This window comes from Dasypus novemcinctus, chromosome 18 (genome assembly GCF_030445035.2).
Source record: "Dasypus novemcinctus isolate mDasNov1 chromosome 18, mDasNov1.1.hap2, whole genome shotgun sequence".
NCBI classification, from domain to species: Eukaryota; Metazoa; Chordata; class Mammalia; order Cingulata; family Dasypodidae; genus Dasypus; species Dasypus novemcinctus.
Genome location: NC_080690.1, coordinates 79,438,666 through 79,506,600, shown reverse-complemented (window position 1 = coordinate 79,506,600; position 67,935 = coordinate 79,438,666). Strand labels below are relative to the sequence as shown.

The window sequence follows — 67,935 nt, the reverse complement described above, 5'->3', positions numbered from 1 at the left end:
TCCCCCCCAGAAATGGGAATTTTTCAGATGGCACCAGAAGGAGAAATAATTGACCCAGAAAAGGAGGAAGAGGTGGGAGACATTAGAAATCACAAAATGAGAGAGCACTTGGTGTATGGATGGAGCACTAGATAATAATGTATGGCCAGCCCTTCATGTGAGAGAGGGAGATTGAAAAAGGCAACTCTGGAGTGATTGGCAGTACATTTGTGTTAAGTATCTTATGGTTTACTGTAGAAGGGAATGAGTGTAGGGGTGATTTGAGGGAGAGCCACTGGCATTGAGGGAAGGAAAGTAGTTCTATGTGCTGAAGAAAGAAGGGGAGAATGAGATGTAATGAAAGAGGCTCAAACCATCAGCCCGAAACATAATCCATTAAGTGCTGCAAGCATGTTGAATAAATAATTAGATCCTGAAGTGTCTCTAATCAATACAGAGTGCCTTGGATTTCATCCTGTGGATATTGGGGAGTCGTGGGGGGAATTCTGGGCTCTCTGGGAGGCAGATTTGGAACGAGGGGAGAATGAATTTTGACCTCCGTGGTGGGCTTGGTATGTACGAGGGTCCTAAAGGGCTCTATAGAATATCTTCAAGGGAAGATGTCAAAGAGCAGTTGTACTTGACTGGAAATGCAGCCCAAAGCATAATCAGTGGAGAAGAAAGAGAGGAAAGGTCGAAGGTATGGGGAAAAGGTAGAAAAAGATGAGTCTCAGCAAGTTTCTCAAGTGTCTGTGGTGGACACGTATCACCACTGATAATTACTCTTGGCCATCCAGTACCTTTGAACACCTAGCTTTGCCTGGTGAAGTCCACACCTTTTGAGCCTGCACCTCTCAAGGTAAAGCAGAAGCTCACTTTCCCAGCCTGCCTTGCAGAGAAGGTAGAGATATGTGAACGAGACACTGCCAACAGATGCACCCACATGAGATATCAGTTCAAATGTAGGTAGCAAGGAGAATTAAATGCCAAGCAGAACTGCTTTATGCCATAGATAAAGCTTTCAGAAACACTGGTGGCAGGGTCTAGCTTAAATGTCCAGGGCTGAGTGCCAGCAGTGCAATTGTGGTGCCTCTGGCAATCAGTATCAGCTGAGAGAATGCCAATACCTTGACCCAGCGATGGCAGAAATAGTGTGTCCCTGAGAGCAGTTCTGTGGTGTAAAATGACTGCTTCTCCTGCTGGTAGAGGCTCCACCTCTGAGCCTCCAGAGATGCTGAGAGCTCCACCAAATCCATTCTACTTAAATGAGCAGAGAGGAATTCTGTTGCTTACAACTAATAAATTTACTTGAAATGAAAGATGTTGTATCCCTGCTGACAAAATTAATTGTAGAGGGTGCAGATGTGGTTCAAGCAGTTGAGCACCTGCTTCCCACACGGGAGATCACAGGTTCCGTTTTTGGTGCTCCTAAAAACAAAAACAAAAACAAAACAAAAACAAAACAACCAGCAAACAAATGAAAAACACAACTCAGAGGAGCTGATGTGGCTCAGTGGTTTAGAACCAGCTCCCCAAGTAAGAAGTCCTGGGTTCAATCCCTGGCCTCGTACCTCAAAAAGAAAAACAGCAACAATGATAAAGTAAACTGTAGACTCGCACCTGCTAGAGGGATGAAGTCCTCTGCCTTGGTTAGCATAGCTAAGGAGCAGGGAATCTGTGTGGCACATGTTTAAAAAAACGTTATTATATAAAATCTTTTTATACAAAGATTTTTAAAGAAATGTTATGTACAACACAAAATTGCCCATTTTAAATACTATCATGTTTATTTTTTTTTTTTTAAGATTTATTTATTTAATTCCCCCCCCTCCCCTGGTTGTCTGTTCTCTGTGTCTATTTGCTGCGTCTTGTTTCTTTGTCTACTTCCGTTGTCATCAGCGGCACGGGAAGTGTGGGCTGCGCCATTCCTGGGCAGGCTGCACTTTTCTTTAGCGCTGGGCGGCTCTCCTTACAGGTGCACTCCTTGCGCATGGGGCTCCTTTACGGGGGGGACACCCCTGAGTGGCGTGGCACTCCTTGCGCGCATCAGCACTGCGCATAGGCCAGCTCCACACGGGTCAAGGAGGCCCGGGGTTTGAACCGCGGACCTCCCATGTGGTAGACGGACGCCCTAACCCATGGGCCAAGTCCGTTTCCCATAAATACTAGTATGTTTAAAAGCCAATGATATTAATTACATTCAAAATATTGTGCTACCAACACCACCATCCATTCCCAAAACTTATTCATCATATCCTACAGAAACTCTGTACCCATCAAGCAATAATTCCCCCCTCTCACCCACTCCCAACTGCTGGAAACTTAATCTAGTCTCTATGTATGTATTTGCTTATTTTAGGCAGTTCATATCAGTGAAATGATACCATATTTGTCTTTTTGCATTTGGCTTATTTAACTCAAACATGATGCCTTCAAGCTTCATCCACTTTGCAATGCGTATCAGAATTTCATTGCTTTTCATGGGTGAATAATTTTCCATTGCATGGATATATCACATCCATTGTTTATTCATTCATCTATGAATGGTCACATGGGTTGTTCCCACCTTTTGGGCTATTGTGAATTATGCTGCTCTGAACAATTGTGTACAAATAGATTTTGAGTCCCTGCTTTCAGTATATTTGGGTAGATACTTAGGAATGGGATTTTCAGGTCATATTGTAAGTCTATGTTTAGCTTTCTGAAGAAAAGACAAACTTTTCCACAGTGGCTGCACCGTTTACATTCCCACCAGCAATGCATGAGTGTTCCCCTTTTTCCATATCTTCACCAACTCTTGCTATTTTTCATTTTTCAAATAATAGCCATCAAGCAGTATCTCATTGTGGTTTAGATTTTTATTTCTCTAATGGCTAATGATGTTGAGCATCTTTTTATGTGCTTATTGACCATTTATATATGTTCTTTGGAGAATGTCTATTTAAGTCCTTACTCCATTTTTTAATTGGGGTTTTGTCTTTTTGCTGTTGAGTTGTAGGAGTTCTTTACATATTCTGGCTAGTAAACCCTTATTGAATATATGATTTCTAAATATTTTCTGTAGGTTATCTTCTCACTTTCTTGGTAATGTCCTTCGATACACAAAAGTTTTAAATTTCGATGAGGTCTAATTTGTCTATTTTTAAATTTTCTTGCTTATGCTCTTGGTCTCACAACTAAGAATCCATTATGAGTGGCCCACTTTTAACACACAGGATATGGGAAATAAGAAAGGGCATGAGAAAGGAGGGGAGAGAAGGAGAAGGGGCCATGGGTACAGTTCAGAGAAATACCAACATTTAAGGGGAAATAAAAAACTGAAGGAAATTGTCAGAGAGATGGAAATAAGGAATTTGGGCCATCGTGAGTATTAACACAAGGAAAGAGTCCATTAAAAAAAAAAGAGGGAGTAGCAAAGAGGCCGCAGAGATTGAACGAATCCTAATATAAGGGTTGCATCAGTTAGCTCAGGGGTTATCAACTGGGCTGATTCCCACCCCCACCCAGGGGACATTGGGCAACGCCTAGAGACATCTATGGTTGTCAAACCAGGGAGGAGGAAGTGCCAGTGGCACTCAGTAGAGGCCATGGCTGCTGCTGAACATCCGGCGATGCACAGGACCACCCCCAAAACAAATAATTATCTGGCCTAAAATGTCAGTAGTGTCAAAGTTGAAAAACCCAGAGTTATAAAGTGAGACTTGCCTAATAGTTTTAGAGCTCTGACTAGAGTGGCTGAAAACACAGGTTTCATATGAAAATACAAGGAGTCCAGAAAGAGGTCATCCGGCAGCTGATAGGGCAGCCTCAGGAGCTGTTCAGGGACCCAGGATCTTCTTCTATGGTCTGCTGTGCTCGGGTGCAACATTCGAGATGATTTCATGACCCAACGTGGCTGCTGGAATTTTGTCCAGTGTATCCACACTCTATGTAGAGGAAGAAGGGAGAAGAGAAGGGCTTGACCCTCTCCATTTAGAAATCTTTTCTGAAATTGTGACTCAATGCTTCTTTTATCTCACTGACCAGAATTTAGTCACATGGCATATATAGCTGCAAGTGGAGCTGGGAAGCAGAATCTTTTGATAGGGTACATAGCTTCCTGAATAAAGCCGAGGTTTTTCACTAAGAAGGAAAGACGTATTGGATGTTGTGCTAGACAACTAGCAGTTTCTACCCACTGGAAGCTGCTTCAGAGATAGACTGTGATGCTGTGTAGACTCATGATCAGTTTCTTGGCTTAATCACATTTTGATCAAGAAACTTCCTCTCTGTGCATTTTAATTGTAAAATAAGGATAATAATCACTTCTTCCTAAGATTTGTTATGAAAGCAAATGAGTTCATGGCTGTAAAATTCCTAGCAATATAGCTGCCACATAGAAAATATCATGGTTACTATTGCTGTGTAACAAATTACCCCAAAACCTAGCAACTTGAAACAACTAGTTGTTTCCTTTGCAACTTTAGGGGGTTAGGAATTCAGGGGGTTCTCTCTAGGGGTTTCTCATGCAGTGACAGTAGATTCAGGCTTGGGCTGTAGTTAACTGAAAATCCAATTGGGCTGGATGTTGAGGATGGCTCAGTCACATGGCTAACCACTGGGGCCTCACTCATGACTATCGACTAAAGCTGACCTCTAGCATGGCAGTCTCAGAACAAAGTTATATGGTAGCTGGTTGCCACCAGAGCAGGCATCCCCAGATCCCCAGAGAACCACACTGAAGTCACATGGACTTGGATGACCTTGCTTTGCAAGTTACTCAGTGTCATTGCCACTGGAGTATCTTTTTGATTAAAAGTGAGCACTAAGATACATTGTTGGTAAGAATGTAAAATGGGGAAGCTGCTGTGGAAATCAAAGTGATGATTCCTCAGAAAGTTGAACATAGAATTACCATATTATCTGACAATTCCACTCGTAGGTATATACCCAAAAGAATGCAAAGCAGAGACTTGGACAGATATTTGTACACCGATGTTCATAGCAGGATTATTCACAAAAGTCAAAACGTGGAAATAACCCAAGTGTCCAACAGCAGACGGATGGATCAACAAAATGTGGTATATACATACAAGGGAACTTTATTCATCCATAAAAAGAATGAAGTTCTGATACCTTGAAGACATTATGTTATGTAAAATAAGCCAGACACAAAAAGACAAATATTGTATGATCGCTCTTATATGAAATATCTAGAAGAAGTAAATTAATAGAGAAAGTAGATTAAAAGTTAACAGGGGCCAAGGGGGTACGTGTGGGAAGAGGGCGCTATTGCTTAATGGGGGCAAGGCTTCTGCTTGAGGTGATGAAAAAGTTGGGGTGAAGGGTATTAGTCATGGTAGCACGATATTGTGGCTGTCATTAATACTATTGAATTATATACTCGAAGGTGGTTAAAATGGGAAATTTTGAGTTGTATATTTGTACTACCATAAAAAGTTTAAAAGTTGTGTTTTAGTTTTTTTTTTTTTTAAAGGTCATCCCAGATTCAAGGAGATTCAACCCAACCTCTCAATGGCAGAAGTACCCAAGAATCTGCAGGCTTGTTTTAAGACCACCACAGTAGATGTCAAGGCAAGGCAGTTGTTATATTATCAGGAGACTGTAAGCTCCAGGAAGAAAGGCTCCATTTCAACAGCTTAGGGTTACATCTCTACTGCCTGCCAGGACGCAGCAGGGACTCAGCCTACTCGTTGAGTAAATGTGTACTGGGAAGAAGCGGCCCCAGGGCTGGCAAGGAGGAGCAACTGGTCTTCAGAAGCTTCAGAAGCTTCCCGCTTCGCTCCAGACTCTTCTGAAGGCAACCGGAACCACATCTGCCGCTCTTTGGGAAAACTGGGGAAATTACCCCAATGGCTGCGGGCACTCAGCAAGAGCCCAGAGCCCAGCACACAGTAGGTTCTACGCCCTTCCTCTGCCTCCTCCAGTGCAGGCTGTCAGCATGTTCTGAGGACCTACTATGTGTCAGGTGCATTAGCTGTCAGGGATCTCCGGTAGCTGATCTCATTGAAGCCCCACAACAAATCCTAAGAGCTGCTAGGATCGTATCCTCACTGTTCAGAGGAGAAATCCGAAGCCAGGAGATGAACGGTGAGGCTGGGACTCAGAGCCACGCCCGCCGACGCCCAGGCCAGGCGCTTGGGCCTCAGTCCCCCGAGGCCGCGCTTCAAGTCCGGGCAGCGAGGACCCGGCACCCCCCCAGGCCACAGACGGAAACGGAGGCTCCGCAAGCAGCGTGTTCTCCAGAAGCTTCCAGCGACGCGTCCTGACCTTTCTCTTCCCGGCAGCCTCCCCAGTCTCTCCCGAGATACTCCTTTTCTTCAAGGAACTCGCCGGGTGGGACTGGGTGGAGGGCGCTGGGGCCGTCGCGTCCTGCCGCCCGCAGGGGAGGCGCGGGGAGAGCCCCCGCGGGGGCCGCGCGGAGCGGGGCTGGGCGGGGGCTGCAGGGCCACCCGAGCCCCTCCCCAGGGCGCGGCGCTGGAGCCCCGGGCCCCTCCCCAGGGCGCGGCGCTGCTCCCCCCCTGCCGCCGCAGCCCTTCCTCCCTGCCTCCCTCATCCCTGCAGCTCGCGGTCCCTTTCTCTCCGTCTTGCTCTCCCTGCTTCTCTCCCTCTCCGTGCCTCTCTGTTTCTCTTTTCTGTGTATATAGTTCTCTCCCTCCCTCCGTTCCTCCTTCCCGCCCCCTCCCTTTTTCTCCCTCTCTCTCCCTCACCCCTCCCTCTTCCTCTTTCCCTTTCCTGCTCTCTCCCTCTCTCCCCCTCATCACTCCCCCTCCCTGTCTTTCTCCCTCTCCCTCCCTCTCCCCTTCTCTCTCCCCCTCCTCCCTCTTTCTCTGCCTCTCCCACTCCCCCTCTCCCTCTCCCCATCTCCCCCCTCCGCCTCTCTCCCCCCTCCCTCTCCCTCTCTCTCCTCCCTTTCCCCTGCTTTCCCCCCTTCATCACTCCCCCTCCCTCTCCCTCCCCCTCCCAATCCCTCCCCTTCCCTCTCTCTCCTCTTCTCCCTGTCTCCCCCTCCCCCATTCTCCCTCTCATCACCCCCCTCCCTCTCCCTCTCTCTCCTCTCTCTCCCCCCTCTCCCCCTCTCTCCCACCCTCTTTCCCCTATCACTCCCCCTCCCTGTCTGTCCCCCTCCCTCTCTTCTCTTCTCCCTGTCTCCCCCTCCCCTTCCATCACTCCCCCTCCCCCCTCCCCTTTCTCTCTCTCCCCCTCCCCCACTCTCCCCCTCCATCAGTCCCCCTCCCTCTCCCTCTCTCTCCTCTCTCTCCCCTTTCCCCCATCACTCCCCCCTCTCTCTCCTCTTCTCCCTGTCTCCTCCGCTCTCCCCCTCCATCCCTCCCCCTCCCCTCCTTCTCCCCTTCCCCTCCTCATCTCCCTGGGCCCTGCACCCTCTTGTCTGGTGCGCTCTGCCTGTGCTAGGCTGTGTGGGTGTGTTCGTGCTCCTGTCCTGCTCTTCCTGAGCCTGGTCTCCCTCCCCCGCCATCCTCTCCCTGCCCTTCCTGGCTCTCCACCTGCTCCCTGGAGCTCCAGGGCTTGACAGGGCTCTGGAAGCCTCTTTGGCTGTTGACCTCCTCCAAGAGTGCCCTAAAGTGCTGGAGGAGAACCCACAGACAATCCCAGGGTCCCCGCGGCTCTGGTGGGTACGTGCTCTGAGTCCTCTCCTTACCTGGGCTCTGGTGGGTACGGGCGCTGACTCCTCTCCTTACCTGGGCTCTGGTGGGTACGGGCACTGAGTCCTCTCCTTACCTGCTGGAGGGTATGGGTTCTGAGTCCTCTCCTTACCTGGGCTCTGGTGGGTACGGGCTCTGAGTCCTCTCCTTACCTGCTGGTGGGTCTCTACTAGTTCCCGCCTCCTGGGCTGGAAGAGGAAATGAGATAATGCGGGAGAAGTGCTGGGAGCAGGGCCTGGCATGCAGCAAGTGCTCAACAGCCGCCTGCAGCTCTCCGGCTGGACCCCACACAGCACCCCCTTCCTTTCCAACTCAGCTGACCAAGTATTGCCTCCCAGCCCCTCTCTGTGGGAGCCCAGCCTCCCACCGCCCTTAGAATCATAGGCCCCTGGGGGGCCACAAGATCGCCCCCCCCCCCCACAGGCTTGGGCTCCAGCTCTAGCCCCTCTTCTCTTGCTCTTTCACAGGTGTGCTCACCTGTCCACACCTGCGCTGTGCAAAATGGCGGCCACTGGCCAACTGTGGCTATTACATCTAAACCATTAACAGTAAGTAAAATTAAAATTTCAATCCCGGGAGCCACATTTCAAGTGCTCAGGAGCCTCGTGTGACCAGTGGCTACCATATCGAACAGTGCAGGGGACAGGGCAATTCTCTAGTCACAGGAAGCTCCACTGGGCAGCACCCCCTCTTTCCTGCTCCTGGGGGACCTCCCTGTGCAGAGCGTACCCTTTCTAGATTCTTCAGCCTCTCCTGCTCTGCCGGGGTGAGCCTGCCCGAGTTCAAATTCCACCTGCACTACTTATTAGCTACTTTTGTTAAGCTGTCTAACCTCTCTGTGCCTCAGTTTCCCCATTGTAAAATGGGGATTATAACAAATACCCCCCACAAAATTGTCGTGAGAATTAAATGAAGTCACATACGGAGTATCAGCTCCTGGCAAGTTTTAAACACTCAACAATGTTGGCATTCCTCTTTATTATTTACCATCTTTGTGACCCTGAAATAAACTCAAGCCTCCTTCTTTTCAAATCCATATGTGCTAACAGTCAATGGTTCCCCAAAATACATTGCCAAGTGGAACAAAAAGTTACCTTTTACTCTTTGGTAGCAGGTTACCCAAAATTACCCAGTGGGATTTCCTTTGTATATTTAAAATGTACTGTGTTTTCCTTGGGGACTAAGTCTATCAGTCATTCTCAGCCAATTTTTCCCCAATGGGGCATCTGGCAGTGTCCGGGGCCTTTTTTGGTTGTCAGATCTTGGGGGGTGCGGGGGGGCTACTGGCATCTAGTGGGCAGAGGCCGGGGTGCTGCTAACCATCACAGCGTGTGGGGCGGCCCCTCCAGACAGAACCTGGCCCAGCCTTAAAGGGCGGCAGTGTCGAGGCTGAGCAGCCCTGGTCTAAGTGCTTTTAAGAGCCCAGCTCAGGTCAGACAGTAAACACCCCAAGCTAATTCGGGGGACATAGGGCATAGGAGCTTTGATGAGCTATTAGCTATATTTTCGCTTGACAAGGCGAATGTGTTCCTGTGTCATTTGTGCAATTAAAAATAATTCATTTAGAAAGGAAAAGAGCAGCCAATTCATCAAAACAAAACAAACCTCGCTTTGATGGCTCGGGTCCTATCTCCCCACTTCCCTCACGGGAGACTCCCTGAGCATCACGCCTGCTCTCTGGGACGACCTCACCTCCTGGCACTCGTCCTCCCCCAGCTGGCTTCCGCCCCCAGCTCCCTTGGACCTGCTCTGGCTCGGGTCACCGTTGGCCTCTGGGCTGTTACTAAATCCAGTGCACTTTATAAACATTTCGTTATCACACTTGGCCTGCTTCCGAGGCGACGGGCAGGGGCCTGCGCCCCCTCCCCTGGTTTCTGGAACTCACCTCTCTCCTCTTTTCTTTCTCTGGCTGCTGCCTGGGCCTTTTCCCTCTTCTTATCTCTAAATGTGGCCGTTCTCGGATGCTTTGCCCCAGAACCTCTGCTATTTCCACACTTCGGCCCCGGACTAGCTACATAATTTGCAGGACCTGGTGGAAAATGAAAATGCGGGGCCCCTTGTCCAAATTTATCAAGAATTTCAACTTGGCGGCCGCAGAGCCTTAAACCAAGCCCCCGAATCTTCTGAGCCAGGGGCCCTGGGACCCTGTGCTGGGCACCTGCTCTCAGGCCGGTCCCGCCTCGGTCTCTCCAAGGTCCAGCTTCCCTCTCCCACCCGCTGTTCCCCCAGGGAGCTCCCAGAGCCACCTGTACCCTCAGCCCCAACTCCCCAGAGTGTGATTTTTAGGTTTCTCCAGAGAAACAGAATCTGTTTGTGTATAAACCGAGAGATTTTAAGGAACTGTGGGCCTGGAAAGTCCAGACTCCGTAGGCCAGGGGGCAGCCTGGAAATGCCGGGAAAGAACTGCAGGTCAGCAGGCTGGGCCCAGGGAGGAGGAGATGGCCTCGTCCTGAGGAGGAATTCCTTCGTTTTTGGAAATCTCGGCTCCTTGCTCTTGAGGCCTCCAATTGATTGGAGGAGGCCCACCCCAATGTCGATTTCCTTTACTTAAGGTCCATCAATTGTGGGGGCTGGTCCCACTTACAAAGCCCCTTCACAGAAGCATCTAGGCCCGAGCTTTACCCAATAACTGGACGCCACGGCCCAGCCAAGCTGGCCCATCACACTAACCTGGCAGGCAGAGGGGACCTTGCGGATGTAACTAAGGCTAGAGGGCTCGAGGCAGGGGGCCGATGGCTCATAGAGGGAGAGACGTGGCAGAAGGAGCCGGCGGTGAGAGACAACCTCAGAGGGGACCACGAGGATAAGGAGACAGTTCTGGGGTCTCACTCAACAGCCTGCAAGTGCCAGGAAGGGGATTCTTCTCCAAGAATGTAGCCCTGCTGCACCGTTTGTTTGTTTTTTTTAAATTCCTCTCCCCCTCTCCCCCAGTTGTCTGCTCTCTGTGTCCATTCGCTGTGTGTTCTTCTGTGTCCACTTGTATTCTTGTCAGCAGCACCAGGAATCTGTGTCTCTTTTTGTTGCATCATCTTGAGTCAACTCTCTGTGTGTGCGGCACCACTCCTAGGCAGGCTGCGCTTTCTTTCACACTGGGCGGCTCTCCATGTGGGGTGCACTCCTTGTGCATGGGGCTCCTCTACGCGGGGGTCACCCCTGCGTGGCAGGGCACTCCTTGCGCACATCAGCACTGCGCGTGGGCCAGCTCCACACGGGTCAAGGAGGCCCGGGATTTGAACCCTGGACCTCCCATGTGGTAGGCAGATGCTCTACCCGTTGAGCCAAATCCAGTTCCCCCTGCTGCACCTTGACTTCAGCTTGGTGAGATCCCAGGCAGAGGACCCAACAGAGCCCCCAGGACTCCTGGCCTAGCGAAACCCTGAGCTGATACGCATGTGTATTTTTTATTATTTTTATTTTATTTTATTTTTGCATGTGTGGTTTTACACCACCACGTCTGTGGAGAGCCGTCAGGGCAGGAGTAGAGAACTAGACAGATAACAGGTAGCTCCTTCACCCTCCTGGCCCGAGAGCACCTGCCTCCTGGATCTCTTTGCATCCATGCCTTCCTCTCCACCCTCGTGGCCCCTGCACCAACGCAGGCCTCAGCTTTTCCTGCTCCTCCCTGCACCCATCCCAGGCCAGCGCCGGAACTAGGGCGAGGAGAGTGAGGCACTCACCGCAGGCACAGAATGGAAGCGGGCATCAAAATGAGCAATATCTTAGTGTGCAGGTTTGATGCAACGAAATACGGCAGAGTAGCTGGCTTAGACACCAGCGGTTTAGGGGCTTGCGGGCTGGGTGCTGGAAGCCCAAAAGCAAGCAATCGGCAGGTCGTGCCTGCTCCAAGCCCCGGGGCGACCTGGCGCGGCAGCCAGTCTGTCCTCTGTCACATGGTGATCTGCATCCTTCTGCTTCCATGACCAAAATTCCTTTGCTTCTAAGCACTCCAGTCATACCACAGGGAGCCCACCCGGATTCACTCTGGCCTCACCTTAATATTTTTGTAGACATAATTTACAAATGTATTCACACCCACAGGACCCGGGTTAGGGCTTGGATTTTGTCGGGGGCAATCGTGATTCGGTCTCCCACACCCAGCAACCGAGATAAAGAATATTTTTAAATAATATTAAAAAAATCATGAACGAAATACCAAAATTTTAAACACGGGCGTGGTCACTGTCGCTGATTGTTCCTTTCGGCCTCAGGACGACCCAATACCGCCCAACACAGCGCCTGTCCTGTCTTTATCTGGCATGTTGATGTTTTATTCATCATGGATTGTTTTGCATTTTTAATAAAAATATTGCGTTAAAATATTGCTTATCTGAAACAAAGCGTGGTATATCCGTGCTACGGAATATTATTCAGCCGTAAAAAGGAATGATGTTCAGGATACACGCTGTGGCGTGGGTGAACCTCAGAAGCGGGACGCTGGGTCAAAGGAGCTGGGCACCAAGGGCACGCGGTGTATGATTCCTTCATAGGAAATGTCCAGAACAGGCAAATCCAGAGAGACGGAAGTACATTAGTGGATGCTGGGGGCTGGGGCTTGGGGGGGAATTGGGGCGTCCCTGCTGACCGGTGCAGGGTTTCCTTCTGGGGTGATGGAATGTTCTGGAAGTAGAGTGATGGTGGAGGCACCGCAATGTGAATGTCCGAAATGCCACTGAACGGTGGTACACTTTGGTCGACTTTAGTTTGGGTGAATCTTACCTCTGTAATAAAATTATTTAATAAAAACGAATCTTTAAAACCATCACTTATCTCGATTACTGAGTTCCACACACACACCCCTCGCCCCTCCCCCCACCTTAAATTTTGCTCCTTGCCCTGCTGCGCTCCAGCAGGTGCATCCCAAAGGGACCTTCCGAACCCCTGGGGCCTCGGGTGCGAGTGGAGGCCTGGAGGGCCTTTGAGCCCCGCTGGTCTGGCCAGGCTGAGCTCTCCAGGCCAGGCAGGCTGGCCGCTGCGCCCCTCCTCCTTGCCCGCGCCAGCTCGGACCCTTCCTCGCAGCCTCTCCCGTGGGCTCCAGGGTCTCCATTCCCACAGTCCCCGGCAGCTCGGCCGCGCCTTGGGGCTCCGCTCGCTCTCGCCACGGCCCCAGCCCCCCACCTCCTCAGGCCTCGGAGGGAGCTTCCAACCTCCCGCCCCCCCCCCCATCTGCTTGCGCCCAGAGAGACACTCGGGGGCACCCGGTGAAGGATTGTGCTTTGCCTGGAGGGCTGGCTGCCGGGGGGCCGCTCAGGGGGGACCCCCGAGCTGGGTGAGAGCTGCCCCTCGCAGACCACCTCCACCGGCTGGCCGGATTCTCCTTCTGATTTCCTCCCTGTCTCCCTCCCCCGCTCCCCTCTGCCACAATCTGGAAGAAATCACTCTTCTAAACAGCCCTACTTCCCCGGTTTCAGGAAATTCCAGGCTGGGCCAGGGGAGGGGCCGGGCCGGGGGCGCGTCCTCTGCATCCCCCACCCCCTGTGCGTGTCCTCTGCGCACACCCAGGCCCGGCCTTCTCCGCCCCCACACTCCTCCCGAGGGCCCTCGGCTCCTGCACTGGGGCTTTCTGGTCCTGTAGGTCCTGAGGCAAACTTTTAGGGGAGGGGGTGTTGGGTGAGGAAGGCTGGGAGGTGCCCGCGCTCGCACCGTCGCTGCGCGGGACCGAGCCGGACTCGGCGGGGATTCCGCGCCCGCTTGGGCTCCAACCATGGCCCCCGAGAGGGGCTGACATTTGGGGTCCCGGTGCAGGTAAAGAAGGGACCCGAGGCGGGGGCCTGCCGGGGGCCTGCCTGGACTCCCGGTCTGAGGGAGGAGGGGCTGGGGGTCTGGCCTCTTGAGTCTGAGGGAGGAGGGCTGAGGGCCTGGACCCCTGGGTCTGAGGGAGGAGGGCTGGGGGCCTGGACCCCTGGTCTGAGGAGGAGGGCTGGGGGCCTGGGCTCCTGGGTCTGAGGGAGGAGGGCTGGGGGCCTGGACTCCTGGGTCTGAGGGAGGAGGGCTGGGGGCCTGGACTCCTGGGTCTGAGGGAGGAGGGCTGGGGCCAGGGCTCCTGGGTCTGAGGGAGGAGGGCTGGGGGCCAGGGCTCCTCGTCTGAGGGAGGAGGGCTGGGGGCCAGGGCTCCTGGGTCTGAGGGAGGAGGGCTGGGGGCCAGGGCTCCTGGGTCTGAGGGAGGAGGGCTGGGGCCTGGACTCCTGGGTCTGAGGGAGGAGGGCTGGGGGCCAGGGCTCCTGGGTCTGAGGGAGGAGGGCTGGGGGCCAGGGCTCCTGGTCTGAGGGAGGAGGGCTGGGAGCCTGGACCCCTGGGTCTGAGGGAGGAGAGCTGGGGGCCTGGACCCCTGGGTCTGAGGGAGGAGGGCTGGGGGCCTGGACCCCTGGGTCTGCGGGGGGGTTGGGCTGGGGGCCTGGACCGCGGGGCTCCCGGGAGGGCAGCGCCGGGGACCTGGACGCCTGGGACCTGAGGGCGAAGAGGGGTCCCGGGGCTCGAGGAGGTGGCGCTGTGGACCCGGCCGCCTGGGTCCCGGGTCCCTTTCCAGGCTCGGCTTGGCACTTCCTTTGCCAGGTGAGATCCCGCCGGGAGGAAGGAGGAAGGGCGAGCCCGGGGTTAGGAGGCGGAGGCGGACCCCCAGCCACCGAGAGAGGGTCCCGGCTTGGGCCCGAGCCTGGTGGGCGAGGCCGGCAAGGTAAGCGCAGTGAGCGGTGGGCAGGGGTCCCCGTGCGGTCCGGAGGAAGGAGGGACAGACCGGACGGCTCAAGTCCCGGCCGCAGCCACGTGGCTTCAGGAAGCGCGCTCTGGAGCCCGAGGGGGGCCGGGAGTCTCGGAATCCGGGGACTCTCCGCCCGGCCTGGCCTCGGCCGCACCCGGCGCCCCTCCTCTCCGCCCGGGCTGAGAACCAGTCGGGTGGGATCTGGAGCGGGTTATTTCCGCCCTGGCGTGGCTGAGGGAGGGCAGAGGTGAACCCGCTGTGCCCCCACCCCCTGCAGCCGCTGCCCCGGCCCGGCTCCTGCGGGAAAGAGCGGGTGGGTGGAGACCGGCGGGTGCGCCCCGCGGCGCGCCCTGGGTTCTTCTCGCGCGCCTGAACTTTGTGCCTGTTGTGCTGACCACAGACAACAGCCCCTCTGTGCTGAGTGTGCCTTGCCTGCGGCCGGCTTTTCCCCGAGCATGACCTAATCGCATCCCACAGCACACTGCTGAGAGGGGGACGGAGACTTCCATTTAACAGGCTCCGAGGCTCCGAAGCGGGCAGTGACTGGCCCAGGGTCTCCGAGCCAGCCAGAGGAGGTGGCCCTCAGAAACGACGCCTAACACACTGTTGTCCTCTGGGATGCAAAAAAGAAAGGACTAGTCAAAGGTGTAAGGAAATCCGTGGCCTTCATGTAAAATCAAAACATTATTTTTCCCACGGGCTGCAACCTACCCTGACATAGAGGGGAGGGGCGGCGAGCTCTAACGATATACTGCGGCCCTTAGACTCTGGAGTTGGTCTGCCTGGGTTCACACTCTGGCCCAGCAGTTGTTATTAACCTGTCTGTATCTCGGCCACCACACCCGTGGACGGGCACTGGGAGAGTCTCCCCTCCCCGGGTGTGTCTGCCTGTGTGAAGCATGCAGATCAGTGCCTGCACAGAGAAGGGCTTGGGAAAGAAAATGTTATTTAGCACCTTGAGTGTCCTTTACAGCAGTCCCTCACAAACAGGAATTCTGATTCCTGTTTCCCCGAGACGTGGACTGAAGTTTAGATCGAGAAGGCTGGGTTCAGGATCCAGTTAAAAAAAAAAGGGGGGGAGGGGGGGAATGATGAAATAGGAGCCGGTGTGTGTTTGACACTTCAGAAACCAAGCTCTTGCCCTGCTGCTAAGTGCTGGGAGATGGTAGTGACGCCTCCCGGCAGGCCGTGCAAAAACGCAGCGATAAGCCGGGTGGGATGAGCTCAAAGGACGCTCCGCACAAGGATGGTGTGATGATTCCCATATTACAGACAGGGAAACTGAGGCTCGCATCTGCTGGACTCAAACCTCAGAGTCAAGTGTAGGTCTGCCTGACTCTGAAATGCTCATGGCTGCCATGCTATGGGGATTTCCTTAAGAATAACATTTGAGCCTCCCCGAAGGGCAGGCAACAAGCCACGGGCTTCGCAGGCCTTTCAAAGTGAGCCCCTAACTTGAACAGAGAGAAAAGTCCAGCTTCTCAAGGTGGCACTTTCCCAGGTCCCTCCCAACACACGTGCTGAGTGGGCCACTAGGCACAGCAGGCCCTCTTAGAGGACCACAGGCGTGTTTTCATTTCTTTTAAAGTCCAAGGGAAAAAAATGAATATAATCCAGCTGGGATCTTATTTGTCTTTATACTGACACAGTTGTAAGATGCTTTAAATATTGTGTATTAATGTTTATCCAGACATTAATATTTTACCTTCGTATTTTCTATCTTAATATTTTTGAATGGAAGAACGGGCCACATGGCATTGCCTATGGCCCACGGAAGTCAGAACGCCTGCCCCCGTGCCCTCAGGAGGTGTAGGGTGGACCTGGACACCTGTATGCTTGTGTAACACTTTATAATTTTGAATTCTGATTTGGAAAGACCATGACCTAAAAATAAAATGTCTCATTTTTTTGGAAAAGAAGTCAGCGCATTAGTGAGAGCGGTCAGGGAGAGAGGTCAGTGCAAGAGGCAGGAGACAGTGGAAGGCCCTTGGGCTCTGGAGTCAGAGCTGGCTTCGGCTTGGGAGGGCTGTGTGCCCCTGGGCAAGCCGCATACCTTCTCTGTTTCCCTCTCTGGAGCATGATCCAAGCAGGGACTCATTTGGACATTCACTATGTGTCAGATCCTGTGCTAAGACTTTCATGGGCAATCTCTCTCCAGTTTCTTGCCAATCCTCCTATGTTTAAAAGCACGGCAAGAAGAGCATCCCTTAGAAGCCGGCAGCCTGTGAATTGTAAACAAGGCTGTCTCTTCCCACCTGGCTACGTGGCATTCCCTGGTGAATAAAATGCTGGCCGCCCTCTGCGCATATCCTGGAATTTGGCTGTTTTTGTGTGTGCAGCTTCTGGGAGGGACTTTGATGTCCACCCCGCTTTTGTTTTAACAGTCACTGTTGTTATAATGAAAAAAACTTCTTTGAAAGTCTAGCTCTACCCCTTGTATGACCTTGGATAAGTTACTTAATCTGTCTTTGTTTTCCTGTCGGTAAAATGGATAAAATAACATCACCTTCCTTGCGGGGCAGATAGGAAAGTTCCATGGAAGAGAGGACTCTATCTGTGATGTGGTCAGCCAGTTGGTAGTGCTAGTGCGCCGTGACTGTGGGGCAGAAGTTAGAGCTGATAAAAGACACCGGGAAAGGCAAAGCAGACAGCATTGCTCTTTAACTAGCACTGTGGGAAATCACGTGGAGAAAAACGAGACGCCAAAGGATGTAGAAGCCGAGGCCTGGCCGGTAGGGCCGGGAACAGGGCTGGGGGCTGCTGGGGCGCGGGCAACCCTGACCCCGTGCCCTCCACAGATGCCGGTGCTGAAGCAGCTCGGCCCCGTGCAGCCCAAGAAGCGGCCGGAGCGCGGCGCCCTGTCCATCTCCGCGCCGCTCGGCGACTTCCGGCACACGCTGCACGTGGGGCGCGGCGGCGACGCCTTCGGGGACACCTCGTTTCTCAGCCGCCACGGCGGCGGGCCGCCCCCCGAGCCCCGCGCGCCCCCCGCGGGGGCCCCGCGCTCCACGCCGCCGCCCGGCGTCCCGCAACCCCCGGCGCCCGCGCCCGCAGACCCCGCTGCTGTCCTTCCACCTGGACCTGGGCCCGTCCATGCTGGACGCGGTGCTGGGCGTCATGGACGCGGAGCGCCCGGGCGCGGCCGCCCCCAAGGCCGAGCTGGACGCCGGCGCCGGGACCCAGCACCCCCGGGCCCGCTGCCACCCCGGCGCCGACCTGGAGCTGGACGACGTCATCGGCCTGTAGCCGCGCGCTCCCGGCGCCTCCCGGGTCCTTATACATAAACGGCCAAGGTCAGCACCCTGGGCTCCGCGTGTTTACTTTGCACGGGGTGTGGCCAGGGGAGGAGGGGAAGGAGGTGATGGGTCCTGGCGCCTCTCTGGGCCCTGCGGGAACCGAGCCAGGCGAGCCACCTGGAGCTCCAGTCCCCAAGTCCAGGGCGGATGCTCAGCCTGGAGGGCTGGGACGAGGCGCCTTTAAGAGGGGCGGGGTCCCGACGTGGCCGCTCCAGCAGCCGCACTCCTGCCTCAAATATTTACTGAGCACGGCCGACCCAGTGGGCCGCCCTCTGCCCTGGGAGCGGCCGCAGCAGGAAGGGGCTGGGGCCCGTGTAGGGCCGCGAGGCCGAGGTGCCAAGGGCGCCGCCGCGAGCGCGGGTCGCGCAGCTGCGGCTGGGCCGGCGGGGTCTGCCCCCAGCCTCGCCGGTGCCGGCAGGGGGCGCGGGCAGCGCAGCCTGGGGGCGGGCCTTGCTTCCGGCGGGTGCGGAGCGGGGAGGCGTCTTTAATCCCGCGGGCCCTGGGGCGGGACAGGCGCCCTCGGAGCGCTCGGGAGGCGGCTCCGCGCCGGCAGTTGGCGCCCGCACCTGAGCCGGGTGTGTGGGCCGGTCGCCGCCCGCTGCCCCATGGCGCAGGCCCCGCACCCCGCGCCCGCCGCGCCGCCCGCCTGCCCCTTCTTCCTGCAAGGTCGCTGCCGCTTCGGCGCCCGCTGCCGCCAGCCGCACCCGGGGACCGCCCCGCCCGAGCGGCCGCGCCGCGGGGCCCAGGCGGAGGCCGATGCCAAGAAGCCACCGCTGCGCACGGCCGCCGCCGTCATCCAGCGCATCCGCTGGGACCCCGCGCCTCGACCCAGCTGACTTCTCGGTGGGCTATGTGGACCGCTTCCTGGGCGTGCGCGAGGAGCCCTTCTCCGCCTTCTGCTGGGACGAGCCGCTGGCGGCGCTGGGGCCGGGCGTCCTGGCTGTGCCCCAGCACCGCGTGCGCTTCTTCCGCTTCCGCGGCCACCTCGTCTGGGACCGCGCCTCGCGCACCGACCACGTCTTCGGCTCGGGCTTGGCCGCCGGCCGCGGGCCCACCATCCTGGACGCGCTTGACAGTGACGACGGGCCCACGCCCCTGGACGCCCCGGGCGGGGATGGCGGGCCCACGGATGGGGACATGCCAGGCGAGGACGACGGGCCCACGGATGGGGACATGCCAGGCGAGGATGATGGGCCCACGGATGGGGACATGCCAGGCGAGGACGACGGGCCCACGGATGGGGACATGCCGGGCGAGGACGACGGGCCCACCCCCCTGGTTGCGCTGGGGACTCTGGCTACCGAGGCGATGGAAACGCAGGCTGGTGCGGGGGCGCGAGGGCGCGGAGAACCAGCCGGCACAGATCCCAGGGAAGCCCGCCCGGGCCAGGGAGCAGCAACACCCTTAGGCCGAGAGAAAGCTGTGAAGGCAGAGCCGGGTGGAGCTCGACGCCGGGACTCGAAGCCAACGGTGACTCAGGCAGAGGCCAGCGCCCAGGAGTCAGACTTCCGGGAAAACTCCCAGCAAGCACCGGGAAGAGAATGGCAGTTAACAGAAGCATCCAGAGCCATGGAGCAGGCAGCGGGCAAGGCACAAGCCCCTGTGGCCCCGGGAGCCTTTCCCGAAAGGAGAGAGCAGCCCCCTGGGGAATCCCCTGCCGACTGGGGACCTGGGGCCTGGTCATCTGGAGAGGATGAGGGCACAGCTAGGGCTGGGGCTCCCCGCCAACCCCGCCCCACACACTTTGTGGCCCTCATGGTGACAGAACCTGGGCTACAGGTAGAGGTGGCCAAGGTTCAGAAACACCTGGCTGAGGTGGCGCCACCCTGTGCTGCCTTCCTGGTGCCCCCCGAGGACCTGCACGTGACGCTGGTCCTGCTGCGGCTGGCAGGTGCCGGCGAGGAGGCAGCAGCCGCGGGGTCTCTACGGCGGGCACTCGCAGACCCAGCGCTCCAGGCACCCCCCCGGCTGAGCTTCAGGGACGTGGTGCGCCTGGGCCACCATGTGCTCGGTGCCCCACCACGCCCCACCCTGGACACGGTGGTCAGGGTGCTCAGCCAGAGGCTGGAGGCCGAGGGGCTGCGAGTGCTCCAGCCCCCTGGGGGACTGCGCCCCCACCTCACCCTGGTGAAGGTGCCCCACGGGTGCCAAGTCCGCCTCCCCCAGCCCGGGACCAGCCGGAGCGGGATCTGGGGAGCCAGGCTATGGGGAAGCTCTGGCTGTGCCGAGTGGGGCGAGCAGGGAGGGCAGGGGGTGCCTACCGGCCTGTGGCTGAGCTTCCCCTGGGGGGGCACACCCAGACCCAACCCTGCAGGAGACAAACTGGACTTCAACCCCCAAAGCAGTCAGCAGCCAGGAGCCAACCTGCCCAAGGATGAGTTCCGGTCCAAGCAGGAAGGACAAAGCTCTCTCTCTCCTTTTTAATTTTGGTTTCTCTCAAGCTTCCAAATGGTGCTCAGTGCTCCAAGGAAAGAAGGAAGGAAGGAAAGGGGGAGGAAAGGGGAGGGAGAGGTGGGGAAGGGAAGGCAGAGGAGAAGAACATCTGGAGAAAAGCAGCCTGACAGCCCAGCTGTTTGCAAACTCATTGCACATCATCCAGTTACATGGCAGAGGGAGGGAGGGAGGGGCAAAAAGAAAGGGGAAGGGGAGGAAGAAAAAATAACTTAAATAAACACACACACACAGAAAAGAGAAGGAAAAATGACGTGAGCTGGTGATCCATGGAGGCGAGGGGAGGGAGGGGGTAACCCTTTTACCTGTGCTGAACCAAGGGAGGAATGGGGGAGGAGGAAGAGGAGGGAGGGAGAGGGGAAAAAAAAACCAGAAGAAACATTGGGGCAGGGGAGGAGACACGAAGACAACTTAATACAACTGAGACGAGGCAGGCCCAGCCGGCGGTCCCGCGGTGGCCTTCGGAGTCCTCAGTGCAGCGCTGAGGCGACGAGTCTGGCGGTGGCAGTGGTGGTGGCATATTCTGGGTGGGGGGCCAAGGGTGGGGCACAGTCTAAGCAGCTCCCCTCACCCCAAACACTGAGGCCCCGGAGGGCCGGGCAACAAGAGTCTGTGTGATGAGCGGACGAGGCGGTGGGCGGATTGGCTGGGCGCCCCCCGCAGCGGGCACGGGCTGGACGGCCTGTCTTCTTTCCACTGGCCCCCCTGGCATGGGGTGGGCCAGGGCGCTGGGCCGGGTACCGGAGTACAAGCTCGAAAGAGAGAGAGAAAAAACACTGAGACAGCATTAGTGGAGGCGAAAGGTGGGCACAGGTGACCTAGACCCCCAGCCCCCCACTGCCCCATCCCCTCCTCCCCCAATCCCATCCCTCTGAGGCAAAAAATAAAAACGTAGAAAAAAATCTCTGTACAGACTCCCTGGTGGGAAACGGGGGTGGGAGCATTGGCTCTTCCTGGAGCCCACTCCCCACAAATTAATTTACAACCCAAGTCCATGGCTCAAAAAACGAGATCCGCCAAGGCAGTGCCAGGGGGCTGCAGTCCCCACCCCCCACCCCGTCCTCGCTGGGTGCTCAGAAGGCTGACAGCTGTGCCAGGCTGAGGCGGCAGTCGATGCTGGAGTGGTCGGGGCCCGTGTAGGCCAGGCCCAGGGGCTCGAGGAAGGCCTGGCAGGCGGCCTCGCCCTCGAAGGCCAGCGCGGCCTGCAGGTAGGAGACTGGCAGCGCAGGGCGGAAGCTAGAGGCAAGAGGAGAGAGCGATGAGGTGGGCGGGTGGGGGGGCAGGGAGGGCCCCACGAGTGGGAGGTGGGTGCCCCCACCGTTCGGGCACCCAAAGGGCCTCCTCGGCACACGACTTTAACTCCCCACCTGCTTCCCACCTCCCCACCTCAGGGGCTTGGGGGGGCCCGGGGTGGAGCTTAGAGGCCCCAATCCCAGGTGTGCCCCCCCTCACCCCCACTTACCTGTGCAGGGGGGACCAGGAAGGAGGGGCTAGGAGGGGGAGGGCCCAGCTGGCTCCTGCGATGGCTCGAGGGCCTGCCTGGGCTAGGGGCAGGCACAGGTCAGGGCTCCCCCCCACTGGGCCAGCCCCAGGACCTGTCACACTGCCTCCAGGAGAGCCCCAGGCATCTCCCAACAACCACTTTTAGCAGCAAATATTCAATTAACAGGAGATGCTATTTGTGGAAGGAGGATCAGGGTATGGCTACCCTAAGAGCTTCCACAGTAATGTGGCAACCCTGTCCTCTAAGAGGCCCTCCACCCTTTTTATGAGGGGAAAACGGACTCAAGAAGGCCACCCCGAAAGTAAGAGAGCCAGCACTTGGCCCGCGTGGGCCTGGGACCTGGGGGCTGGGGGCGGGACCCCGCACTGCCTGCAGGGGGAGCAGGAGGCCTGCTGTGCCTTCCACAGCTCTGCTGCTCCTGCAGCCCTGCTCTGGGACCTGGGGAGGGACAGTCACGGGAAGCCATGAGGGAGGCGGCGGACACAGACCAGGGCCCCACCCACAGGCGCATTCCACCAGCTACATAAACTGCTGAGGCCCGGCCAGCAGCCCCATTCCAGGCCCCGCGAGCGGCACCGGCCCTGAGAAGGACATGTCACCAGGGAGCCCAGGATGGTCCAAGGCAGCCGTCAGGCTGCACTGTCCTCAGGTCGGATGCCAGGCGGCCTGCTGGCCCCCACCCCCACCCCCATCCCTTCCAACAACCGGAACCCCCGAGCCTGTCTGTCGTGCCACCTGGACTGCAGGGCCTGGCCGGCTCAGGCCTCTGCCTCTCCTGCCTGGCACAGCCTCTCCTTTGGCCCCACAATCAGTCCTGGAAGGAGCCTCCTAACTAGCCTTCAGGTGTGGTCAAGCCACCCTTGGGGCTCCCTGACCCCTTCGTGACAAAGTCCAAGCTAACCGGCCTGATCCTCAAGCCACCCTCTCGAGTAGGCTTTCTCCGCCTCGGCACTAATGGTGCTTGGGGCTCGGCTGTTCTCTGCCGCAGGGGACGCTGAACAGCATCCCTGGACTGGCCCGACGCCCAAAGCACCTCAATGCTACCAGCCGAGAAGGCTCCTGCCGCCGCCCCGTGTCCCTGGGGGGCCTCAGTCCCCGCCCAAGAACAGTGCTCCAGGCCCAGGCCCAGCACTGCTGCCCAGACCCATCCCGCCTGGTAACTGAGGGACACGCTCAACCAGCCGGGGCCTGGCCCGCGAGGCCCACCCCACCCCACCCCACCCCACCCATTCTTCCAAAGGGGAAACGGGGCTCTCCCATGAGATCAGAGGCTGCCAAGGGCAGGCACCATATTTTCCAGTTCTCTCGAGAGCCAGGAAGCAGAGACAGAGAGGCAGTGGAAGGCGGACACAGACCCCAGAGTGAGCCCAGAGAAAGGAAGAAACAAAACTAGGGTTCAGAAGACCCACAAGCAGGAGGAAGAGATGTGCAGAGCAAGGTGGAAAAGGGGGCCCAGGGCCAGCGAGACACGGAGCACAAGAGCCGGCAGGCAGCCGAGAGGCTGGAAGAGAGGTGCGAGGGAGGGCGGGGGCCGAGGGGACAGAAGACAAAAGGTGCAGGTCACAAGGGGGGTGGGGAGGGGAGCAAAGGATGGACGGGCTCTGAGGGGGCCCAGGAACGTGGGGGCGGTGGGGCCAGTGGCGCAGAGGGCTCAGCACCACATACGTTTTGATCATGGCCTTGAGGGCGGCCTTGCGCTCCCGGTCTGCGAACTTGTCCACGAGGTAGCCGGACATGCAGGGTGCGTGACAGTAGAGCCGGAAGAACCGATGGTAGTTGCCCAGGGCCCAGGCCGCCCTGAGCGCCAAGGCGTGGGCCACACAAGGGTCCGCCTTCAGCTCCCGGGTCAGGTACGCCAGCTCCGTAGTGATGTCTGTGGGCCCAGAAGAAGCAGGTGAGGAGGGCTCCGGCTGGGGGCTGCGCCCACCACCCAGCCCGCCTCCCGCCTCCCACCTCCTGAGTTCTTGGTGAAGATGTAGTAGAGAATCCGGTAGGCGGTGAACTCGCCGACGTTGCCTGGCAGGCTCTCGGCATAGAGCGACTTGAGCTGCGTCTGGCACTGGTTGAACTCTTCATGGTCACCCTGGCGGACAGAGACAGAGCAGGCTGAGCCACGGGCCCCGGACAGGGAGCCTGGGAGGAGCCCCGAGCCTCTCGACCCCTGCGGACCTTCTCCAGCGCGATGCGGGCGTGGGTCTCGTATACCTCCACAGTGAACTCTGTGCGCACACCCTGGACCTGGGGGAAGGGAGCAAGGGGTCAGGCCAGAGGGGACCAGCCGGCCGGCAGATAGGGGCCAGCCCTGCCGCCCGCCTCACCGTCAGATCCTGCCGGATCGACTTCATCTGCTCGCAGGCAAATGCGTAGTCCTGCTTCTCTTTCCAGTGGGACTTGACCATGCACAGAGACTTCTTCAAAACCTGGGGGAAGGACTGAATGAAGCTCAGCAGGACTGGGAAGGGAGAGCAGGACACACTAAAGTCTGTTACAGAGCCAGGGAGTCGGCATTTTTTAAAGCAAGGGTGGCACAACAAACTGTGCCGACTCGCTACTCTTCTTAAAATAACCAGAAAGCCCCCAAGTGTGGTGAGGATAAACACTCCTGGGACCCCTGCTCTTCCACACACAGCCGTGTTCGAGTGGAGTAGAGCTACCTCTGCCTTGCAGGGAGGCCCTCAGGGCATCAGAGCACCCAGCATGCCGTGGCCTCAGGCCACGCGCCTGCCTGGGAAACAGCTTCACCCTCCCAAGTCAGGAGTGAGGTGACCAAGGCTGAGGAGCCTGCACCCCTCCCGGGACCACAGGGCCCCGAGCACAGGCCCTGCCCTCAGTTCACGTTCGGGATCCAGACGGGCCTGGAGGGCACAGCCCACCCCCTCCACGGGGCACTCACCGCCACAGGGCGCACGGTGGAGGGGTCTGGGGCGCAGGTAAGGCGCAGGTAGTGCTTGGTGATGTCAGGGCAGGTGCCCACGATTTGCAGCTCCTGCCAGTCGGGGTCGGCCCCACTGGGGTCCAGACTGCCCATGTGCAGCACCAGGGGCTCGAGCCGCAGGCGGCGGGAATGGCCGTGCTGGAAGCGGGCTGCCCGCTTCTGTTTCTTCAGCTCACGCTCCGGGTCCTCACACTCCAGAGCTGCCATCTTCTTGCGACTGCGCTTGGAAGGGGCAATATCGTGCCTAGGGAAGGAGGAGGGCGTTCTCACTGGGCTCCTGGCGCCCTCTTCTGAAAGCTGGGATCCCAGCCCTCGCCCCACTGCAGCCCCCCTCCTCTGCAGCCCAGAGCCTGGGTCCCAAGTCCCCAGCCTCACCTCTTCCCCCGCTGCGCCCTGCCTCGGCCCCGATCCATGTGGGCCCCCCGGCCACCCCGGCCCTTGGGGGTGTTCCTGCGGCCCACAGGGTGGCACTCGTTCCCTGAGAAGGAGCTGTCGGAGTCCGAGTGGGAGTCACTGCGAGGGAGGGCGGAAAGGTCAGGCGGGGCCGGCCTCTCCACCCCATGCCCCCTCACACCCCAAACCCAGCGCTGTACCTGCGGCGGAAGTGGCGGGTTGGAGACCGGGAGGAGGAGCGGGAGCGGGAGTCGGTGCTGGAGGAGGAGCTGTTGTCCTTCATGAAGACGTTGCGGTTGCCAAACTTGGCAAAGCTGCTGCCCCGGGCTCGGCCAGCACCCCCAGCCCCTGGGGTCCCTCGCTGGGACTGGGCACCCCCGCCCCTTGTCGCCGAGCCTGCCCCCCTGGGAGGGTGAAGGCTGCTAGGGGCCTCCCACCGCTTCTTCTTGGGGCTCTCGGCCACAGGCTCCCGAGTCAGCCTGAGGATACAGCAGGGGAAGGGCATCACCAATCCAGGAGCCCACTGACCTGGCTCAGACCACACCCCAAGACCCACCCACCCACCCCAGGGCCGCGGCCTCAGGGAAGGAAAGCACTTACCCCAGGCAACTCAGCCAAGAGGCTGCAGAAATGGGATGCAAACCCAAGTGTTCTGTTTCCAGGGGTGCTCAGGACCCCTGGGCGTACATCCTGCCCAGCACCCATGGCCCTCGGCAGGTCCCAGCTCTTTCCGCCCTCTTGGCCCCCCCTCTAACCAAAGACTTCTTCCCCAGGATCCAATTTCCTGGCTTGCTGCAGATGTCTCAAAGCTGCAGATTCCCAGGTCTCCAACCTCTAGACCCAGGTACCTCCAATCCTCTGCAGTGTCACCCTGACCCTCACCAGCCTGCGCACTGAGCCCCTCACAGCTACATCTCCCAGCCGAGACTAACCCAGGCAGAGGCTCCCGGCTCCAGTCGATGGTGTAGGCTGAGCCGTCCTGCAGTCGAGCCTGCAACACCTCTTTGAGTAGCTTCTCAGTCCGGTCCTTGTCCTCCTCTGACTCGCAGGCAGTGAAGCAGCGCTCGACATACTCCTTCATGTCCTGTGGCCAGTCGTCAGGCTTCCCAGACAGGTTCCCTCTAGAGGAGGGACCGCTGCGGGACGGGAGACGCAGGCACTCAGGACGCACCCCACTCCCCACTGGCTGCCTCCACGGCCAGGTGCGCTGACAGACTTACCTTCCCACCTCCCTTAGTGCTTGTAACCACCCTGGGAGGGACGGGGCACTTTCCCACCTTCAGGGGAGGAGTGAGGCCGAGGGTGGGGAATGTGTCCCCTGGACATGGTGGGAACACAGACAGGGGGCAGAGGCAGTGGGGCTGGGATGAGGGGCTGTCACCTGTGGTTTGGGGCCTTTTCAGTGTTGGGCTGGGGACCGAAATTGCTGTGCTGCACCTCAGAGCTGGACCCAAAGTTCTGGTTCGTGACAGCAAAGGGCCGTTTCTGAATGTTGAACTTGAGACCACCAGTCCCAGGGGCTGCTATTGAGGTAGCAAAAGCTGGGGTTAGGCCCTTCCTGCACTTGGGAAGGTCCCCTCCCCCAGAAATGCCAGAATGAAAGCGTCAGGGGCAAAAGAAAACAGGGATGCTGGCAAGGGAGAGAGCAAGCTCTGGAAGACTCTCCTAGTTCCAGAGCAGCCTCGACAAAAGCCTTGGAGCAATCACAATAAGGAAAAAAAGAACCAGGGGGCCTGAGGCCCCAAGCCCTCCTCCCTCCTGCCCTCGCCAGGCCCAGCCCAGCACCAGCTCACGCTTCATGCGGTTCCATAGCTGCTGGCCCTTCTTGGGCTTGGCGGGTTCAGAATAGGCGTGCGGCCCATAGGCCTGGCCCGAGGCAGCCCCCGCCTGGCCGTGCTGGGCAGATGGCGCTGTCCCCGGCTGGGGGCCGCTGCTCAGAGGGTGTGCCCCATGCTGAGGGTTTGAAGGCTGAGGGGGCTGGGCTGCCGGCAGCTGCTGAGGGGTTCCCTGGTAGGACATGCCTTCGTCCACGCCGGGGACCGGGGGCTGTAAGAGGAAGCAGGTGCTGAGGGAGGGAGTCGGTTCTCCAGACCTGCCCCACGTGCACACCTGGCACTCAGCTCTCAGCTCTGTGCTGGGGCTTCTGCCACCAGATCACTAAGGCCTCAGAGGACCTGAGGTAAGTACTTTTCCCAGCTGAGATGACTCAAGCTCAGAGAGGCAGAGCCCATCCCATCCCCAAGGACCCCAGCTGTCTAGGGGCAGCTGGCAGCACTCAAGGCTGCAGGACTTTCTAGTGGGAGAGACCGCTGAAGCAAACCCACCCCAAAGAGCGTACGTTACTGGCAGGCAAGACACAAGCAGGAGGCCAACACTCATAGGAGCCTGCAGGCCCACTTTGAAAAGCTGACAGAGGCCACTTGCCTCCCAGGATTCAGCCTCAGCCTCCCCCAAGTATGCCTTCCAAATGCACATGAAGTACAAGGCTGTGGCTTCAGGGAAATGAAAGACAGGCTGCCACAGTCCCTGCATCTCCCGCCCTGCCAGTTTAGAAGCTATGCTCTATGCTCTGCCACCTTCCTCCTCCTCCATCTCCTCAGGTCGGGGCTTGTGGGGCAAGAGGAAATGGGGGGTTGGGGGCTGGCTAACTTATGAGAGCAGCCGGGCCAAGGTGGTACCTGGTTCAGGGTCCCTTGGTGCTGGGGTCCCGACGGCTGTTGCGGTGTGGCAGAGCTGTAGGAGCTGGCCATCCCGTACTGGGAGGGGGAGCCGTAGCTCTGGTACATGCTCTGCCAAAAGCACGGAAGGTCTGGGTGAGGAGGCAGCGCCAACGCCTCCATGGGCTACACCCTCCGACAAGCCCAGCTTCAACTCTCCCCTCTCCCTACCACACCAACACACCAAACTCTCGCGTGTACTTCAACAACCAAGCAAAGCCCCTACCAATCCCAGATCCTACCCTAGCTAGTTCTCAAAAACTTATTCAAGTAACATTTACAAAAAACCAACTCTTTTAAACACAAAGAGAACACAATATAAAAAACACAATCCCAGGCCCTGCTAGAGTTTGCGTTCAAATGCACTGTAGTTGTAGACAAACATAGATAACGCAAAGTGAAGCAAGAAAGTAGACAGGAAGGGATCAGGGTGGCAGGAAAGGGCGGGGAGTGGTACTGCACAGAGATTTTCAGGGCACAACTCTGTGATGAGGGGGTATCTGAGCAGACGTTGAGGAAGCAAGTGGTGGAAATGCGTGACAGCGCTGCCACGGCACAGCGCAGCACAAACAAACCTGGTACACTCTGAGATCAGTGTGGTCATGGTGGAAATGGCATGGGAAAGGAGAGGTGGCCAGGAGCCAATAATGCAGGGCCACGAGGGCCAGGGAGGGAACTTGGAACTTATCTTGTGGGTGATAAGCTGGAGGGGGTGTGAGCAGTGGGGTCAAGAAGAATCAGGCAGCTGACCTGGCCCAGTGGTTAGGGCGTCCGTCTACCACATGGGAGGTCCGTGGTTCAAACCCTGGGCCTCCTTCACCCGTGTGGGGCTGGCCCATGCGCAGTGCTGATGCGCGCAAGGAGTGCCCTGCCATGCAGGGGTGTCCCCTGCATAGGGGAGCCCCACGTGCAAGGAGTGCACCCCGTAAGGAGAGCTGCCCAGCGTGAAAGAAAGTGCAGCCTGCCCAGGAATGGCGCTGTACACCCGGAGAGCTGACACAACAAGATGACGCAACAAAAAGAAACACAGATTCCCGTGCCGCTGACAACAACAGAAGCAGACAAAGAAAACACAGCAGACACAGAGAACAGACAACCAGAGTGGGGGGCTGGGGGAGAGAAATAAATAAATAAATCTTAGAAAGAAAAAAAAAGAATCATCCATAGCTGTCTCAAATCCATGGCCACCCTCCAGCCCACCAGCAAGCTGATCAGAGCCCCGCCCTGCCCCCGGGTCACCGCTCACCATGGGGTAGTAGTAGCTGTAGGGGTAGGCATAGCTGTACTGCTGGTACCACTGGTAGTACTGCTGCTGCTGCAGAGCGGAAGCCTCAGCCTGGGATACATACTATGGAAACAGAGGCAATTGTCAGGGTAGGCAGCAGGAGTCCAAGACTGCCGAGGAATGGAAGGTTCTCCAGAACGGGGTCCATGTCTCTCGAGGTGATGAGACTCAGGGCACCTCAGGGACCAGACCTTGCCCCCATCAGACCAGGGCTCCTAGAATATCTTCTCATGTTCCCCCTCAGAACATGCTGCCCCAGCAGTGCAAGAATGCAAACTGTGTCCCTCCCACTGTAGCTCCCCCACCCGCTTGGGCACCCAGGCCCCAAAGGGCCATCTCACCTGCGCACTGGCCACAGGCCCATTGCTGCTGGCCTTGGCAGAGCTACCGGCAGCTCCCGCTTTGCTGATGCTGGCCAGGGCCTGGCGGGCCTTCTCCCACTCTGGATTCTCGTGCATGGGGGTCTCCATGCCATTCTCTCGGCCTGCCCCGGCCACCATGCTGTACTGAGGGGGCCTGCAGAGAGGGGTACGCATCAGCCGGCCCTACCCACCACACACAGGCGGGCAGGATGGTGGAGGCCAACAGGCTCAGGTCCCAGACCCACCTCTCCCTGCCTATTTGACTTAGAGCACACCCCTTCCTCTCGCTGACGCCAGCTTCTGCTTCACAAAGTCTCTTGTGAGGAAAAAATGACATCACAGGCCTAAGGTACCTGTCCTGGTGCCTGGCAAACAGCAGCTAAAATCAATCCAAGAAAAGGATCACCAATATCCACAGACTGTAACGTGGGACCTGGCACCTAGCAGTTCTCAGTTTTATGAATCAACAGATTCTGTCTGAAACACTAACCAGTCATCAAATTATCAAAGTTACGGAAAAAATTAGGAATTAGCAGAAAGATAAATGAGTACTGAGTGTTGGAGGCTGCCACCTAATTATAACCCCTCGAGTGGATAATCACAATTCTGTGACAAGCAAGGGGTTGTGAAAAATGAGCACTCAGAACCTACCCTCACGAAACCACAGGCAAGGGCCTCACCCTCGCCCCCACCCCTTGTGAGGTCCCACCCCAGGGGATAACATTGGATTTTACTTCCTCTTTCCCTCCCCTGCCAGTCTGTCCCTGTAGCCCCACTAACCAATCCGTGCTACGTTGATCACCCACGTTGGCCGCCATCTGGACCCTGGGGTGTAAGGGGTGGACCTCGGGAGCCAGACTGCTTTTTCACTGTCTATAAGAAAAAGAGGGAGTTAGGAAGACTCAAGAGGAAGCAAGAACATGACATGTTGTGGGAGAGAGAAGGGCTTACAAGAAACCAGGCAAAAAAAGGGGAGAATTTGAGAAAGAAGCCAGTGGGGTGAAGAATCTGAAGAGCATTCACAATCTGGATAAAATGGCTGCAGTGTGAGTGGAAGCCCTTGGACTTCCTGAAGTGCTCCAGGGGAAAAATGAAGGATTTGAAAAGAGGTCCAAAGGCATTTCCCAAAGGGAAAGGGTATGAAACACATAAAAGTAAAGAAAAAGGTGTAAGGGGAACCCGGAGAGAGAAAGGTGGGACAAAAGTCCCGAGGCCTGGGGTGGGGGCACTTCAACCAAGGGGTCAAAGGAAGCAGACAAATCTGAGACCAAACTAATGAGCAAAATCTGAGTGATCTCTTAGGGTAGAAGAACTGGAAAGATTTCTGGAGAAACTCTGTAAAGAGGGAAGGAAGCCTTTGAGGGAGCCTTGAGAGGACAGAGGAGGAGCTGGGACAAAGGGAGGAGAAATCTGAAAGGAAAAGACCTCTGGAAATTACCCCCAAAGCAGGAAGAGGTAGAGGTGCCTATCACTGAGGGAAGCCATGGGTTCTGAGAAAGCTCTTAAGGGCTGATTTCAAAAAGGCCACCAAAGGGCAGAGAAGAAACCTACAAAACTAGGTTTCAGAAGCAAGTATGGGCCTGGGAGAGAGGAAAGGCGATCCTTTTGGTCTGGTCTGGAGATAAAGCTTTGAGAATGCGGAAGAGGCCCAAAATATCTTTAGGAAACTATTACTAGAGCGGCGTGTAAAGGGACGAAAAAAAACTAAGAGGAGTGGGTCTAGGGAATAAAGACAGAGGGCCCTAACGGCCCGGAAAAGGCAGGGGTGGACTCAAAGGCGAGTCCCTCTGGAAAACCCGAAAGCCTGGCGAGAAGCGAGGGAATAGGGAAAGAGCCTGGGGGTGGATAAACCTTTCGCGAGGAAACAGACCCTGGGCGGAGGAGGCACGGGAGTCACAAGTGGGAAAAACCCGAGGGGTCGGGGAGCACAGGCGAGGACCGAGGGTCAAGAGAGAGCGGAGCCCGGAGACGGGCCGAGGACGGAGAGCCGAGGAGCACCTGGCCGTCCCGCAGGCCCGGAGGAGGCAGGAGAGGCCGCCGGGATCCCCTACTGGCCCCGGAGCCACCGCCCCGGGGACGCCGCGCCTGCGCACCACGAGCCCTGGGGAAGAACGCGGCGCGCCGGACGCCCGTCGCCCGGGACAACGCGGCCTTCCCTGTGGAACCGCCCGGTCAATGGGGGGTGCGGACACCACAGGGACCCCAGAATGCCGAAGGGGGGAAAGGGGGACGGCAGAAAACTACGGCGCACGCGCACTGGTCACGCCCGCGCCCCCGCACCGGCGCGCACGCGCAGTGGCCAGTCCTGCCCGACCCACCCCGTCGACGCTCGCGCGCCGCGTCCGTTGGTACGACGGCCGAGCAGGCCTCGGGGCCCGCGGGGCCTTTCCGGAGGGAGAGGACGCCCCTCGCCGCCCTCCGCTTCCCGTACCAGCCTCTGCCGTTCGCTCTCAGGACTCGTCAGCTGTGGTCTGAGGCGAGATAACGCGGCCGCGGGGCTAATCGGCAACCCGACCGGTTCTTCTCTTCCCTGGGCTTCGACGACCGGACCGCGGCGTCCTGACGTCACGCGGAGGCCTTGCCCCGCCTCCCTTGTCCCTGCCCGGCCTATTGGTGCCGCGAGCCAAATTTGAGCCCGCCTCCCGCCTACACGCGTTAAGCGCTGGAGGGTTGCCGGCCAACAGAAAGAGAGGGCGGGGACGGTGGCTCCGGAGGGACATGGCGCGCCTGGCCTGGGTCTTTGACGTGCCGCGCTTCCGGGCTTCCTTGTTTGGGTCCCTTGCTGAGGCCTAGTTCCTTGAGCGTTGGTTGTAATGTGGGAGTCCCTGGGAGAGAAAGGTAGAGGCTACGAAGGAATCAGGAGCCGCCGCCCCCCGAGCTGGCGCACTTGGGGGAGGAAGGCAGAAGCCGAGCGTGGCTTGGGTAGGGGACCTGGCGTGAGGAGGGGTCTACAGAACTGGGCATGGCTTGTCAGCTCGAGGACCTGGCCCTTGGGTAGTGGATCCCTTCTCAGAGGCCCGCGCCAAGCCCCCTACCCTCACGGCTCCTCCACTTCCTCTTTTTTTTTTTGCTATTGCTGAACCAGGAGTTATATAATAACGTATTTCTGATGATAATTTTTAAGCCAGAGTTCCTGAACTGACTGTGCCTGGCGTCCTGGATTATAAAAATGAGGATAACAATAGTACCTCGGGGTTTTTGTAAAGATAAACGAGACGGTCGCTACCTATCATCACTGTATAAGTAACAGCTGTGTTTTTTAAAAAATGACCGTCATTTAACTTCATGGTCAACTAATTTTTCTCAACGCGTCATGGACATACTGTCAGGTCCACAAATAAGAGATTTATTTCGTTCTCTTTCATGGCTTGCTAATATTCCATAGTAAGTAAGCACTTGTTTATCGATTCGTTTACCAAGTATGTATTAAATGCCTAGCATGTGTCAGACACTTCTAGGTGTTGAGATGTTGAGATCGTGGGTGTGAACAAGAGGGAGGGGAATCCTGCCTTCCTGGACCTTGTATTCTAGTGGGGGAAACAGACAATACACAAATAATGTATATGTGGAATATGTAGTATGTAGATGGTAGGGACTCTGGGACTTAGGAGTGAGAGCAGGGGTTACAGCTTTAGAGGGGAGGTCTGAGCAGGGTTGTGTAGGAGGAGAGGGAGAGCCCTGTGACTGGCAGAGGAAGAGCTTTCCAGGCCAAGGCCGGCAATGGCCTGAGGCAGGAGCCTGCCCCCTGTGTCTGAGCAGCTGCCCAGAGTCCATGGGCAGAGATGAGCTAGGACAGAAAAGGTCTTGCCCGACTCAAAAACCGGCCGCAGGCTCAGGTCTTCCTGCTCTTGAAGATATTCTGACAGCCTCCTCTTCAGAGAAGAGCCACCCAGAGGCTGTGCCTTCTGAGGTACAGCCCTCAGGGCCTCATGCCTGGGGTCACGAGAGGAGGAGCCCACACAACGCTAAGTGAGGGGTGGGAGCAGTAACCACCGCTGATCCAGAAGGATCTGCCAGGACGGGCCACCCTTGGTCATAGGCATGGGCTGTGCATTAGCATGTGGGGTTTTTGTGGTTTTTATTGTTCATTGTTTACTTTTCTTGCCCTTCCAGACCTGACCTCTGTCATCCTCTGCCCCTCTCTGTGTCCTGGAGGCTGACCTATGAACTGCACTGTGACCCGGCAGGGGGTGGCCCTGATAAACCCATCCCCCTGGCCAGGCTGCGGAAGCGGCTGTGTGCCTCTCCCTGTGTGGCCGCCCACCCCAAGGCCTCCACTTTCTCCGGGGACTGGAGTTTTGACAGCATTGCCTGCCCCAGGTGGACGTGGCTCCCTGCAGTGACCGGTGCTGTGTGTCCCTCGTCCCTAGTTGGTCCCCTTACCCTGCCCTTATCTCTGTGGAGTCCTTCCTCTAGACACCTTGCAGGTAACTCTTCGAGCGTGTCAGGACCCTGGCTGAGCGCTCATCAGTTCAGATCAGGGACAGTGGGTGGCCGCACACTTTTCCAGAGGTGGTTTCCTGCCCTTTTTTTTTTTTTTTTAACAATTGTGGTAGATGGGTATCATCTCATTAGTGTTAGCATGGTAGATATTTGTATTTTCTTAAAAATGAACTTTTTGTTTTATTTTAGATTTAGAGTTAGTTAATTTAGTTAGATTTCCAGAAAAATTGCAGATACTAGATAGAGTTCCTGTGTAGCCTATGTCCACTTTCCCCTAATGTTATCATCTTATGTAACTGTCATACATTTTTCAAAACTGAGAAACCAAAATTGCTGTATTATTATTTTTAAACTCCAGATTTTACTTGGGTTTCACAACCTTTCCCACTAATGCTTCTTTATGTGCTGGTGCCCCAGTCAAGACCACACTGCATTTCGCATCTCTGTGTTGGAAGTGTGTTTCCTGTTGGGACTGAACACCTGTGCCTCGTCAGTGTGTGACTGTTCAGGTGGTGAGATGTAAATACCCCATCTTCCCTTTTCCCTCTTTTCTCTGCTTTTTTTTTCTCTTTTTTTTCTTTCTTTTCTGCCTTCTTTTGATATGGGCTTTTTTTTTGATACTGGGGCCAGGGAGTGAACCCTGCTCAACCATGGAGTCACATCAGCTCCCCTGAGTTGGTTTTTCCATTTGTTTGCTTGTCATTTGTGTTTTTGTTTTTAGGAGACACCAGGGGCCAAACCCAGGACCTCCCGTGTGGGAAGTGGGCACTCAGTTGCTGGAGTCACATCGGCTGCCCTAGCATTTTTTATGATAGCAGTCTATCTCCTTTCCTGGCTTACCAGGTACAGCTCTTATTTTAATGATGGTTATAAGGTTGCCAGTGTCCATCTTTGACTCAGCTGCTGACCTTCTTACGTTATGAGAGCATTTCCACAGGGCACCTCCATTTCTCCACTGCCAGCCTTTGTGCTCTTGTCATATGTTTCACTTTTGTGTGTGTTGTAAACCCCACATCACGTGGTAATTTTTGTTGAAATACTCAGTTATCTTTGCAAATGTGTTTGGACCAGAGGTTTTTTTTTTTGTTGTTTTTTTTTTTGAGAAGAATGGAGGCACAAAGGATGATACTTTACATTTTAAATTTAGGTTCTATTTAAGCTTAATGTTAATTCCATACCACCTCTCAGTAAGAAAAACACAAATTCTGTATCTGTGGCTCCTGTTAGTTCAAATTAGCTTTGACTTATAGGTACTGCCCAAAAGTGGGTGAGGGAGCACAGAGGGGCAGGAGGGGGTGGAGGGGCAGGGGAGAGGGAAGGAGAAGAAACAAAGGACCAAACACACCTGCAGGCTTGTCAGAGCACCTTCAGCACTCGCCTCCACATGGGGAGAGGAGAGCGGGGAGAGGTGTTGAACTGCTCCCTCACCCTGCTCTTCAGCAGCTTTGCAGTGGAGTTTGAAACACTTTCTACAGCAAAACCATTACAATAAACTCCACAGACGACCTTTAGCCACCTCAAGCAAACAATCAAATGGGAACATCAGTATAAAATTTGATTTAAACATTTACAAGAAGGAAAATCATTGTCATGTATGCCTCTGTGATGTGGTTAACCTCTCTCACTCAGACACTTGCCTTACTTCCGTGGCTGATGGCTTCTGAATGTTTCCATTTTTAGTGGTGATCCTGCTTGTTAGGCTCCAGAGACAATACATGATGCCAAAAAAGCCTCTGTGTTGTCCTGTCGGTGTCGTTGATTCCCACCAATGATGCACAAGGTTCCTATTTCTCCACTCTTAATTATCTTTCAGGAAGACTTAAGTAAGAAAAAGATCTTTTTTCCCTTTCTGATGCTATTCATTGTGTAGATCCACTTTCCAATGTGGTTTCATTTTCTTCTATCTGTTGGACTTCTTTAACATTCCTTCTGATGACAAATTCTTTCAGCTTTTATCTAACTGGAAAAGTCTTTATTTCATCTTTGTTTTTGAATGATATTTTCACTGGGTGTAGAATTGTGTAGAATTGCAGGTTGACCAGTACTTTAAAACCCTTGATCCACCGTCTTCCAACTTGCATTGTTTCCAGGGAAAAATCTGTCATCATTCTTAACCTTTTTCTGTAGTAATGTGTCTCCCTGTGGCTTTGGTGCATAAGATTTTCTCCTTATCATTGTGTATTGTTCATGCAAAATACCAGAAATTGGTTGGTTTTTATACAGGGTATTTATTTGGGGTAGGAGCTTATAGATGCCAGTCCATAAAGCATAAGTTACTTCCCTTACCAAAGTCTACTTCCATGTGTTGGAGCAAGATGGCTGCCGACATCTGCCAGGGTTCGGGCTTCCTGGGTTCCTCTCTTCCCAGGTCTTGCTTCTCTCTGGGCTCAGGGCTCCTTTTTTCCCAGGCCTGCCTTCTTTCCAGGCTCAGGATTCCTCTCTTCTGTGGGGCTTGCTTCTCTTTCCTCTGTGTGCTTCCTTCTTGGGACTCCAGCTTAAGACTTCAGCATCAAACTCCAACATCAAATCTCCAACTTTAAAAAATCCCCAACTCTGTCCTTTGCCATGTCTTTTATCTGTGAGTCCCTACCCACCAAGGGGTGGAGACTCAACACCCTACTGGCACCAGAGGTTTACATGATTACTTAATCAAGTAAACCTCTAAATCCAATATAATCTAATATGCCCAGAGGAAAAGACCAGTTAATAAACGTAATTCAATATTTCTTTTTGGAATTCATCAATAATATCAAACTGCTACACGTTGGTACTGGGCAATTTGATTATGCTGTGCCTTGGTATACTTTCCTTCATGTTTCTTATGCTTGGTATTTTTCGAGCTTCTTGGATCCATGAGTGTTTTTCATCAAATTTGAAAAATTCAGGTCTATTCAAATATTTTCGAATATTTTTTTCTGTTCCCTGCATAGGAATCACTTACTAACATCGGCTCTTTTTGTTCATTTGTTTTCTTTCTGTGTTTCATGTTGAATAGTTTCTATTGCTGTGTCTTCAAGTTCATGAATCTTTTTTTCCTGCAATGTCTAATCTGTCATAAATTCTACCCAGCATGTTTTTAATAAAATATATTTTTTTATTAGAGAAGTTGTGAGCTTACGAAAGAATCATGCATAATGTGCAGAATTCCAATATATCACCCCTCCACAATTTTGTGGAATGTTACAGATTATGAGAGAACATGATCAGACTATCACTAACTATGGTCCATAGTGTAGACTTGGTATGTTTTTTCCTTATACCCCTATTAACGTATTAGTATTGTACATTTGTTACAGTTCATGAAAGAATGCTGTCATATTTGTACTGGTAACCACAGTCCATCTTACACCACGTTTCACTGTGTTATGCAGTCCCATGCCTTGTAAAGTCTATTCAAAGTGTGTACTCAGAGGCTCTCGTTTTCATCACAGAGTTATGCAGTCATTGTCCCAGTAAACCTTTGAATGTTTTCCTCAGTCCAAAAGAAAAAAATCCCATGGCCCCTGTATTGGTCAGGGTTCTCTAGGGCAACAGAACCAAGAGGAGATCTCTGTAAATAGTATGAGATTTTATAAAATTCTCTTACATGACCATGGGGATGCACAAGTCCAAATTCTGCAGGGCAGGCTGTAAGCCAGGGACTGATGAAGGTCCTCGTTGAATTCCCCCAGGAGACTCTGGCTATCTGAAGTAGGGGTGGGGATTCTCTCCCTGAATGCTGAAATCACTTCTTTTAAAGCCTTCAACTGATTGGATGATATGTCACTCAGTGCTGACGGCAAACTCCTCAGTTGATTGTAGATGTAACCAACCATCTACGCAGTCAACCAACTGATGATTCAAGTCCATGAAATGCCCTTGTATTACAATTAGCCCAGTGCTTGCTTAACCAGTCAACTGGGCACCATTACCTGGCTGAGTGGACACATTAGCCTCACCATCATACCTCCCCATTTTTGACCTTAGCATTGATATATAAATAGTACCTTCTCTGACATTGATGCAAGAATATTACAATGTTGCTGTTACCTATAGTGCATAAGCTACATTAATTGTATTTTTCCTATGCATAACCATATTCTTACTGCCTTGTAATAGTGATTAACATTTGTTCTAGTTCATTAAAGAACATTCGTGTATTTTTACTGTTAACCGCAGTCCTTATCCATCCCCAGGTTCACCGTGCTATTCAGTCCCTAGATTATTCTCTGGCCTTCTTTCAATCAACATTTACACCCCTAGACTACCCCTTTTAACTACTACCCCATTTAAACCCACGATCCCATTTATAAACCAGCCATGTAAGTGACACAGTGGAGGGAAGTGGGTAGGGTCATTGGTTCCCAGCCAGTGTTTTTTACCTTAGTCACTGGAGTTTTCATCTCTTAGAAGTTTGATTTGTTTTTTTAAATCCTCAAACACACTAACTTTTTCAACACGTGGAGTACAGTTGTAATTATTGTTTTAATGTTCTTCTCTACTAATTCCCACAACTGTCAGTTCTGAGGTGGTTTTAATTGTTTTTTACCCTCATGTGTCAGATTTTCCTGCTTTTTTTGCATCCTGGCAATCTCTACCTTTTTGGGTCCTGGTTATTTATTCCCATGACTATTCTTGAGCTTTGTTCTGGGGTGCCATCACGTTACTTGAAAATAGTTGGATCCTTTTAGATCTTACCCTAAAGACCTGCACTGCCCTGGCCCTGCCTTATGCATCTTTAAGAGCAGGACTTCGGCTAGAACTGGTTATTTCCCACAGCTAACATAAAGCCCTTCTGCGTGCCCTCCCCAGGCCTTGCGGTCTGGCAGGCAGGATCAGGCATTTTCCCCTGCCCTGTCCCCTCTGATTGTTTCATGTGGCTCTTGCCAGCCTTGGGCAGTTGCTTTACATGTATGCTAACCTGGTCGCTGTTAGACATTCGGGGGGCCTCCAGAGCTCCATCTTCCTGGCACTCCCTCTGGCACGCTGTCCTGTGTGTCCCAGCTGCCTCAGCCTCCCGACTCCCGGCTTCTTCCCGTCACTCGTCACTCGTGGAGCCCGCCAGCTCTGCCTCAGTCCCCCTCCCTGTGGGTGGCCTGGCAGCGCGCCAGGCGGCAGTCTGTGGTGTAGAGCTCACCTTGGCTTCCATTTCCCATTGTACTCCTCATGTCTAGAGCCTCGAAAACCATCATTTCATGTATTTTGTCCAGTTTTTTGACTGCTTCGGGCAGGAGAGAAAAGATGTTACTGCTAAACAGAAGTGGCACACGCGTAGAGTGTGTGTTTTGGGGCTCGGGCCTCTTCCACATTCAGGAAAGCCACGCAGTGCACACTCCAGCGGGGCCCCACACAGCACTTTGACAGAGGCCCCTGAACATTTCTGCAGGGATCTCTGCCTTCTCAGAGCTCCTTGGCTCTTGGGGTTGCAGTTGCGGGGCTGGGGGGCCATTTCCTGATGCCTGTTTAGAAGGTGGAACTAACAAGACCAGACAGGCCAGGTGACCTGACCGTGCCATCCAAGAGAGCAAGAGGCAGGCCTGGGGTGTCCACCAAAGCAAGGCCTTCAGCTGTAGTCTCCTGCACCTGTCACCCTGCTGCCACGTGTCTGTCAAACGCAGCTCAGCGTCTCCTCTTTCAGGTTTCCCCCTAGAACGCCAAACCCAGGCAAGAGCTGCTGCCTTCCAGAAAGCCCTGCTGTGCAAGGATTGGCCGGGCTCTTTTTATGGACCTTTCAGTTGCTTTCCAAGTTCATCGGATGGGAATGTGGCTGTAGCAAATAGCCCTTAACGGAATTCTTAGACACCTGTGCTTTACTTTCTGCAAATAGATTCCCCAAAATAGGATTGCCAGGCTGAAGGCTAAGTATGGTTTCAATTAAACCCCCTACTCCCAGATTCTAGCTCATCAGGGTGGTTGTGGTTGGTGCCCTGGCAGCCACTTGTGGGTACCTTTTGCCCCACATTCTCCCCAGCACTAGGGTGCTTTGTCATTTTCGATAACAGGTGGTGGAAAATAATCTCCGTTTGTTTCAACCAGCATATTCGTTATTAAAGAGCTCATACATTTGTTTATTAGCACTGAGATTTCCACTTCATTGAAATGTTCGTGTCATTTGCTCACTTTTCAATTGGGATGGTTTGTCTTTTCCTCATCAATTTATGGAGGCTTTGTAGAGCAGAGAATGTATAAGAATAATATGCCTTTGCCACTTGTGTTAGAACTCAGTTTGCCTCTTGACCTTCTTTGTGATGTTTTTCTCCTTTCACAATTGGCCAGAAGCTATCTTTTCCTTTCTGGCTTTAGGGAATCTTGCTCAAAGTTGTCCTTCCTTCCGAAGGCATCCAATATGCAGATATGCTGCTATTTCTCTGGAAATATTTCTGTCCCCTTATTTTATACATTGAGATTTTTAACCCATCTTCCTCCTACTTAGAATGTTTTCTTCCAGATGGCGAGCCAATTATGTCAGTGCTGATTCTAAACCAAACGGCCCTTTTCTCGCTGACTTGAAATCCGTCTTGTTATATATATTTATATATGCACTTAGATCTATTTCTAGGCTGTCTGTTCTGTTCCAAGGAGGTCTGCCTCCTCCTGTGTCAGGACATGTATTTTACTTTCAGAATCTGGAGGAAAAAAGATACACTCTTAAGAGAAGCACAGTCCCTTTTTGGACAGGAGCAGAAGTTCCTGGGGAAAGGCCGAGGGCAGAGGGACCTTGCCCAGCCCCGACAAAGACGCTGAGCGCCAACCAGGAGAAGGAAGGAGGACCCAGCGCTTGTAAAATAAAGTCTTCCCTTTTATTTCAAATCAACCCATTGCCAAGTTAGTGCCACAAGTTCAGACCAGGGGGCCTGAGCCCACTGGTGTGTGGGGAGGGGCGATTCGTGCCTCCCTCCTCCAGTTCAGGCCCTTCAAGGAGGGGGCTGGCAGCCAGGGACAAGGGGTGCCGGGCTGCCGTCGGCCCCTCCCCAGCCAGCCCAGGCCCCTGGCCTCCCCCACGCCCTCAGCATCCTCCCAGGGCCAAGGACGGCTGCAGGGAGCAGGGCAGCGAGGCAGTCGTGTCTGGGGCGTCCGTGGCCGGGGGTGTTAGTGGTGAGAGCCCAGGCGGGCCGGGTTAGTGGGGTCTTCTCCAGCAGGGAGTCCAGAGGAGGGGACGGGACGCAGCCCCCAAGGGCGTCATGGGGCCCGGCAGGCAGCGCTGGGGGCACACGCCTCCTGCCCTCCGACCCCCGGAACTCTCGGCAGTGAAACGGGGGCCCCGACCCTACTGTGAAGGGCGGTCAGAGGACGAACCTGAGGAGCCATTTGTGGGTGGGGGTGCTGGGGGCTCCTCAGGGTCCCCTCCCCCTTCTGTGACTGTGCTGTTGGAGTTTGGGAAAGGAGGGTGGAGGCCAGGATTTGGGTGCTGGGGGTGTCCTTCTGGAAGCTCACCGAAGGGGGGGGGGCGGACTCCAGCCTGGCAGGGAGGAGGGGCTCAGATAGACGACTGCCACTGCACGAAGCGCTTGGATTCCTGTGCGGGTGATGTGGGGCGAGAAGGGCACTGCAGAGAAGCCTGGTTCTGTCTGCCTCCTCCCCTGCCAAAAGCTACCTGGCCCCCAGCCCTCCTCCCTCAGCAGGAGTCCAGGCCCCCAGCCCCTCCTCCCTCAGACCAGGAGCCCAGGCCTCCAGCCCTCCTCCCTCAGACCCAGTGGTCTAGGCCCAGCCTCCTCCCTCAGACCAGGATACCAGGATACCTGAGGGTTGAAAGGGTCGTCATCGTCGGTGTCGTCGTAGTCGTCACTGGGGTGTGAGGGCGGGATGGCAGAGAAACAGGCCGGGGTCCATCAGGAGGCTGCCCCCTCAACCCCACGGGCCCGCCCCCTCCCGTCCCGCTCCTGACCTGGGCGGGAAGAGGGCCCAGGCGCGGGGCAGGCTGCAGAGGGCAGCGGCCAGGGCCCCGGCAGACAGGAGGGAGAAGAGCAGCAGGAAGAGCAGGCCCTCCAGGGCGTCCTCGCACAGGCCGCGCAGGGCTGCGCCGTAGTCCTGGGGGGGTGGGGGTGGGGGGAGTCAGCAGGCAGCGTGCCCACCCCGTGTGTGGGAGTCGCCTGCTCTGGCGGCCTCCTCTCGGGCCTCCTGAGAGCAGACCCTGCCCGGCAGCCCCTCACCACCTGGCCTCCGGTGGAGCCCAGCACCTCCTCCAGCCCCACGCCCACCCAGCACCTGACAACTGCCCTGGCCGCACCCCACCCCCAGCGCCACGGAGCCCCTCGCCCTCTGCCCACAATCCACGCTGACTCCTGAGGGCCCTGCCACGCGCCGGCCTGCCTTGGTCGCTCTTTCTCCCTCCCGGGACCGCCATGGATTGACTGAATGCACGGTCAGGCCCTAAGGCCTGGTCCTGTGGAGGCGAAGCCAGGAGGGAATAAGACCTCTGAGGATGTTACTAGTTCAAATGAGGCCAGAGTGGACTGGGGTGGCCCGAATCCGAGATGACTGGTGGCCTAAGAAACGGGGCTTTGGACGCAGTAAGAGGCAGACGCAGCCGAGTGACAGAGATGGGGTTCTGGATTTCCTGCAAACCATGGTTAGAGCTACGGAGTTCAGAAGCATGGCTCAGTTCACAGCTTGATTTCCAGACTTCTGCCCTCCAGACAATGCATTCCTGCTGTGTAAGCCAGCAAGTCTGGGCTGCTTGGTTACAGCGCCCAGATGCTTTGTTTCAGTGAGTGGGGATACTTCTCACAGCGGTGCCGGTGAGTGGGGATACTTCTCACAGCGGTGCCGGGAAGCTCAGACTGGAGAGCGTCGAGCGGCAACCCCGGCCTGGCCATGATGCTGGCTGCACTCCCAAGCTGGGACAACCGCAGTGTCTCCAGGCATGCCAGATGTCCACTGGGGGTAAAGCCAGTGGCTTAGGCCCCCACAAACAATTCACACCCCTTAAGTGTTCGCATTTGTGTCCATCACCCCCGGAATCGGCAGAGCTGCCACTGACCCAGCGCTCAGCAGGAATTTAATGAGTGCCCACTCTTTCCCCAGTGCCAGGGACACGTTAGTCCACCAGCCTGAGAAGGTCCTGGCTCCCTCGGGAGTCAGGAAACAAGCAAACGAATTTACTGGTGGTTTTAGACGGCGAACACTAACGAGGCAGTGCTGGGGCAGGCTGCGCGAGACTGGATGGTTCTCGACGGCAGAGCCTGGGCCAACTAGAAAGCACGGGCGGAGGTGACTCCAGGCCAGTGGGGTGCACCTGCATGGGCCCAGGTGGGAAGCAGCAGGTTTGCCCGAGATGTGGGAGGGGGCCTGCAGGGCGCACGAGGAAGAGGGTGCAAGGGGCTGCTCAGGGCGAGGGGCGGGAAGCCACTGCGGGGTCTGAAGCGGAGGCAGGACTTGGCCCGGTCCTGTGTGCAAAGGGTGACGGGCTGACGGCGTGATGGTGTGGGAGCAGGAAGAGGCTCCGGCCGCCATCGAGCAGAGGTGGACCTGGGCCGCAGGGGTCCAGATCAGCCTTGCAGGATGTGATGGGGTGAACCGTGTCCCCCAAAAGACACCCCAAAAGTTCCACCCTCCAGTCCTGTGGGTGTGAACTTAGGTGGAATTAGGGTCTTTGTTCGGTTACGAGGAGGCCTGTGGATGCGGGTGGGCTGATCCCACAGGGCAGGTGCACCGAGGGACGCCCACAGGAGCGAGGCTGAGCTGTGCCGCCCCCCCCCCCCCCCCCCCGGGCCGGAGCACACTGCTGCTCCTGTTGTGGAAGCCCCTCGTCAGTGCTCTTTGTTACAGCAGCCCCGGCAAACCAAGAAGAGGAAGGGCCGGCAGAACTCGCTGGTAGAACGGTTGTGGGAGATGGCAACAGAGAACAAAGAGGATATTTTTCTGGCTCGAGCACTGAGGTGTGGGGTGCTTGTTTCTGAGTAAGTGAGACCTGGGAGAGAGGCTTGCCGGGGAAATGACTGTAGCAGATACTCGCCTAATGTCCTTCCGTCCTCACAGCAGCCCTGCTGTGCAGAGGTGGAAAGAAGTTGAAGCACAGAGAGGGCAGGCAACTAACTCAGAGTCTCATAGCCTGGGAGGGGCAGAGCTGGGGTTGCAGTCTAAGTCTGTTAGGCTCCAGGGCCCACCCTCCTTCCACCTCATCCCTGATGCCCTGTCCTGATTTTAGTATGTAGGGACCCGGAGGCCCAGACACGGGAAACTGAGGCCCAGGGTCACATAGTGCATAGGTGGAGGCAGAGATTCTGACTCAGCTCCTCCCTTCCTCCTCTCACGAAGGAGTCTTGGGTCCTGGATTCCAACCCAGGCTGCCTGGACCATAGAGAAGTGTCTGGGCCTCAGTTTACCCATCTGTAAAATACCAGGGCAGCCTTGGAGGACCCCCATGCCTTTCCCAGTTCTGCTTTTCAGTACTTCTGATTTAGTGCCCACTCCAAGGCCAGCTTTAGAAATTTGGGGGCCATGGGAGCCATGGAGGGGATTTGAGCAGGTGAAAGACAAGCACAGACCCATGCTGTGGTACAGATGGATCTATTGGACAGTGTTGCCAGATAAAACACAGGACTCCCATTTAAATCTGAATTTCAGATACATAACAAACACTTTTTAGTGTAAGTATGTTTCCAGCTCTGATGGTTAATGCCATGTGTCAACTTGCCCAGGTTGTGGTGTCCAGTTTTTCAGTCAAGCCCTGGCCTGCCTGTTACTGGGAGGGTATTTCCTGGGTGGGATCAGCATCTACAGTTAGTTGACTGCATCTACAAGCAACAGGGGAGACCAGAGTGGGCAATCGCCTCACTCACTCAGCTGGAGGTCTCGAAGGCAGAACTGAGGGCTTCAGAGGTCCGAATGAAGAATTCTTGCCTCAAACTCACCATTGGCTCTTGCTGGAATTTCCAGCCAGCCAGTTTTCCCTCAGGAATCCAGACTAAGGACTTCAGTCAGTGCCACCTTCATCGGAGTTTCCAGTTCTGATAAGGAACTGCCCTACAGAGTTGAGACTTGCCAGCCCCTATGGTCTCACAAGGCAGTTCCTTATTATACCTACAGCTGTGTCTGTATCTGTACATCATCTATACCATCTCTGTCTGTCTGTCTCTATCTTCTTGGTTTTGCTTTTATGGTGAACCCTGACTGATCACCAATCCTGCACAGGACATACCTACAGTAAAAAATTTCTTTTTGTCATTTGCTAAATCTGACGACTCCACTCTAGGGCCCACGGGGAGGACAGCAGGGAAGAAAGAGCGGGTCAGGCAGGAGGCAGGTGCTGCAGGGAGAGGCCAGGCCTGGGCTGCCAGGGGCTGCTGGGGGCTGAGCATGGAGGGGCCCAGGAGGGGGGGACAAGACCGACGGCTGCCTGGCTGTGGGGCGGGAGGAGGGAGAGGTGCAGACCACCCTCTGTGAGCTCCCTGTGCATGTGGGGGTGCCAGGTGGCTACGGGGTGGGGTGCACTCTGGAGAGGGTGCTCCTGCCTTAACTAGGACAGTGAGTGAGAGGTGACAGGGTGCGGGGCTCAGACCCCTACCTGGGGTGGAACCCGGCCCGCGCTGCAGCTTGCGGGCTGGCTGTGAGGCCTCAGCAAGGCACCTGTCTCGTGGCCCCTGGTTGTCTGAGCCTCTCCAATGGGATAAGAATACTTCCCTTATCCTAGCATGGTTGTGAGGATTCCGTGAGTCGTCCCATGGAAAACCCAGCCGAGCCCAGTGCACAGTAAGCCCTGTACGGGTACGAGGTACTGTGAGGAGACTTGGGACAGGGACAGCCGCAGCCAGACCTCTATTTCAGAACGACCCCCTTCTCTTTTAGAAAGATGACTTTCTTTCCAGTCTTCACAACCGTGCAGTAAGGGAGGTATCTCGTCTGCATCATTTTGCAGGTGGCGGAAACTGCATTTCAGAGACGCTCACCTGCCCACGGCCACACAGCTGTGGCCCAGGCGAAACCAGAGGGATGCGGGGCGCTTTCTCCCTGGGTGCCCCTCTCCCTCTGCCAGGGCGTCCACCGCGCCTACTAGGAAAGAGCTTTACAGGTAGGCGCGCCTCCTGCAATCCCAGTTTATACGCGAGCGACCTGGGCACGGGGAAGTTAAGTGCCGTGCCCTGGGTCAGGAGCTGGGACTGGAACCAGGCTCTCTGGCTCCCGAATTCCCTGAGCAGTCTCTGGGAGGGAGGGAGGGAGGAAATTAGATGGTAGTTAGGTAGATAGATACATGATAGACATATAGAGGTGGAAGAGGACTGATAGATGAGAGGTAAGTAATTGGTGACAGAGGATTGCTAGATGATCAGTTAGATGAGAGATGATAGACAGACAGATGGGTTTCTCGTGGGCAGTGGGAGGCCTGGAGGGGCTCCACGGGTGGAAGGTTGCCCAGGGAGCTGAGACCCTCCTTCGGCCTCATAGAGGCCCCGTGGGGGGAAATTTGGGGAGGGGGCGGGCTCACCTTGTGCAGGCCGCGGCAGTGCAGCAGCGCCACCAACTGGTGAAAGTTTCCCTCTGTCACGTTCAGCGTCTCCTCCAAGGACGACAGGGGCTTCTGCGGGGGGGAAGGGAGGCTGGATCCCACCCGCCCAGCCGCCGCCCCGCCCCTTCCCGCCGGCCCCGCCCCTGAAGCCGCCCCGCCCTCCGCCGTCGGCCCCGCCCCTGAAGCCGCCCCGCCCTCAGCCGCGGCCCCGCCCCGCCCCCTGCCGCCGGCCCCGCCCTCTGCCGCCTCCACGCCCTCTCCCGTCGTCCCCGCCCTCCGCCGTCGGCCCCGCCCCCGCAGCCGCCCCGCCCTCCGCCGTCGGCCCCGCCCCCGCAGCCGCCCCGCCCTCCGCCGTCGGCCCCGCCCCCGCAGCCGCCCCGCCCTCCGCCGTCGGCCCCGCCCCCCGCCGCCGACCTGCGCGGAAGGGAACTGAGGGGCCGCCTCTCTCTCCAGTCCCTGCAGCTGCGAGTGGATGTTGGTCAGAGCTCGCTGGGACAGAGTCAGCCTCTGGGGGGAGACACGGAGGGCAGCCCGGAAGCCCGCGCCCTCAGCCCCCTCGCCTCCCCCAGGCCCCTGAAGTCCAGACTCCGGGCCCCTCCCTCCTCCCTGCGGGAGACCGAGTCCCTGGTCCCCTCGACGCCCCTTGCCCTCGCCCCCAGCCCTAACCTGTTGAAAGGGGCTGGAGACGGCCTGGTTGCAGAGGAAATAATAGTTCAGGATGTCTGGAGCAGGAGGGGAGAGGGAGGCGGTCGTGAGCCGGGGCCCCAGACCTCTGGGGGAGGGGTGCAGGGGCCTGACTCTCCGCCCTGGATGCCCCGAAGGCCCTTCAAGCCCCTTAATCTGACCCCCTGTCCAACCTGCCAGAATGGGAGGCCCAGAGCTCTTGGGGTGCAGCTCCCCCTCCCCACCCCAGGTACGACTGGGCACAGAGGCCCGAGGAATCACCTGGGCTGAGCCCCGTTTCCTCTTGGGTCAGGTTCAGGATGTAGGTGTCGGGGTTGGAGCAGAAGTCGCTGAGACCCTGAGTGTTGGGGAGGGGGCACACGACGGCCTCAGAAGACCAACCGCCCCCTTCTGGACCCCCACAGTCAGAGGTCCTTGGGGCCCAGTCCCCCAGCCCAGGACCCAGGAAACCAGCCCCAGACCTGACGTTCTCTCCCTCAGGACCTGTGACCCCGAGCCCGCACCCTTCCTGTGGGGTTAGGGCACTGCACCCCACCCCGGGAGAGCCCAGGGCAGCCCACCCCAGGGAGTCCCCGGCTGCCCCAGCACTCACCACGGCCGCGGCCGCCTCCAGGCCCATGGAGCCCCAGCTCAGGACAAGAACCAGGAGGCTCATGACCGTCATCCTGCAGTGGGGGCGAGGGGGGCTCTGGGTTCCTAACCCCTCCCCCTCTCCCCTCCCCACCCCCAGCCTCAGGAGCCCCGGGGATCAGAATTAGGGACAGAGAACTTGGGGAGATGGGGATATGCACTGGCAGGTGCTGACGTCAAACTGAACATCTGGAGCGAACCCAGGAGGGCTGGGAGGTGGAGGGAGAGGGCAGCAGAGCCAGCGAGAAGGGCCCTGGTTCCCAGCCCTGCTCTGTCCCTGCCTCGCCTGGGGCCTGGGCCTCAGTTTCCTCAGCAGCCCCACATGCCCCCAGCACTACTGGATCAAGGCCACACCCGAAGTGGGTCAGCCCCAGCTCCACGCAGTTCCAGGACCGAAAGGGACCTCCTGGTTTGTCAGGGGTGGGGGGTTAGCATTGGTGCGGTGGTCAGCAAGGGAGGAGACCACCCAGCCCTGCTCGCATCCCCCGGCCAAGCCCAAGCCTCTGGCTGGCCTGACTGAGGCGGCAGAGGCTCCCACCTGAGATGTGGGCACGAGCCCAGCCCCCGCCGCCCTCCCCAGGCGCAGGGAGGGGTCAAGGGGTCTTGGGACTGTGCCAGGCTGGTCGGTCAAGGCCCGGCCTCGAGCCTGCCAGCCGTGTGGCCTTGAGCTCCAGGCACCCCCTCTGTTAAGTGGCGATAACAAAAGCGCCTTCCCCCAAGGGCCAGCATGAGGGCCCGCGAGGTGCAGGGTGAAAACTGGCCCCTGAAAAGAGCATCTGGTTGTGAAAGAGCTGCTGGGAAGAGCGTGAGTCTGTGCCTCCACCACGCCTCCCAGAGGCGAGCAGCCTTGACCTCCGGGGCTGTTAACGTGGGCAGAGTTCAGCACACGCAGGACGCTCCTCTGTCCCCGCTGTTACTGTTTTCCTATCACTCCAGCCACTCGCCCCTTGTCTTTGCCTGCTTCCAGGGCCACGCCCCTCCCCGTCCTGGGCCCAGCCCCAGCACCGCGCCTGCACAGACCAGAACTCCACCGAGACTCGTGGAACAAATGAATCGGATCGGTGTGGCAGCAGGACAGACCGTATGAGAGCTGGGTGCTGGGAGCTGGGAGCTGGGTGCCGGCCTGGCTATGCTCGCACCACGGCCGGTGGCGTGAAGCCCCACCCGCGCTTGGTCCAGGCTCCTGGGATCTTCTCCTGAAATGTGCAGATGGGGAGAGGCTGGGCACGGCCGCCCGCACTTACACCATCACCAGCCACTTGCTCTGCTTCGCCAGGCCCAGGAGGGTGAAGAGGTAGACCAGCAGCTCCAGCAGCAGGAGCAGCACGTAGGCCAGCCACCTGGGGGGACAGGAGGGCCGAACCTGAGGACCGGCCTCGGCTCCTCCCAGCTCGAGCCATAGCCCCACACCGGGGTGAAACGGGGTCGGCTTGGGGGCCGGGGCCCCTGGCGGCGCATGCCGACTGCACCACACACAAGCTCGGTGGCCGTGGACAAGTGGCTCCCTGAGCCCCAGCCCCTGCACCCGGAGATATCTACTTGCTGGAGGCAGTGGGGCCCGTGGTGGGTTGAACCGTGCACCCTGGTTCCGATGTGCTCTTGGTCTCCTCCCACTGTAACTCTTCAAGCTGTGACGCTGTGGCCCCACCGAGTCGGGTGTGCTTGAACCCCATTACTAGAGTCCTTTACGATCAAAGTCAGATGGCGGGAGAATCCCCATGGAGCAGCCAGAAGCCGCTCTAGGTGCGAGAGGAGAGGACGCATCAAGTGTGTGGCTGTGCGGTGGAAGAGCCGGGGGACCCCAGGATTGCCGGCAGCCAGAAGATACTGGCCCAGGGGAGGCAGCCTCAACAAATTCCTGTTTTTAAGCCACCCCACTGCATGGTATTTGTTTTAGCAGTGGGGAAACCAAACCAAGGGTCATTATCACACAATTAGGGGATGGAGGCAGCGACTGCCGAGTTCTAGACCCTGCCCCTGCACTCACTAACTGTAACCCTGGGCCAGCGAGTTTACCTCCTGTGCCTCGGTTTCCTCACCTGTAGTGCAGGGAGAACAATAGTACCTACTTCAAAGGACGGTTGGGAGGCTACTGAGGGAATTCACATCAAGTAGCTAGAAGAGTGCCAAGCCCGCAGGTCTATTAAGACAGCAGTGAGGGGAAGTAAAAAGCCATGGGCTCATTAAGAATGCACTAATAATTAACCACGATTGGAGAGGAGGATGAGGCGAGGCCACCACGCGTTCCAAATGCTCAGCACCACATGCCTTTGCAGAGTGGCCGGGGAAGCTCCGGCCCGCCTCCTGCCCACCAGCCCTGCAGGGGCTCACCCTGCCCACCTGTCCTGGAACAACTGAGCACCAGGCTTTCCCGGGGAAGGCGAAGCTGGCTGAGTGAACTAACACTCCTCCGAGGTGTGCGGGGGCTCTGACCCCCAGGCCTGGGCTTCAGCGTCCCCACTGCCAGCTCCTGCAGGGTCCTTCTGCAGCCACCTGCACCGTCCTGGAGTTCCTCCCTCAGGGGCGGTGGCCGCTCCTGCTCTATGCGGCCCTGAGTTCCTACAGTACAACTCTCCTGGAAACGGGCCTCCTTTATGGTGGGATTACCAAGCGCCAGGCACCTTCCTGTTCGTGTACCCAGAAAATATTTCCAGCGACCCTTCCCCCTGACCTGGAAGGGAGCAGGCACCCAGAGCGCGTGGCCCCTGCGCTGGGTCCCCAGCAGATTCTGCTGCTGCGATGCCCTGCAGGTGTGGCCCGTGCGGCTCTGCTGGGCCAGAGCGCCCAGCCTTTAAGCAAACCCTACCCTAGGCGTCGCGGTGAGGGCGTTCTGTAGATGCCGCGGTTACTCTGCAGCCAGGTGACTTTCAGCCAAGGAGGCGACTGCTCAGTCGAAGGCCTTGCGCGCACGGGCCGGGGGTTCCCAGAGAAGGCGTTCTGCCTCAAGAGTGCAGCATGCACCTGCCCGCCTGCCGTGCAGATTTCAGCCTCGCCAGCCAGGGCGGGAGCCGGTTCCTTAAGATAAATCTCCTAACTTATGTTAAATACATTATAGCCTGTCCCCAGCGGGGCCTTTGGAGCACAGACTCAGGCCTGGGTCTCCCTACCTCTGCCCCATGCCCAAGGCAGGGCCCCAGCGGGGCAGGATGGACGGAAATAAGTAACCACTGGTGAGCGAGGCAACGCCTCTGCGAAATCGCGCTGCTCCTCCAGCCTCTCCAGATGTCTGCCTGCCTGTTCCCTCATGTCCTGCAGGTATTTAGAGCTCAAAGGTCACCTGCTCCGTGTGGCCCTCCCTGACCCCCACTTCAAATCGCCCCCCCCCAGGCTGTGTCCCTTCCTGCCTTATTTTCTCCAAAGCCCTTGGGGCCGCCTCACGGACCATGTGTTCCTCTAGTGCCTGCGTTTCTTGTTGGTGCACCTCCTAGAAAGCGCAGGGATTGCTGCCTCCTTGGTGGCTCCGTCCACGAGCCCCTGTGCAGCCCCTGCTCGCTGTGGACTGGTCACTCGCCGGCGGATCTCACCCTCAGCAACCCCCCGAGGGAGGCGCTACCACCATTCCCTGCTCCACAGATGTGCACAGAGACGGAAGGCACCTCGTCAGGCTCACGCGGCTCGAAAGTGGCCGGGTCCCCCTCATTCGTAACCACGTGGCAGGAGGTCGGTCCCCCCACAAGGTGCTAAGTCCGTACCTGTCGCGCGTGTCAGGCGGATGGGTGAGCGAGTGGTGAACAAAATGCGCTAGACAGGAGTGAGGTGAAGAGTGAACCGATGAACCAGTCAAGGAATGAATGACTGCGTGGATGAATGAGTGAGGTGGTAATTGAGGACCCGAGGGAGCGATGGGGAAATGAACGTGGGAGAGAACAGGCACGGGGTCTCCTCTGTCTACCACGGGCCTGGGGGATCGTTCTCCACCGAGGGGCCTGTCCTGTGGTGGAGGGGTGCTGAGCGGTGCCCTGGCCTCTGCCACCAGTGCCGGTCGCTCTCCCTGCCCTCGGTCTCAACCGCCAGCTGTGTCCCCAGACCCCGCCCGTGTCCCCTGGGCCAGGTTGAGAAGCCCACGTGCAGAGGACGGAAGGGGCCACTCACCTGTACTCCTCCACAAAGGACACCTCCTCGGCCACCTGCAGGGGGCTCAGGGGCACGCCCCGCCAGAAGGCCAGGCCCTGGAACTGCTGGGCCACCGCCTCTGCCTGCCTGCGCGCCCCCCGGGCCGCGGCCACCAGCTCCACGCGCTGCGCCAGCACCTCCTCCAGCGTGGTCAGCTCCGCCCTCACCGCCTCGCCCAGCCTCTCCACCGTCTCAGACACCTGGGGGAGCGGAGGGTCTGAGCACATGGAGGGGGTCCCCCGGGAGCCAGGGGTACGGGAAAGGGCTGCGGGGCAAGGGAAGAGCAGGTGTCCTGAGCAATGTGGGGTCTGGGCCTCTGAGGATCCAGGGCCAGGAGGGTCTGGGGGGCTCTGAGGACAGGATCATGGAGTTCTGCGGCCTTGGATGTCTCTGGGGGGGCTGCAGCTTGAGTCCTCGGCAGAGATCGCGAGTGAGTGTGGGGTCCTCTCTCTGAAACCTGCATCTGCTTTCCTGAGTCTGTGGTCTCAAGTTTGGGTTCCAAGCTCCAAGGTCTGCAACTGGATATGGAATCTAAGGTCTGAGTTTGGAATTCTGGGGCAGGGGTCAGGGTTGAAACTTCATGTCTGGCCCTGGCTGGGAGTCCCAAGTCCCAGATCTGGGTTAAGCTTCTGAGGGTCCCAGCCTGGGGTCACTGATTGGCCGATGGGGTCAGAGGTCAGGTGTGCAGTGTCAAGTCCGCAAGTCTGAACTTCAGCTTCTTGGGTCTGGGGTCCTAAGTTTCAGGTTGGGGTTCTTGGCTCTGAGTTTGGGTCCCGTTTCCCTGGGAGGGGACCTGGCCTGTACTTGAGTGTGTAGGGTCCCAGGTCCCCGCGTGGGGCATCAGCCCTGGCGTGGGGCTGGGGTCCAGCCCTTGGCCCCTCACCAGGTGGTCAGTGGCGCTGAGTGTGTGGTTGGCGTGCAGCAGGGCAGAGCTGAGCTGGGACACCCCGTCACTGGTCTCGCTGTTGCCATAGAAACCGATGCCAATGCCTGCACTGAGAGGAGGAGGGAGGGGAAGTCTCAACCGGTCCCGGGACCCTGGGGGCCACCGCCCCCCACCCCCACCCCATTGGTTCAGTCCGTCGTGGGAAAGGAGCCTCTCTGCCCGGCCCCCACGGTTGCCTAGGAAACAGGAAGGCCTTCCTCCCCCGGCTGGAGCGACGTCATTGTGATGCTAATGGAGGGTGGAGAGGCAGAGGGGAGGGAGCCCCCAGATTTAACTCGCACCTCACCCGAGTGGAAGCTGGGTCACACCCAGCCTCTGGAGGGGCTCCTCTCCCAGGGAATGACTGACCCACGCTCACCCCTCTGTCCTTTCCCAAACGTCCTCAGACTGCCGCACCCGCCCCTTCAGAGCCCAGGAGACCCCGTCCCTGCCTCGGGGGGGGGGGGGGTCTCATAAGGGTGCAGGTCCCCAGCTGCCTGCCATCTCCAGGGGATATGGGGCCTGTCGCCCCCAGCCTCCCCCACCCCTGGGACCCAAGCGTCCAGCCAGCTGGGAGGGAGCCAGGGAACGGAGGGGGGGCGGAGGATGGGCAAGACGCCCGCGCCCCCACCCCACCCCAGCCAGCACACAGAGCTCCTTTGTGGGGCCTGAATGGGGCCCCGTTCCGCCACCGGTGTGTCCCGGGGTGGAGGGGGCTTGAGAGCTGACCAGGAGGAGGGAGGGGGCTGCCCTCCCAGTTCCCAGCCCCAGGCACTGCAGAACCCCGGGGCGGGGGGCCCGGGGGCCCCCACCCACCCTCTCCTGCCTTCGGATCTGACACCAATCCCCGGCGCCAGTCCCATTGTTGCGAGCCCCACAGAGCTGCTCTTGTTCCCAGGCTGTGGGGGGCTGGGACAGAGTCGCTCCCCCACTGGCCTTTGTCCACCCCCACTCTTTGTCCAAGAGGAGGCGGCTTGGATCTGGGACACCCAGCTCCCCCGACCCACCCCCAAACACACACACTGCTTCTCCCCGCAGTGGGGGGGGGGGGAAGCCTGGGGGCCCAGGCTTCTCAGCCACTCGCTGGCTGCTTGGGGTGGGGGTCAGGCCTTTGACCCCCCAGTTTGTGGGAAGGACAGCTCTGTGGGAGCTGGTGGGTGCTGCTGGGGAGGGGGTTATGCTCAGAGCCATTTCCTGCTAAGTGACCAGTCCTCCCACTGTGCCCTTCTCTCTCCTCTGGGAGTGTCAAGGATTTTGGTTGGTGGGGGAGTAAGACTAACTTGGGTCTGAACCTCCACTCTGCCACCTTAGCCACAGGGCCTTGAGAAGTCCCCTTTCCTCCCCGAGCTTTCTTCTTTCCAAAAATGGGCATGACAACCTAGAATCCAGCAGGGTTGTTGTAAGAAGGGCGTGGGTGCTGAGCACATGCCCTTGGACTTGTTCACTCATTGTCTTCTGTCTAGAGTATTAGCCCCATAAAGTCAGGGACCTGCCTGGCTTGTTCAGGGTCTCCTGGCACATAGTCGGTCCTCAACAGATAGTTGAATGGATGGGTGGGTCGATGGGTGGGTGGGTGGGTGAATGGATGGATGGGTGGGTGGGTGGATGGATGGATTAGATGGGTGGGTGGGTGGATGGGTGGATGGATGGGTGGGTGAGTGGATGGGTGGATGGATGAGTTAGATGGGTGGGTGGGTGGATGGATGGGTGGATGAGTTAGATGGGTGGGTGGGTGGATGAGTTAGATGGGTGGGTGGATGGATGGGTGGATGAATGAGTGGATGGGTGGGTGAATGGATGGGTGGATGGGTGGATGGATGAGTTAGATGGGTGGGTGGGTGGATGGATGGGTGGATGAGTTAGATGGGTGGGTGGGTGGATGAGTTAGATGGGTGGGTGGATGGATGGGTGGATGAATGAGTGGATGGGTGGGTGAATGGATGGGTGGATGGGTGGATGGGTGGATGGGTGGAGGATAGATGGATGGATGGGTGGATGGATGGGTGGGTGAGTGGATGGGTGGATGGGATGAGTTAGATGGATGGGTGGATGGATGGGTGGATGAATGGGTGGAAGGATGGATTGTTTGGATGGGTGGATGGGTAGATGGGTATATGGGTGGGTGGGTAGATGGGTGGATGGATGGGTGCATGGGTGGATGGATGAATGAATGGGTGGATGGATGAATGGGTTGTTTGGATGGGTGCATGGGTGGATGAATGGATGGATGGATGGGTGGGTGGATGGATGGGTGCATGGGTGGATGGATGGGTGGATGGATGGGTGCATGGGTGGGTGGGTGGATGGATGGGTGCATGGGTGGGTGGGTGGATGGATGGATTCATGGGTGGGTGGGTGGATGGCACCGCTAGTTAGCATTTACTGAGCATGACTGAGAGGCAGGCACGCAGCACTACCTCGGTTCATCTCCCTGTACTGTGTGGTGGGCGTTACCTTCATGTCCATTTTACAGGATGAGGACACTGAGGCTCCCCAGAGATTGCCTTGCTCCCTGAGCTGCTCAGCGATAGTCACTCACCCCTTGGTGTCTCCCTCCGTGGGACACCCCCGGCTGGGAGGACAGGATGCTTTCTCTAGGCATCTCCTCCATCCTGTCCTCTCCCTCCCAGGCCCCCACCCGCCCTGGGGCCCCATTACCAGCCGACGAGAAGGGCAGCCACACAGCTCCAGGTGACACAGCCTGCGCCAGGCTGGGGGCTCTTGGTCCCGGGGGGCTCGGGGGGCCGGCAGCAGCAGAAGCGGATGAGGTAGATGGCGATGAAAACGAGGCTGAGGCCCAGGCCCAGGCCTGCCAAGGCCACCACCAGCAGCAGGGCCTGGGGGAGGGGTGACATCAGGCCTCGAGGGCGCCCGCGCTGTACGCCGAGCTCCCTCCCTGTAGGCCTGCGGGGTCTGGGGCTGGGGTCGCAGAGTGGAGAAGGGAGGAATCCCTGGAGATGAGGGATCAATCCCAACTTTTCAGGAACCCCGCCCCTCTGGAGCCGGCAGCTGGGGCTCCAGACGGAGCTTTCCCCTAGGAGGTTCAAGCCTTGGGTCCCAGTTCTGCTCTGCTCTTCATTGTTGCGTGACCTTTGGCAGGGGACTAAGCCTCTCTGAGCCTCGGTGCAATGGGGCTGTTGGGCCAGAGCATCTCTAAGGACCTGCCACTCCTCCAGAGCTGCAGGGATGGGGGTGGGTGGGCGTGTCTGTTCCCAGAGGTGTGTGCGAGGTGGGGATGGCAGGCTTATCCTTCCCTCCTCGGCTCGCCCTCCCCGCCCACTGCTCCCTCGGTCCCCTGCTGCTGAGCTCCGCCCGCCCACCGCAGCTGTGAGTCTGTTACCAGGGGATGCACGGGGGGTGGGCGACGGCCGCTGTGTGTGCACACGCAGGAATCAGAGATGGAGATGGGAGAATGAGGACAGAGAGGAAGACACAGGAGAAAGACAAGCACAAGACCGAGGTGAAGGCAGAGACAGAGGGGCAGAAGACGGCCCTGGAGAGTCAGGAACGCAGAGGACAGAGTCAGAGCGACGGAAACAGAGGAGAGCAGGGACTTCAGCAGAGAGCCAGGCAGAGGAAGGCTGGGGGGCGGGGATGGCGGGGAAACCGCACCCGTGGTGGGTGAGCCTGCAGGAGAGCAGGGCTTTCCCTTGGCGCCGTGCCTGCTGCACTCTTGGTGAGGCTGAAGGGAGGGGTCCCCTGAGACCGCAGCGGCCTCTGGGCTTGCCCAGACCAGGGAGCCCGCCTTCACCCCACAGTGGAGTGGGTGCGCACACCTGTGCGTGAGGGCAGGAGCGTGCAGAGCCCTCCTGTTCGTGCGAGCGGACCCTTGAGCTTGGAGTGTGTCTCCCATGAGGCGGCCCACCTCAGCGTGTGCGTGTGTCTGTGGGTGCACCCATGGGGGGGAGTGCACCCAGGGGCGTTCGTGCATTTCTGGCCCCAGTTCATGAGTCCGTGAGTGGTCTCCAATGGTGTAGTGTGTGTGTCAGAGCGTGTGTGTGAGTGTCTGGGCGTGTATCAGAGTGAGTCTGCATGACTGTGCGTGAGTGTGAAAGCATGTCTGTATGTCAGTGTGAATGAGCGCGTGAGCGTATGGGTGTGTCAGAGTGTGTGTGGGTGTGTGTCCACGCCAGGCTAAGTGTGTGGTCCACTGTCTCCACCGTGCGGAAACGCTCGCGGGGCTGCGTGACTGTTCGCGTGCGCCCGTGCGGGGACTCCGCCCGTGGACGGGGGCGTGTGAACGTCACGGGCGTGCGCAGGCGGGCCTCTGGTGGGCGCCGGGCCGCGGGACCGCGCGCGCGTCCCGCGCCACGAGGCTGGTGTGTGGCTATTGGTGAGGGAAGGGCGCTGAGCGGGTGCGAGCCTGAGCCTGCACCGGTTGTGTAACCGCGAGGGAACCGCGGGCGCTGGGCGTGAGGCCGTGGGGGGGGGGGCAGGACGGTCGTTTGGCGGAGGAGGTGGATCGCGGGGCGCGGGGGCGTGGAGTGGGCGGGAGGGGCCGCTCGCAGCTGTGCCAGCCGTGACCCAAATAGCTCAGAGGAGAGCGCACGTTCCCTCCCCGCTTTCCTGGGACCCTCCCCTCCCTCTACACTCGTGGATCCCCGGCCCGCTTTCCCGGGGGCTCCCCGGGACAGAGCCAAGCAGTGTCGACCCTGCGGGCTGTGGGCCCAGGACCCGGCCCGGCGCCCCATCGGGGCGCCCGCCCCCCACCCCCGTTCCCAGCTCAGCCAAGCCGTTCTGCTCATTAATCTCAAAGTCAAAGACTTGAATTAAACCGGGTCAGCGGACAGTTCTCTCGCCCCACTGGAACTGACCCAGGCTGGGCCCCTTCCCCAGGGACCCGGGCTCCTGCCCGGTTCCCACACCAGCCCCGCCCTCCAGAATCCCTCTCTGCCGTCCCCGGCCCCCGGAGCCCGCCGTGGTCTTGGCCCGCCACCCTCTCCGGCGCTCTGACCACTCTGTCGTGGGACAGGCTGGAGCTTTCCCTTCCAGCACCTCCACCGCATTCTCCCGGCCCCCTCCCCGATAACCCCCGCCTGAGGCTCCCAACCCCTTCCCAGAACCAGGGCGTCCCCGGCCTTTCTTTTCTCCACCGTTCTCACGTCCTCGTTCCTGCCTCCCACCCTAACTGGGACAAATTTAACCTGCCCTGGTTCTAGGGTGTGTGGGGTCATCGTTTAGGAGGCTGGAGACCTACCCCCCACGAAGACCTGCAGGCGAGCTTCCCGGGGAGGCCCCCTCTCTCTCAGAGGTCCGGGAACCCAGGGACCCCAGTTCCCTGCCTCTCCAAGGACTCGGGTTGCAGGCCCCAGGCCGCTCTCATTTAGGGAGCTAGGGGTCCGCTCCCAGCGCCCGTCCCGGGGGACTCTCCGGCTGCCCCGCTCCTTCAATACCCCAAAGTCCCGGCCGGGCCCCCATGCCCGGGGAACGCAGGAACCCGTGACCCAGCCTTCTCCCTCGGGACCCAGCGGCTCTGGTCCCCCAGCCCCGGCCCCCTGGCCCCCGCGCCCGGCCCCACCTGCTGGTATTCCTGCTCTTGGGGCGCGAAGCCGCTGGGCACCGGGCGGAGCTGGAAGTCGGCGCGGGGCAGCTGGTGGAGGAGATGCACCCAAGCCGAGGGCCGGTAGCCCGGGGGCGCCCCCATGGCCCCCGGGGGAGGCGGCAGCGGGGCCGGCGCCGGGGCTGCGGGAGCCTCTGGAGTCGAGCGGGGTCTGGCGGGGCTCGGGGGAGCCTGAGCGGGGGGGAGGGAGGGGGTGGGGGGCGGAGATTTGGGGGGAGGTGCGGGGAGGCGCGGGCCGGGCGGGGCCGGTGCTGCCCCTGGCGGCGGCGGGAGGGACTGCGGGCGCAGGAGCCTGGTCCCCAGCCCTCCTTCCTCCCGCTGCAGGCGCCGCCCTCTCCGCGCTGCTCCCACCTGCGGCCCGGGCAGGTACTGTGCTGCGCCGGGTGGGACCCCGACCACACGACTGCAGAGCGACGTGAAGGCAGCGGTCTTCTCTGTCCTATAAACGGCCCCTCATTCTCGATAGCACCGCAAGAAATGATGCTGCTCTATCGTTTTGGAGACCCTCCCAATCCCGGTCAACCTCGTTAGTATTGCGCAGCATTTTACACATCAAAATCACCTGTAAAGGACACCTCCATCTGGGTACAAGCCCCCTTCCCCAGCCTGTAGAGGGACACAACTTCTACACACAAACCTTCCTATCTATATAGACCCTTCCAGAATATATAACCCCCCCACCCCTGTATCCACGGTAAGGACCCCTCCCACTTGTGAAAAGTCCTTCCCACCTGTGCAGACTCACCTGTCTATATAGGAGAGCTCCCATCTCCTTAAGGGCACCTCCCAGGTGTTTAGAACCTCTAAAATGATTAAGGATTATGCCATTGTATATAAGGATTTTCTACCCCTTGCCATTCACCTTAGAGTTTCTGAAGCATTTTTCCAGCCAGTACTAGATTGGGTCTCACAGGAACTCCCTGATGACACCCTAACAGAAGGGGAAGCAGATACCCTGGAAAAGGATCCAGCCAGATGGAATGCCCCCAAGGTGCCCAGGAATCCTGCCCAGAGATCCCCCTTGCTGTGGAGTCATGCCTGGTTTCCTCTGAGGGGACTGAGATGGATGGGAAGTAGAGGAGGTATCCCTTTCTTATGCTTTGCCCCAGATTGGTGAGAAAGGACTCAGAGGGCGGCTGTCCATTCTGTTGGTATACAGAAACATGAAGATGGTGATGTTGATGATGATGATGGTGGTGATGACATCGGTGACGATTGTGAGGATGATATGGCAATTGTGATGGTGATGGTGCTAATACTGAGAAAGATGATATGTGGTGATATAATGGTGCTGACGGCAATGACATTGGTGGTGAGAATGGTGGTGGTGATGGCAGTGGTGATGAAGATGGCGGTAATGGTGATGGCAATGAAGATAGTGGTGAGGAAGGTGAAGATGGTGATGATGGTGATGGTGGTGATGATGAAGATAGTGATGATGAAGAAGGTGATGGTGGTGATGAAGATGGTAATGGTGGTGATAATGACAATGAGCATGGTGAGGATATGATGGTGATGATGGTAGTGAGGATGGTGATGAAGATGGTGATGATAATGACAATGAGGCTGGTGGTGAGGATGATGATGGCGGTGGTGAGGATGTTGATAATGATGATGGTGAGGATGATATGGCAATTATGGTGGTGATGATGCAAACAGAGAGGATGATGATGTGTCATGATGTAATGGTGCTGATGGTGCTTACAACAATTATATTGGTGGTGAGGATGATGATGGTGATGGCGGTGATGGTGGCAATGGTGGTGGTGATGATGAAGATGGTGATGGTGGTGATGATGAAGATGGTGATGATAATGACAATGAGGGTGGTGGTGGCTAGGTGATGGAAAGGATGATAACAGTGTGATGATGCTTAATGAGCACTTACTATGCATCCCTCACTCTTCTAAGAGCTTGATATGGATTATCTCATTCGATCCTCACAAGAGCCCCATGAAGTTGGAACTATGGTTATCCCCAGGTGTCTTAGTTTCCCAGGGTTGCTATAACAAAATACCACAAACTGGATGGCTTAAACAACTGGAAATGGTCTCAGTGCTACCCCTGAAATAGCTTAATCCTCACAACAACTCTATGTAGGTGGTTCTATTATTATTACTCACACTTTATGCATAAGAAGACTGGGGAATGGATAGGTGAAGTACTTTGTCCACGGCTACACAGAGCTAATGCAGGGCAGGGCTAAGATCTGAACCAGGGAGTCTGGCACTGCCAGCCTCTCTCTGTGACTGTCTCCAGCTGAAGGTCAGAAAGGAGGCTGAAGAGATCAAGGTTGAGGCACTAGGAAGCACAGAGAAATACTGAGATCCAGACAGAGAGAAAGGGAGGCGCAGCCTTTGAGTCAGGGCAGGGCCAAAGGCTTAAAAATAGGAGGGAGAAAAGGTTTTAAGTCATGGGTTGAGAAACAGAAGAAGGTTCAGGGAGAGAAGGACATAGCAGATATCAGTAAGGCAAGAGAGGGGAAGCTGGATAAAGAGCCAACAAGCGTGGTAATGATGGCTAACAGTTATGTGGTGCTAATTACAAGCCCACGTCTGTTCTGTTTTCCATGTACTAACTCATTAACGCTTGCTACCACCCTTTGAGGTTACCGAAGATGATGATGGTGAGGATGATGCTGACATCTGTTTTAGTTTACCAAAGGACTGCTGATGCAAAGTACAAGAAATGGGTTGGTTTTTATGAAGGGGATTTATTGGGGGGAGGGGAGTAAATGCTTACAATTCCGAGGCTGTAAAATATCCAGTTTAAGGCACCATCAGAGGTGCTTTCTCACCAAAGTCAGCTGCCACATGTTAAAGCAAGGTGGCCAACCATCTCTGCTGAGGTTTGAGCTCAGCTTTGAGCAATCAGGCGTAGGGCTTGTCTCTTTCCAGGCCTCCTACATCAGTCTCAGCTGTTCCACACTCTTCCTGGGGCAGCCATAAGCTATCAAGCACATAGCAGGGCTCATCTCCTCTTAAGCTTCTTCATGAATGTGATGTGGGGGCATTTTTGGGAGTTGGAGTTGTCCTGGGTGGTGCTGCAGGGACAGTTACTGGAAATTGTATGTCCTTCCATGGCCCACTGGGTGGACTGTGGGAGAGTGTGGACTATGGTGTGGACCATTGACCATGAGGTGCAGTGGTGCTCAGAGATGTATTTACCAAATGCAATGAATGTCTTATGATCATGGAGGAGTGGGGTGATGGGAGTGGGGGGTATATGGGGACCTCATATTTTTTGAATGTAATATTAAAAAAAAATAAAGACAAAAAAAACCAAAATAAAAACAGAAACAAAAACTTCTTCATGGGCCCAGCCTCTTGGGGCTTCATGCTCAAGTGATCCTTTAGTCCTCTCTCTTTTTAAAAAACTTATTTCAGTTTTATTTTTCTTAATGGCTCTAACAGATAACGGTTTATTAAAAAATAATAGCAATAATGTATTAAATGAGTATAGGTTATGGATAGGGTACATGAATGGCAGTGATGTTGTAGGGAATGGGCGGGAGGAATTGGGAATACTCTGTTATAAAGCACATGCCGTGCTCATGAAGTCCCTAGTGCTATTTGAAAGTGGAGTTATGTTAGTTGTAAATGTATGGTGCAAACTCTAGAGCAACCCCTAAACATTTTTTTAAAACACAATGCATTGAGTTGGTACTTTCTAATTTTGAAAGACTGAGAAATTTTAAAAATATTTTTTATTTATTTTTAAAAGATACTTAGATTACATAAAATGGATACTTAGATTACATAAAAAATATATAAGGGGTTCCCATATGCCTCACTCCCCACACCTCCCACTTTTCCCCACATTAATAACTTCTTTCGTTAGTGTAGTACAGTCATTGCATTTGATGAACACATTTTGGAGCACTGCCGCTAAGCATGGATTATAGTTTACATTGTAGTTTACATTCTCTCCCACTCGATTCTGTAGGTTATGGCAGGATATATAATAGCCTTTGTCATTCAAAGACAATGTCATTCAGGACAATTCCAAGTCCTGAACATGCCCCCACATTACACCTTTTTTTCCCTCTCCCTGACTTCATCACCTTCAGTAGTCTCTGTCTCCACACCAATGATATAATTTCTTCCATTGCTAGAGTCACAATAAGTCTATAAAGGAATATCAATAAGTCCACTCTAGTCCATATTTTATTCCCCAATCCTAAGGATTCTGGGATGGTGATGCCCACTCCACCTCTAAGTTAGAGGGGACTTCGATCCCATAGGGCTGATGGATGGGACTCTCTTGCTTGCAGTTGTAGACTCTCTTGGTTCCTTGGTATGGTAGTTGTCCATCCTCACCTCCTTGTTAGTTGTCCTGGGTGAATCCAATGAACTGGGGAGTAGGTGTTGCAACTCTGCTGAGATTCAGGACTCAGCTGGCACATGGAAAGCCCAGAGATTCAAGTCTTTTTGGGCATACACCTATCAACTCTAGCACCAACTATAAGTTCAAATAAAAGGGACAGAAGAGGCATGTGTAGAGAAGTCACATCTGGAGACTAAGAAATATTACAATCAATGGTATTTGGTATAATCAGAGTTTTGCATTCATCATTCAATCATTATAGAGTATGTTCATTATTTCAGTAATCATAATAAGCAGAAAACAGACAAACAAGAAAATGCTCCACCTCTCATCTTGCTAGTCCTCTCCCTTACGTGGCAGGATCACACCTGGTGGCTTCCTTTTCCCGCGTCTGTCTGTGGGTCTCTCTTTGTGTCTCCCTTTATATCAGACCCTTCGAGAGGGTGGAGACTCCACCTGAGTCACACTCCACTGACATAGTCCAATGGAAAGCCCAGAAGTGAGCTTATCAAGTAATCTAATCAAAGACCCCCCAACCAAATTTCATGCAGTCGAAGGGTACCACACCCACGGAAATGGCTTAGTTTAGAAACATCACCTTTCTCTTTTTGGGATTCATAAACTAACTGCCACCTTATAACCCCCTTACGTTATGGGTGGGGAATCCGAGAGGTCAAGGAACTTGCTGGAGCCACACAGCTAGGAAACTACGGAGGCCTGACGCAAACCCAGGCAATCTGGCTCTAGAGATGCCGCTGGGAAAGGAGAGCATCGGAGGAGAGGAAGGAGGCAGAGCTGGAACTCAGAGGGGGGGGGCAGCGGGAGGGCCTCCCCCACGACACCAGCACTAGCGGGCACTTCTCTTCCAGCCCACGCCAGTCCTGGCTGGAGTCTGCCCACCGACACCAGCCGGACCAGACGTGGAGGTGAGGAGGAGGCTGAGAGGGGCGGCTGAGGGCGTGGGAAGCCGGGCCCGCGGTTCACACCTTTGGGCCTCTGCTTCCCTATTTGTAAAACTGCAGAGAAGGGGCAAGACCGGTCTGTCCTGAAAGCCCCTGGTTGGATCTTCTCCTACATGGTGCCCACAGCCATTGTTGAGTCTCAGGAAATCCCTAGAGGGGATGTGTATGGGGGGGCAGGGGCTGCAGCTCAAGAGCTCCCAGGGGCTCCCAGCTGCCTGTAGGGTCAGCTCCCACCCTGTCAGCCCTGTGTCGATGCTGCCCACCCACTGGCCCCGCTCCACCCCTCCCCACGTGGGTAGCATTCGCGAGCGGTGGTTTTCTCACGTGCTGAACCACAGCCCACAAAGAGAACTCGGTTTACATGGTGATCTGGTACCTGCGCACACGCAGCAAAAGCACAGTGTTTCATAAAACATAACTGACCTCCGCGATTGCAATGTTATCAAACGCTTTCCATTCTACGTTTCCCCTATTTCATAAAGAGAAAGCGGGTCGCCCCCTTCTAATTTTTCCGTGACTGGCTAATGGATCTTGGCTGGCAAACTGGAAAACAGTAATCTAGAATTCCAGGGGGCAATCTGGGTTGGTGTTAGAAAAGGGGCGATATTATGGAATAGATTCTACTGGCTTTCAGGAGACCTCGAGGCTTTGTGCCGGCCCGCTCTCAAAGCATGTGCACACACACCTTTTCGCACAGCTCAGAGGAAGGTCCAACCTACTTGAGTCTCTCTCTCCCTGTCTTACTCTGCCTCTTCATTTTTTTCCCTGCATCTCTCTGTGTCACAGAAGGATTGGGCTCCAGAAACCCTGCATTCTAGCTCTTTACAAAGCTGCTTTGGCACAAGAGTCCTGCAATGCTGTTGGAAGGAAATTCTTTTGCCTGGTGTTATTCTACCTTTGTTCCCAGAGAGTCTTTTCTCCGGGGAGGACACACGGTTATCCCAGGGTGGGCCTTGGGTATGTCGAGGGCTCTAGGATTCCGATCCTATCTCAAGCTCCACGATGATGGTGATGGTGGTGGTGATGATGGTGATGAGGATGAGGATGGTGCTAATTCTTGGCTGGGGGGATGAGACCTCTCCGGAGAAGCAGATGAGAAGAGACAATAGCAGGGAGCACGTGGTGGCTGCGATTCAGCTCCTGCCAGCGCTTGCCATATGGGACAAGGGACCCAACGTTGCCAGATGTTCTGAGTTTCCAAGAGAAGACAGAAATCCCGATATTTTTAGAAGCAAAATCCCCCTGCTCTTAAATGTTAAAACAAATTAAAAAAAAAAAAATACTGTGTGGGCCAAATAAAACCTGTCTGTGGGTTGGATCTGGCTGGTTTGCAGCTCCGATCTGGCCAGACGTTGAGCAATGCTGGCATGAAAAGGGCAGGCAGAAGGAGAGGGACCCACGAAGAGGTTGAGAAATAGCACGCGGAGATTGGGAGGGACGCCGGAGAGAGAGCAGTGATGCCTCCTCCTCCAGGAAGCCCTCCTGACCAGGTCCTCCTAACAGGAAGCCAGGACAGGTGCTGGCTGAGGGCTCAGCGTGCATCTCCATGACTCAGAGGCTTGGAGACGTACTTGCTTAATGGGGTGGTCGTCAGGGGTGAACTGTTTGCCACGGGCTTAGCTCTGTGCACGGCACAAAGTGAGTCTCTGCAAACGGGAACTAGTGCAGTGAATCATTATTTATTACATTACCTTTATTGATTGTCTACTATGTGCAGATACTGCTGTGTGTTATGGACAAATAGGGGTTTGAAAACAACAACATAAACAAACACAAAAATTAAAAAACAGAGCCAGGCACAGGCAAAGCTTACCATTCGTGGGTCTAAAATTCCCGGAGGGGGATGAAAATAAATGAAGAAAGAAAGAAGCGTAGCCTGTAATTTCTGGTAGCAGGAAATGCCAAGCAGAGTATGCACGTGCGTGTGGTGGCTGGGCTGCTATTTAAGGAAGATGCTCAGGAGATGTCACCACCTCCAGGCAGGTGGCACTGGAGCAGAGATGTCACCAGCTCCAGGCGGGTGGCGCTGGAGCAGAGGCTCGACGAAGCCAGCTCTTTGGTTTCATGACTAGCATGATTAGGAGCTTGGACTTCACTGTCAAACCACTGGGTTTGAACCTCAGCTCTGCTCGTTGCTAGCTGGGCGACCTCAGACATTTTTGTAACCTCAGTTTCTGCATCCGTAGAATAAAACTAGCAACAGGAACTGCTCTGTCGAGTTGTGAGAATTAAGTGAATAAACACCCTTGAAGTGTTTAGTCACAGGGAAAGTGCTTAGTGCATGTTAGCTAGTTATTATTATTACTTCTATTGCTATTACTGATTTTTAAAATTATTCCTATGGTAATGTATCTCCCAAATAGAGGGAGTAAATAATAGAATGCCTGGGAAGGGAATAAATAGGCGACGCTACCCAGCAGTCAGGTATCTACTCACCCATTCATTCATTCAAGGAGATAGTTACTGAGCACCTGTGATGTGTCAGGCACTGTGTTAAGTAAGTCCTGGGATCTATGAATGAAAAAGGAAACAAGTCCAACATGCTCCATTCACTCAGCAGTTCATTCATTCATTCAGCAAGTACTTATTGGGCACCTACCAGGTACCAAACATTGTTTCAAGCTCTGCGGATCCAACAGTGAGCTGAATAGGAGAAAATATCTGCTCCCAGGGAGCTTAGATCTGCTGATAGAGACAACTCATTAGTAAATGAGCAAATATGTAAGCCACACTATTAAATGGGCGGGGCTCGGCCACACCTATGCAGCCACCAGAAGCCTAAAATATGGAGATCAAAGCCTCCATACTCCCTATATTTTTAATGTAACATTTTATGTAATCTATATATCTTTTAAAAATAAATAAAAACATATAATTAAAAAAAAATAAAAAACACCGTATGTGGTGAGGCTGGAACCCAGAGCCCTCAGACGTTATTGGCGAGAGTGTAAAATGGCACAGTGCTTCCGAAAAAAGTCTGGTGGTTTCTTTTAAATCCAAATATACACTTACCGCATGATCCAACATTTTCACTCTTAGGTATTTACTCAAGAGAAATGAAAGCATATGCCCACACCAGGAATTGTGCAAAACTGTTTACAGTGGCTTAATTCCTAATAGCCCCAAACTGGAAACAGCTTAGGTGTCCATCAATAGAACAGATAAAAATTTGAGGCAGCCGGAAAGAGTACCAGAAGGTAGGAGTCCTTTTGTATGATGTTCTAGATCAGACAAAACTAATCTATGGTGGCAAACAACAACAACAACAACAACAAATATTTGCATAGTGGTTGCCTCTGGCATGATGGTGTGGGGTTTCCATGGGAAGGTGGCTGGAGGGCTTTTGGGGTGATGATGTTTTTCTGTATCTTGAAAGTGTTTGGGGTTGCACTTAAAATTTGTGCATTTTGCTCTATGTAAATTTTACCTCTAAAAAAAAAATATGATCTCTGGAATGATATGCAGTCTTAAGTGTTGGGGGAAGTGTAGGGTTATCTGTAATTTCTTTTGAAATAAAGAAAGAAAAAGAAAAGAGGATGAATCAATGGATAGATGGGTGGATAGAGATGGAATAAAGCAAACTGATCCTATAGTAATGGTAGAAGCGGACTGGTGGCTGTTCATGTAATAGTCTTTCATCTTTTCTCTATGTTTGAAATTTGACATAATAAAATGTTGAGAAGAAAAGGCTGAGCTGTCCTTTGAGTAAGAAAATAAATCATGTAGTATTGGAACATAACTCAAAGTATAAAATTAATATTCATGAGTCCATGCTGATATAAATGATTGAACTAAATAAATAAGTGGGGGAGTAGAGACAATCTCCCATACAGAAAAACTCCAAATAATTTATGTAGCTACCTCCTGCAAGGAGATGGAGCATAATTCGCCATTTCTTAAGTGTAGGCTATGGAGAGAGAGACTTCCTTCCAAAGCAAGGAAAGGGGACGGGGAAAACTAACTTTACAGTGGAGAAATCTGACAAACACTGCCTCAGTCACGTGATAAAGGTCAACTCCAACGGTGATAAATCATGTTTATAGTTTGTACCTGTAGTGGGTTGAATTGCCCCTCTCTCCCCACACAAAGGTGTGTCCACTTGGAACCAATTGAATGTGACCTTAAAGAAAAAAAAAAAAAGGATCTTTTCATATGTAATTAAGGATCTTGAGATGAGATCATCCTGGGTTTAGGCTGCGTCCTAAATCCAATGACTGGTGTCCTTTTAAGAGATTCGGGACATGGCCTCACAGAGGACGGCCATGTGCACACAAGGCAGAGATGAGCCGACGGGCACCTGCTCCCCCGAAGCTGGACGGGCAAGGGCGGATCCCCTGGAGCTTCCGTAGGGCGCGTGGCTCTGCCAAAGCCTTAGTTTCCACCTCTGTGGGAACAAATTTCCATTGCGTTAAATCAGCTTTGATAGGCTGCAATTAAACTGGCACTTCATTTCTGTGGTCTTCCCACCAAAAACTAACCCCAGTCCAAGCATGAGGAAACTATGAGATGAACCTAATTTGAAGAACATCCTATGAAATGCCTGACCAGCACTCTTCATACTGTCCATCAAAATCAGGGAAAGTCTGAG

The 67,935-nt window shown here is 56.0% G+C and overlaps 4 protein-coding genes and 1 long non-coding RNA gene across 26 annotated transcripts; 3 read left to right on the top strand and 2 right to left on the bottom strand.

The window, feature by feature from the left end:
- The first annotated feature begins 13,129 nt into the window (after positions 1–13,129).
- CDC42EP5 (CDC42 effector protein 5) lies at positions 13,130–17,637 on the top strand. The gene is given in 4 exon segments (XM_058280823.2): positions 13,130–13,385; positions 14,193–14,313; positions 17,136–17,393; positions 17,395–17,637. Coding segments are annotated over 2 exon segments (447 nt in total). The 5' UTR covers positions 13,130–13,385; positions 14,193–14,313; the 3' UTR covers positions 17,584–17,637.
- Positions 17,638–18,119: 482 nt separating this feature from the next.
- LENG9 (leukocyte receptor cluster member 9) lies at positions 18,120–20,337 on the top strand. The gene is given in 3 exon segments (XM_004485127.5): positions 18,120–18,448; positions 18,450–19,815; positions 19,818–20,337. Coding segments are annotated over 3 exon segments (1,770 nt in total). The 5' UTR covers positions 18,120–18,238; the 3' UTR covers positions 20,012–20,337.
- LENG8 (leukocyte receptor cluster member 8) lies at positions 20,032–31,845 on the bottom strand. 19 transcript variants are annotated; one of them, XM_071209447.1, is made up of 17 exons: positions 31,712–31,845; positions 30,061–30,153; positions 29,526–29,594; positions 29,260–29,434; positions 28,880–28,981; positions 27,595–27,705; positions 26,710–26,962; positions 26,298–26,439; positions 25,849–26,052; positions 25,117–25,395; positions 24,899–25,036; positions 24,482–24,767; positions 23,907–24,008; positions 23,758–23,826; positions 23,542–23,671; positions 23,254–23,461; positions 20,032–21,320 (listed from the first exon to the last, which is right to left on the bottom strand). In XM_071209447.1, exons 4-17 carry the CDS (start codon positions 29,416–29,418, stop codon positions 21,158–21,160), a joined length of 2,346 nt encoding a protein of 781 aa, XP_071065548.1. In that variant the 5' UTR covers positions 29,419–29,434; positions 29,526–29,594; positions 30,061–30,153; positions 31,712–31,845; the 3' UTR covers positions 20,032–21,157. The 19 variants fall into 19 exon arrangements, with proteins under 19 accessions (XP_071065548.1, XP_071065547.1, XP_058136798.1 ...); XM_071209446.1 differs by having other exon boundaries at positions 29,526–29,659; positions 31,712–31,767; XM_058280815.2 differs by lacking the exon at positions 29,526–29,594.
- Positions 31,846–31,892: 47 nt separating this feature from the next.
- Positions 31,893–40,512, top strand: LOC131274402 (uncharacterized). Of its 3 annotated transcripts, none has more exons than XR_009181667.2 (4): positions 31,893–32,118; positions 32,405–32,664; positions 33,394–34,566; positions 40,326–40,512. It is a non-coding gene; the product is annotated as an uncharacterized lncRNA (long non-coding RNA). The 3 variants fall into 3 exon arrangements; XR_009181668.2 differs by having other exon boundaries at positions 31,893–32,664; positions 33,394–33,707; positions 34,082–34,566; XR_009181666.2 differs by having other exon boundaries at positions 31,893–32,664.
- Positions 36,797–58,236, bottom strand: TTYH1 (tweety family member 1). Of its 2 annotated transcripts, XM_058280821.2 has the most exons (14): positions 58,018–58,236; positions 55,158–55,336; positions 52,458–52,569; positions 51,554–51,774; positions 48,706–48,801; positions 47,424–47,496; positions 47,093–47,168; positions 46,814–46,869; positions 46,562–46,654; positions 46,127–46,219; positions 41,588–41,730; positions 41,442–41,487; positions 41,137–41,218; positions 36,797–40,328 (listed from the first exon to the last, which is right to left on the bottom strand). In XM_058280821.2, exons 1-13 carry the CDS (start codon positions 58,141–58,143, stop codon positions 41,180–41,182), a joined length of 1,353 nt encoding a protein of 450 aa, XP_058136804.1. In that variant the 5' UTR covers positions 58,144–58,236; the 3' UTR covers positions 36,797–40,328; positions 41,137–41,179. The 2 variants fall into 2 exon arrangements, with proteins under 2 accessions (XP_058136804.1, XP_058136803.1); XM_058280820.2 differs by lacking the exon at positions 36,797–40,328 and having other exon boundaries at positions 40,481–41,218.
- Between the last annotated feature and the right edge of the window lie 9,699 nt (positions 58,237–67,935).

Coding starts and splice junctions, on each gene's coding strand:
- TTYH1 (XM_058280821.2), bottom strand. CDS start 58,143: ATGGGGGCGCCCCCGGGCTACCGGCCCTCGGCTTGGGTGCATCTCCTC. Junction 52,570..55,157: donor GCTGCCCTTCTCGTCGGCTG/GTAATGGGGCCC, acceptor TCCTCCTCTCAG/TGCAGGCATTGGCATCGGTT. Junction 48,802..51,553: donor TCCTTTGTGGAGGAGTACAG/GTGAGTGGCCCC, acceptor CTGTCCCCCCAG/GTGGCTGGCCTACGTGCTGC.
- LENG8 (XM_071209443.1), bottom strand. CDS start 29,617: ATGTCATTTTTTCCTCACAAGAGACTTTGTGAAGCAGAAGCTGGCGTC. Junction 27,706..28,879: donor ACAGCTACTACTACCCCATG/GTGAGCGGTGAC, acceptor TGCTTTTGGCAG/AGCATGTACCAGAGCTACGG. Junction 23,827..23,906: donor CGATCCGGCAGGATCTGACG/GTGAGGCGGGCG, acceptor CCCTTCCCCCAG/GTCCAGGGTGTGCGCACAGA.